Here is a 72,089-nt window from a genome sequence, read left to right as displayed (position 1 = left end):
AGAGTAGCTGTTTAGGCCCCTTTGTTTTTTTCAATTTTTACTAACGACAAGCCTCTGACTTTGAGTAAAGCCAGAGTGTCTATGTATGCGGATGACTCAACATTGTACACGTCAGCTACTACAGCGACTGAAATGACTGCAACACTTAATTAACAAAGAGTTGCAGTTCGCTTCAGAATGGGTGGCGAGGAATAAAACTAAAAGCATTGTATTTGGTGAAAAAACGTTCACTAAACCCTAAACCTCAACTACATTTTGTAATAAATCATGTGAATTTTGAGCAAGTTGAGATGACTAAACTGCTTGGAGTAACCCTGGGTAGTAAACTGTCATGGTCAAAACATATTGATGGAACAGTAGCTAAAATGGGGAGAAGTCTGTCCATAATAAAGCACTGCTCTGCCTTCTTAACAGCACTATCAACAAGGCAGGTCCCACAGGCCCTAGTTTTGTCGCACCTGGATTACTGTTCAGTCGTGTGGTCAGGTGCCACAGAATAGGACTTAGGAAAATAGCAATTGGCTTAGAACAGGGCAGCACAGTTGGCCCTTGGATGTACACAGAGAGCTAATATTAATAATATGCATGTCCATCTCTCCTGGTTCAAAGGAGAGCTTGACTACATCTACTTGTATTTATGAGAGGATTTGACCCACACAGCACACAGCTCGGACACCCATGCATATCACAAGAGGTCTCTTCACAGTCTCCAAGTCCAGAACAAACTATGGGAGGCGAACAGTACTAAATAGAGCCACGACTACATGGAATTCCACATCAAGTAACTCATGCAATAGTGAAATTAGATATAAAAAACACCTTATGGATGCAGGGACTGTGAAGCAACACAAACATTGGCACAGACACATGCATACACACACACACGATAACATACACACTATACACACACGTACACATGGATGTAGTACTGTAGATATGTGGTAGTGGTGGAGTAGGGGCCTGAGGGTACATAGTGTGTTGGGAAATCTGTGAATGTATTGTAATGTTTTAAAATTGTATAAACTGCCTTAATTTCGCTGGACCCCAGGAAGAGTAGCTGCTGCCTTGGCAGGAACTAATGGGGATCCATAATAAACCCCAGGAAGAGTAGCTGTTGCCTTGGCAGGAACTAATGGGGAGCTATAATAAACCCCAGGAAGAGTAGCTGTTGCCTTGGCAGGAACTAATGGGGATCCATAATAAACCCCAGGAAGAGTAGCTGTTGCCTTGGCAGGAACTAATGGGGAGCTATAATAAACCCCAGGAAGAGTAGCTGTTGCCTTGGCAGGAACTAATGGGGATCCATAATAAACCCCAGGAAGAGTAGCTGTTGCCTTGGCAGGAACTAATGGGGAGCTATAATAAACCCCAGGAAGAGTAGCTGTTGCCTTGGCAGGAACTAATGGGGATCCATAATAAACCCCAGGAAGAGTAGCTGTTGCCTTGGCAGGAACTAATGGGGAGCTATAATAAATACAAATATTTCCTCTTTCTTCCTGGTTATGTAACATGTTTGTCACATTGTATATCTAAATACTGTACATTAACTCCTCTTCATACATTCAAATAACTCCATCCTGGTTTATATATTCTCTCTACCCCATGCAGTGACAGGGTTAAGTTGACAGAAGTGCTCCCTCCCTCCCTCCCTCCCTCCCTCCCTCCCTCCCTCCCTCCCTCCCTCCCTCCCTCCCTCCCTCCCTCCCTCCCTCCCTCCCTCCCTCCCTCCCTCCCGCAGCTGCCCACCCACCCGCCCACCCACTCCCTCCTCCTGCTACAGGGTGGGTAGGATGTACAGTATGTTGAGAGAGGAGTTCTGTGAAACTGTGTAGGAGAGGCTAAGAAAAACATTCCGGCCTGGCAGCAATATCGTTGAAGAGGAGGAGTGGAGGAGGGGGAGAACAAGGGAGAGAGAGAGGGTCGAGTTGGTGGATGGAGGGGTGGGGGGGGGGGGTGAGGCGAATGAGGGTGTGGGTGCGGGGGGTGAGGTAATATATCTCTGGGAGAGAGCGTGTGGTTAGATCACATTCCTCTCCCTGTCTTCTCATGCCGTGGGTTGAGGGCCTGACTGGGAGGGAGGGAGGGAGTGGGGGAGAGAGCTGCTCGTGTGAACCAGTCCGACCGCTCCAGGGGCGTAGCCTTGGCATGGCCTCACTTAGAACCACGGACACGCAGCTCTATTTCGGCTCTATCTTACCTCTTGCTCTCTCCTTCCACCTCTCTCTCTTTCTCTCTCTCTCTTTCTCTCTCTCTCTCTCTCTCTCTCTCTCTCTCTCGCTCTGCCTCTACTTCTTTTGTGAGTGAGGTATTGGTTTCCTAGCCAGACTTTGCCTGTGGTGGGTGCCGGGTTTTGCCAGTTCTATGGAGTTTATGGTACATGGCACAATGTCTATGGTACATACCGATACATAGCGTTTCTTGGCAGAGATGTGAACTTGACTGGTTTCACCCCTACTCCAATAGCAACACACCCTGTATAACGTTAGAGTTAACACCAAGTGACAGAACTCTCAGGGACAGGGAGTTCTTAGGGTGCGTTCCACTTGATTTGTGTATCGGTTAAGGAGGATTATGTGCTTTGTTATAACCAATACCAACTCATGAAAGACATAGCCTACCAACTTCGGAAAGACAGCCAACTTCTGAAAAACAACCCTGTTAACCTCTGAAAGACATTCTTAACAGACTGAAAAGTCTAAATCGTGTTTTTCATGAAATTGGACAATATTTGGATGAAAAAAAGACCGAAGTGTGATGACTGTTGCTTCTACATTGATAAAGTTTGATCGTAAAGTGACTGGTCCCCTCCTCTGTGACAAACACTTAAGGAGACGGCATTATTAACCCCCTGAGAATCGATTGGCGCACACACACAAAAAAATCCATCAGTTTAAGCTAGAGATATCTGTCTCAATCCACAACATCCGTCAGTTTCATACTTCCGCATCTGTGGTGAAAGATGGCTAGAGTGGTGTTTGTCAGACCATGAGACATCTGGGGTGAAAGATGGCTAGAGTGGTGTTTGTCAGACCATGAGACATCTGGGGTGAAAGATGGCTAGAGTGGTGTTTGTCAGACCATGAGACATCCTGAAAATTGGTCTTCTCACGAAAAACGTCTGTAGCGTCCAAACAGTTGAACCTACAATCTATTATTAACTATTACCACTCTATATACCACTATATTACCACTCTATATACCACTATATTACCACTCTATATACCACTATATTACCACTCTATATACCACTATATTACCACTCTATATACCACTATATTACCACTCTATATACCACTCTATGGAAAGGAGAGACTCTCGTGAACACGACGGTGTTCTCCGTTTTACTCTATGACCCCCACAGGGGTCACGGGACTTGTCTAACGGTAACCGGTACCGTTTTCTGTAACAAATGGAAGGATGAAGGTAGTTTTGTGCCAAATAAAAGGGGTTAATATGTGTAAAATATATATATATAAATCTCTCTATATATATACAGTACCAGTCAAAAGTTTCTACATTGTAGAATAATAGTGAAGACAACAAAACTATGAAATAACACATATGAAATCATGTAAACTCAGCAAAGGGTGTCCCACCTTCGCCTGGCCTCACCTGAGACTGACTGCAGATTGTCCCACCTTGCCTCACCTAGCCTTACGTCCCTTTTTCAGGACCCTGTCTTTCAAAGATAATTTGTAAAAATCCAAATAACTTCACAGATCTTCATTGTAAAGGGTTTAAACACTGTTTTCCATGCTTGTTCAATGAACCATGAACAATTAATGAACATGCACCTGTGGAATGGTCGTTAAGACACTAACAGTTTATAGACGGTAGGCAATTAAGGTTACAGTTATGAAAACTTAGGACACAAAAGAGGCCTTTCTAATGACACTGAAAAACACCAAAAGAAAGATGCCCAGGGTCCCTGCTCATCTGTGTGAACGTGCCTTAGGCATGCTGCAAGGAGGCATGAGGACTGCAGATGTGGCCAGGGCAATAAATCGCAATGTCCGTACTGTGAGATGCCTAAGACAGCGCTACAGAGAGTCAGGACGTACAGCTGATCGTCCTCACCGCATGTAACAACACCTGCACAGGATATGTACATCCGAACATCACACCTGTGGGACAGGTACAGGATGGCAACAAAAACAGCCCAAGTTACACCAGGAACGCACAATCCCTCCATTAGTGCTCAGGCTGTCCGCAATAGGCTGAAAGAGGCTGGACTGAGGGCTTGTAGGCCTGTTGTAAGGCAGGTCCTCACCAGACATCACCGGCAACAACGTCGCCTATGGGCACAAACCCACCGTCGCTGGACCAGACAGGACTGGCAAAAAGTGCTCTTCTCTGACGAGTCACAGTTTTGTCTCACCAGAGGTGATGGTCGGATTCGCTTTATCGTCGAAGGAATGAGCGTTACACCGAGGCCTGTACTCTGGAGAGGGATCGATTTGGAGGTGGAGGGTCCGTCATGGTCTGGGGCGGTGTGTCACAGCATCATCGGACTGAGCTTGTTGTCATTGCAGGCAATCTCAACGCTGTGCTCTACAGGGAAGACATCCTCCTCCCTCATGTGGTACCCTTCCTGCAGGCTCATCCTGACGTTACCCTCCAGCATGACAAAGCCACCAGCCATACTGCTCGTTCTGTGTGTGATTTCCTGCAAGACAGGAATGTCACTGTTCTGCCATGGCCAGCGAAGAGCCCGGATATCAATTCTATTGAGCATGTCTGTGACCTGTTGGATCTGAGGGTGAGGGCTAGGGCTAGGGCCATTTCCCCTAGAAATGTCCGGGAACTTGCAGGTGCCTTGGTGGAAGAATGGGGTAACATCTCAAGAACTGGCAAATCTGGTACAGTCCACTGGGAGGAGATGCACTGCAGTACATAATGCAGCTGGTGGCCACACCAGATACTGACTGATTTGGAACTCCCTTTTGTTCAGGGACACATTATTCCACTTCTGTTAGTCACATGTCTGTGGAACTTGTTCAGTTTATGTCTCAGTTGTTGAATCTTGTTGACAGTGAGAGGACGTTTCTTTTTTTGCTGAGTTTAGTAACCAAAAAAATGTTCAACAAATTATAATATATTTTATATTTGAGATTCTTCAAAGTAGCCACCCTTTGCCTTGATGACAGATTTGCACACTCTTGGCATTCTCTCAACCAACTTCATGAGGTGGAATGAGCCACCTGGAATGCATTTCAATTAACAGGTGTGGAATTTGTGGAATTTCTTTCCTTCTTAAGCCAATCAGTTGTGTTATGACAAGGTAGGGTAGGTATACAGAAGACAGCCCTATTTGGTAAAAGACCAAGTCCATATTAGGGCAAGAACAGCTCAAATAAGCAAAGAGAAACGACAGTCCATCATTACTTTAAGACATGGAACATTTTCAAGAACTTTGAAAAGCGCTATGATAAAACTGGCTCTCATGAAGACTGCCACAGGAAAGGAAGACCCAGAGTTACCTCTGCTTCAGAGGATAAGTTCATTAGAGTTAACAGCCTCAGAAATTGCAGCCCAAATAAATGCTTCAAGGAACAAACACATCTCAGCATCAACTGTTCAGAGACTGTGTGAATCAGGCCTTCATGGTCGAATTGCTGCAAAGAAACCACTACTAAAGAACACCAATAAGAAGAAGAGACTTTCTTGGGCCAAGAAACACGAGCGATGGACATCAGACCGGTGGAAATCTGTCCTTTGGTTTGATAAGTTCAAATTTGAGATTTTTGTTTCCAACTGTCGTGTCTTCGTGAGAGTCAGAGTGGGTGAACGGATGATCTCCGCATGTGTGGTTCCCACCATGAAGCATGGAGGAGGAGGTGTGATGTTGTGGGGGTGCTTTGCTGGTGACACTGTCAGGGATTTATTTAGAAATCAAGGCACACTTAACCAGCATGGCTACCACAGAATTTTACAGCAATACGCCATCCCATCTGGTTTGGGCTTAGTGGGACTATCATTTGTTTTTCAACAGGACAATGACTCAACACACCTCCAGGCTGTGTAAGGGCTATTTGACCAAGAAGGATAGTGATGGAGTGCTGCATCAGATGACCTGGCCTCCACAATCACCTGACCTCAACCCAATTGAAATGGTTTGTGATGAGTTGGACCGCAGAGTGAAGGAAAAGCCGCCAACAAGTGCTTTATCATATGTGGGAACTCCTTTAAGACTTTTGGAAAAGCATTCCAGATGAAGCTGGTTGAGAGAATGCCAAGAGTGTGCAAAGCTGTCATCAAGGCAAAGGGTGGTTACTTTGAAGGATCTAAAATATAAAATATATTCTGATTTCTTTAAAACTTCTTTGGTTACTACATGATTCCATATGTGTTATGTCATAGTTTTGATGTCTTCACTATTATTCTACAATGTAGAAAATAGTACAAATAAAGAAAAACCCTTGAATGAGTAGGTGTGTCCAGACTTTTAACTGGTACTGTAAGTGTTTCAAAGAGCTGCCAGTCAAGGCGAGCTCATGAATATAAGCTCCCCACCCACTCAGCCTGTCTATTCAAACTTCCTGGTCATTAAAACAATATATACATGTTTTTCTCAAATGTTGAGCATTTCAACATTTCAATTCCTTTTTAAATGTATTCGTATTGATATTTAATTACTCAAAAGGCTATTTTACATGGGAATCAGAATGACTTTTCAGGACCTTTTAAACATTTCCCAAACTTTTTGTTCAGTCTGTCAATTTACAAGTGTCTGTTGTGTGATCTTCAGAATTACTAAGCCTATAGAGAGGGAATAGTCAACCGTACCTGACCTGTATGTACACAACCATACTCTATTCCTCTCGGCTAACTATAAATTCCTTTCATCTATACAGAGTTAGGTAAATCAGCTTTTAGTTTAAAAAAAAAAATCTTATTTGTGAAACAATCTTCAAAACCTGGATGAATATGTTTGGTTTTATTGACTCTGTTTTCTTTCTGTTTGCATTTTCTATTTCTATTTCGATGTGTCTATTTTCTGTCATTTCTGTCATTTAGGGGTAATCTGTAAAAGACATCTCAGTATGATAAAGCTTAAATAAAATACTCCTGACAACTATACCTACTCTTCTCTACCTACTCTACTCTACCTAACCTGTGCCCCCGCACATTGACTCAGTACCGGTACTCCCTGTATATAGCCTCCACATTGACTCAGTACCGGTACTCCCTGTATATAGCCTCCACATTGACTCAGTACCGGTACTCCCTGTATATAGCCTCCACATTGACTCAGTACCGGTACTCCCTGTATATAGCCTCCCTATTGTTATTTTACTGCTGCTCTTTAATTATTTTTTACTTTTATTTCTTATTTTTCTTTAGGTATTTTTCTTAAAACTGCATTGTTGTTTAAGGGCTTGTAAGTAAGCATTTCACTGTAAGGTCTACACCTGTTGTATTCGGCGCATGTGACAAATACAATTTGATTTGATTTGATAACATGACATGACACGACACCTACAATCTTAACATAGTCAGACAGCCTGACACCACTTTAATTCACATAAACCTGGTTAATAGTTACAGTGAGACTAGATAAGAATGTTGGAATTAAAGTGGTGGCAGGCTGTCTGACTAGATAAGAATGTAGGCACAGCGCTTCACAGGTAATGCCATCCCAAAGGCCAGGTTGTCTGAATACAACCTGCAGTCAATATCAGGTAAGGCTAGGTGAGGCAAGGTGGGACAATCTGCTGTCAGTCTCAGATGAGGCCAGATGAGGCCAGGCGAAGGTGGGACAATCTTCAGGATCTCAGGTGAGGCTAATGAGGCCAGGCGAAGGTGGAACAATCTGCAGAATCTCAGGTGAGGCCAGGGGAAGGTGGGACAGGACAGCTGGCAGGTACAGTATGGGAATGAGGAAGGCAAGGAGCAGGATGTTTGCCTTGGGTGTGTCTGTCAGCTCGACAACCTCCTGAGGCTCAAGGGCCTAACCTCACCCACCCTTAACATATACCCTACAATGATCTACCCCTACGCTCTCCCTACCACTTACCCACCCTACCCTCTCCCTACCACTGACCCACCCTTAACATATACCCTACAATGATCTACCCCTACGCTCTCCCTACCACTTACCCACGCTACCCTCTCCCTACCACTGACCCACCCTTAACATATACCCTACAATGATCTACCCCTACGCTCTCCCTACCACTTACCCACCCTTAACATATACCCTACAATGATCTACCCCTACCCTCTCCCTACCACTGACCCACCCTTAACATATACCCTACAATGAACTACCCCTACGCTCACCCTACCACTTACCCACCCTTACCTTATACCCTACAATGATCTACCCCTACGCTCTCCCTACCACTTACCCACCCTACCCTCTCCCTACCACCTACCCACCCTTACCTTATACCCTACCCTGACCCTACCCTCTCCCTACCACTGACCCACCCTTAACATATACCCTAAAATGATCTACCCCTATGCTCTCCCTACCACTTACCCACCCTACCCTCTCCCTACCACTTACCCACCCTCACCTTATACCCTACCCTGACCCTACCCTCTCCCTACCACTGACCCACCCTTAACATATACCCTACAATGATCTACCCCTACGCTCACCCTACCACTTACCCACCCTTACCTTATACCCTACCCTGACCCTACCCTCTCCCTACCACTGACCCACCCTTAACATATACCCTAAAATGATCTACCCCTATGCTCACCCTACCACTTACCCACCCACCCTTACCTTATACCCTACCCTGACCCTACCCCTCCACATTGACTCTGTACCAGTACCCCCTAGCGGGGTGGGGGTATAACTGTGGCAACAATTCCCAAGCATGTGCAGACAAGAGTTTATTTATTTTCTCGTCTATAGGCTACACTCATTGCACAGAGTTAATAATAGCATTCTTCACCAAGTAACATTAGCCTATCGAAAATGAACGATTACCTCTCAAATGAAATCAAAAGTTCAGTACTACCTTACAACATTACAAAAAACAGGCTTCATTTTTATCAATATCATGCAAATCATTACATGTGGTAAAAGCTAATTGCTACTGAAAATGTGGGTATTAGTGAATTCAAATCAAATGTTATTTGCACAGAATACAACAGGTGTAAACCTTACTGTGAAATGCTTACTTACAAGCACTTAACCAACAATGCTGTTCAAGAAATAGAATTAAGAAAATATTTACTAAATAAACTAAGGTAAAAAAAAAAATATATTTTTAAAAGTAACATAATAAAATGACATAACAATAACGAGGTTATATACAGGGGGTACCGGTACCGAGTCAATGTGCGGGGGTATAGGTTAGTCGAGGTAATTTGTAAATGTTGGTAGGGATGAAGTGCCAATACATAGATAATAATCTGCGAGTAGCAGCAGTGTAAAACCATGGGGGGGGGGGGGTCAATGCAAAAAGTATGTGTGGCCATTTGATTCATTTTGGCTTGGGCGTAGAAGCTTTTAAGGAGCCTTTTGGACCTAGATTTGGCGCTCCGGTACCGCTTGCAATGCGGTAGCAGAGCGAACAGTCTATGACTTGGGTGACTGAAGTATTTGACCATTTTTGGGGCCCTCCTCTGACACCGCCTGGTATATAGGTCCTGGATGGCAGAAAGCTTGTCCCCAGTGATGTACTGGACTGTACGCACTTCCCTCTGTAGCGCCGTATGGTCGGATGCCGAGCAGTTGCCATACCAGGCGATGATGCAACCGGGCAGGATGCTCTCGATGGTGCAGCTGTAGACCTTTTTGAGGATCTGAGGACCGAAACCAAATCTTCTCAGTCTCCTGAGGGGGAAAGGTGTTGATGTGCCCTCTTCACTACTGTCTTGGTGTGTCTGGACCATGATAGTTTGTTGGTGATGTGGACCCAAGGAACATGAAACTCTCGACCCGCTCCACTACAGCCCTGTCGATGTTAATGGGGGCTTGTTCGGCTCTCATTTTCCTGTAGTCTGCAATCAGCTCCTTTGTCTTGCTCACATTGAGGGAGAGGTTGTTGTCCTGGCACCACACTGACATGTCTCTGACCTCCTCCCTATAGGCTGTCTCACCGTTGTCTGGGATTAGGCCTACCACTGATGGTGTTGGAGCCGTGTTTGGCCACACAGTCATGAGTGAACAGGAAGTACAGGAGGGGACTAAGCACGCACCCCTGCGGGGCCCCGGTGTTGAGGATCAGCGTGGCAGATGTGTTGTTGCCTACCCTTAACACCTGGGGGTGGCACGTCAGGAAGTTCAGGATCCAGTTGTAGAGGGAGGTGTTAAGTCCCAGAGTCCTTAGCTTAGTGATGAGGTTTTTGGGCACTATGGTGTTGAATGCTGAGCTGTAGTCAATGAACAGCATTCTCACATAGGTGTTCCTTTTTTCCAGGTGGGAAAGGGCAGTATGGATTGAGATTGAGTCATCTGTGGATCTGTTGGGACGGTATGCGAATTGGAGTGGGTCTAGGGTTTCTGGGATAATGGTTTTGATGTGAGCCATGACCAGCCTTTCAAAGCACTTAATGGATACCGACGTGAGTGCTACGGGGCGGTAGTCATTTAGGAAGGTTACCTTTGCGTTCTCTGGCACAGGGACTATGGTGGTCTGCTTGAAACATGTAGGTATTAAAGACTCGTTCAGGGAGAGGTTGAAAATATCAGTGAAGACACTTGCCAGTTGGTCCACACATGCTCTGAGCACCCATCCTGGTAATCCGTCTGGATGTGTACTCAGTGCTCACGGCTGGGTTTCCCTTTGTAGTCCGTAATAGTTTGCAAGCCCTACCACATCCGATGAGCATCAGAGTTGGTGTTTTAAGATTCAACATTTGTCCTGTATTGACGCCTTACCTGTTTGATGGTTCGTCTGATATCTTCAGCAGGATTTCTTATAAGCGTCCGGATTAGTGTCCTGCTCCTTGAAAGTGGCAGCTCTAGCATTTAGCTCAGTGCGCATGTTGCCTGCAATCCATGGCTTCTGGTTGGGATATGTACGTACTGTCACTGTGGGGACGGTGTCCTCGATGCACTTATTGATGAAGTTCGGTGACTGTGGTGGTATACTTCTCAATGTCATTGGATGAATCCCGAACATATTCCAGTCTGTGCTAGAAAAACAGTCCTGTCGCGCAGCATCCGCTGCATCTGACCACTTCCGTATTGAGCGAGTCACTGGTACTTCCTGCTTTAGTTTTCGCTTGAAAGCAGGAATCAGGATAATAGAATTCAGGTTCAGATTTGCCAAATGGATGGCAGGGGAGAGCTTTGTATGCGTCTCTGTGTGTGGTGTAAATGTGGTTTAGAGTTTTTTTTTCATCTGGTTGCACATATGACATGCTGGTAGACATTAGGTAAAACGGATTTAATTACAACTTCTTAGGGTTAGGCCCCTTTTTCCCTCAATTTCCGCCTGAATGACGTGCCCAAAGTAAACCGCCTGTTTCTCAGGCCCTGAAGGATATGCACATAATTGGTATCATTGGAAATAAAATATTTTAAAGTTTGTAGAAATGTTAAAGAAAATGGAGGAGAATATCACACAATAGATATGGTTGGAGAAAATCCAAAGAAAAAACAATCGGAAATATAATTTTTTGGGGAGACCATCATCTTACAATAGCAATAGTAAGGTCATACTGAAAGGTAGCTCCCTGGATGCAATTCCTATGGCTTCCACGGGGTGTCAACAGTCTATGTTCAAGGTTTCAGGCTTGTAACTTCAAAAATGAATAGGAAATAACAGTTTTAGTAGAAGGACACAGTCTTGGAAATTCGTATTTGCGTGCCATGAAGACAGGACGCACCTGCTAATATCGGTTTCCTATTGAACATACTTCTTTCCATAAAAAATATCATAGTTTAATTACATTTTAGGGTATCTGAGGAGTATATAGAAATGTAATTTGACTTGTTGAAACAAAGTTTAGGGGAAGATTTTCGGATGCCTTTCTCTGCATGATGAGCGAGTGGATTGCTCAAATCGATGGTGCCAACTAAACAGACTTTTTGGGATATAAAGGATTTTATCAAACAAAACAACACTACATGTTATAGCTGGAACCCTTTGGATGACAAATCAGAGGAAGATTTTCAGAAAGTAAGTGAATATTTAATCGCGATTTGTGAATTTATGAAACCTGTGCCGGTGGAATTTTTTTTTGATGTGGGGTGCATTCCTCAAACAATCACATGGCATGTTTTCGCTGTAATAGCTACTGTAAATCGGACAGTGCAGTTAGATTAACAAGAATTTAAGCTTTCAAATGATATAAGACACTTATATGTACCTAAATGTTTAATATCCACAATTTTTATAAATATTTATTTGAATTGTGCGCCGCCCCCCCCATTTCATTGAAAGTTGTCCCGCTAGCTCACCCGTTAATTGAAATTCATTCCAGGTGACTCCCTCGTGATGAGGGTTGAGAGAATGCCAAGGGTGGCTACTTTGAAAACAATGAAAAATCCCTGTTTTAGGTCAGTTAGGATCACCACTTTGTTTTAAGAACGTGAAATGTCAGAATAATAGTAGAGAGAATGATTTATTTCAGCTTTTATTTCTTTCATCACATTCCCAGTGGGTCAGAAGTTTACATACACTCAATTAGTATTTGGTAGCATTGCCTTTAAATTGTTTAACTTGGGTCAAATGTTTTGGGTAGCCTTCCACAAGCTTCCCACACATCCAATAAAATGCAAGAGTGGCATTTGGACAAGTCTCTAAATGTCCTTGAGTGTCCCAGTCAGAGCCCGAACTTGAACTCGATCGAACATCTCTGGAGAGACCTGAAATTAGCTGTGCAGCGATGCTCCCCATTCAACCTGACAGATCTTGAGAGGATCTGCAGAGAAGAATGGGAGACACTCCCCAAATACAGGTGTGTCAAGCTTGTAGGGGCATACCCAAAAGACTCTAGGCTGTAATCACTACCAAAAGGTGCTCCAACAAAGTACTGAGTAAAAGGTCTGAATACTTATGTAAATGTGATATTTCGGAGCTCTATGGACAATTCCTTCGACCTCACGGCTTGGTTTTTGCTCTGACATGCACTGTCAACTGTGTACCTTTCCAAATCATGTCCAATCAATTGAATTTACCACAGGTGGATTCCAATCAAATTGTAGAAACATCTCAACGATGTTCAACACAAAAAAAGGATGAACCTGAGCTCAATTTCGAGACTCATAGCAAAGGGTCTAAATACTTGTGTAAATAAGGTATTGTAATAAATGTTTTCACTTTGTCATTATGGGGTATTGTGTGTAGATGATGATGACATGTTTTCTTTATTTAATCCATTTAAAAATAAGGCTGTAACGTAACAAAATGTGGAAAAGGGGAAGGGGTCTGAATACTTTCCGAATGTACTGTATATGTATACTTTCATATAATTATATGCTACTACTGCACTGTACACTATTCCTCTCCAGTCACTTGGGAAAACAATGTCCATACAAAATTGTGGCTATTTTTTAAAATAGTATATTTCAGTTATATTTTATTTTATCTGCATGCCTCTTGTACTTGATTTAGTTAATGTTGTCCTTTTTATTAGTACATGTACATGCAAGTACATGACAATAACATTTGATTTAGGTGGATTTGATTCGTTGTCACCAGTGGATCCACGTGACCAGGACTGGCCCTTGTTATCTGATATATTACACACATTAACAGTATTTTTCCACAAACCATTTTTAAATGGACATGGCATACAATGTATCTTAAATAATAAATATATAAGAAATAAGTGGTGTCAGGGTGTACGCATACCGCTGGCTTAACGCTCCAACTGGCAGCTGTAGTGTACTCGGGAGAAGGGCGGGTGTGAGCAGAGGGTGGCTGCGGCTTGACAAATTGACATATTCGCGGGCGCCCGGTGAACGTGAGGCGATGGGCAAAAAAACCTGTCGCACGGCGCTCGACCACTTTGTAGGGATGCCGGCGTCCCGAGTGCTCATTGCAAATTGGGTCTTTGTCTGCTGTGTAAAGGGTTTTAATGTTTTCATCCTCCCAAGGGCCAGGAGTTTTTCCAGTAGTTAAAAAAAAACCGTATGACCTGATTAGGAAAATGATCTGGTCCCATCATACATAGCCTAAATAAAACCTTTCTGTTTATTCCACTGATTTATGACTATGTCATAAGCTACAACTAGGGTCCAGAGTTGCTTTGGTTACCTTACTACCAGATCAGGAAAAACTCTGGGCACCAGGAAAATACCCCCCCCCCCCCCCCACACACACACACACCGCTCTGGGACCTGTGGTGCCACCTCTGAAATCAGAACACAATGTTTCAAATGAAAAAAAACATATCCTATTTGTGATCTACATCAACAACAAAATAAATGGTGGTGGGGATGGGCTTCCATAGTTCTACATGGCTCAGTGCAGCCAGCAGCTACTGCGACAATTTCAAAATGTAACAGGCTGTTACTGCAATTTCAGGTAAAAACTAAATAAAACGAGTCTCAAATATCAAGAAAAGGTCTTTACATTCAGCTGTTTAAAAAAAATGGCTCTACTATTTACCATTTACCAGTGCTTTACTTAGACATATATAGGTGCCCAGTAGCCTATTCATTTTAGGTGCCGGTAGGCTACTGTTTATATGCACAGGAGCTCCACAATACTTTGGAGGCTACAGTAATGGTCTATGAGGAACAGGAGCTCAGTAGAAAATTAGAGGTGCCGGTAGCCTACTCAGCTCTGGTAAACTCCGGCCTAAATCAAGCACTGCCATTTACGTATGGCCTACTGAGTGTTGGCTCAACATGACACAACTGTCGGGGTCGTGCACTACCACGAGGCAGCGGTTGAGACGTAAGCAAGTCCGCAAATTTTCATTTGAGTAATATGTGTAGCCGACGGTAGGCTATTTTTACGAAAGGTGTAGCAAGTGTGAAACGGCTCTGTCTTTCAGCCTCTCACCGCTGCGCATATCAGCCAACCAGACCGAAAATTGATGATGTAGGCTAAATCAAGTGTTAATCGAACATTATGCTGATGTGGCAGTACCGTTGATTTTTAAACTAGGTAGCTTGCTAGCTACACACACTCGACCGGTGACCGCATTTCTCAGACAATACATGTTGGGATACCGGGCGCGCGCAATGTCCATACAAAGCTGACTGGGGAAAGGCGCAACCGGTCTCCCTGTCAAAAACTATTATTTTTGTGAAAAATTATACCACCAACCAAAAGGGCACTTTGGAGACTGAAATGGCAATGGGGAATGTGCTCTGTACAGGTAAAGTCCAATCTGTGCACGTGCCTGCCCTACACCTACCCTCTCCCTACCCCTCACCCACCCACCCTTACCTTATACCCTACCCTGTCCCATCCCTGTACCTACCCTTACCATATATCCTCCCCTAACAATATGCCTACCCTCTTTCTGCACCTCTCCCACCCACCCTTACATTATACCCTATCATAATCCCCCTACCCCTGTTCTCTCCATACCCCTCACCCACCTTACCACTACCCTCACCCACCTTACCACTATCCTCACCCACCTTACCACTACCCTCACCCACCTTACCACTACCCCTCATCCACCTTACCACTACCCTCACCCACCTTACCACTACCCCTCACCCACCTTACCACTACCCTCACCCACCTTACCACCCACCTTACCACTACCCCCACCCACCTTACCACTACCCTCACCCACCTTACCACTACCCTCACCCACCTTACCACTACCCTCACCCACCTTCCACTACCCTCAACCACCTTACCACTACCCTCACCCACCTTACCACTACCCTCACCCACCATACCACTACCCCCACCCATCTTACCACTACCCTCACCCACCTTACCACTACCCTCACCCACCTTACCACTACCCTCACCCACCTTACCACTACCCTCACCCACCTTACCACTACCCCTCACCCACCTTACCACTACCCTCACCCACCTTAACACTACCCTCACCCACCTTACCACTACCCTCACCCACCTTACTACTACCCTCACCCACCTTACCACTATCCTCACCCACCTTACCACTACCCTCACCCACCTTACCACTACCCCTCATCCACCTTACCACTACCCTCACCCACCTTACCACTACCCCTTACCCACCTTACCACTACCCTCACCCACCTTACCACTACCCCTCACCCACCTTACCACTACCCCTCATCCACCTTACCACTACCCTCACCCACCTTACCACTACCCTCACCCACCTTACCACTACACTCACCCATGTTACCACTATCCTCACCCACCTTACCACTACCCTCACCCACCTTACCACTACCCCTCACCCACCTTACCACTACCCTCACCCACCTTACCACTACCCCTCATCCACCTTACCACTACCCTCACCCACCTTACCACTACCCTAACCCACCTTACCACTACCCTCACCCACCTTACCACTATCCTCACCCACCTAACCACTACCCTCACCCACCTTACCACTACCCTCACCCACCTTACCACTAACCTCACCCACCTTACCACTACCCTCACCCACCTTACCACTACCCTCACCCACCTTACCACTACCCTCACCCACCTTACCACTACCCCTCACCCACCTTACCACTACCCCTCACCCACCTTACCACTACGCTCACCCACCTTACCACTACCCCTCACCCACCTTACCACTAGCCCTCACCCACCTTACCACTACCCTCACCCACCTTACCACTACCCTCACCCACCTTACCATCCACCTTACCACTACCCTCACCCACCTTACCACTACCCTCACCCACCTTACCACTACCCTCACCCTCACCCACCTTCCACTACCCTCACCCACCTTACCACTACCCTCACCCACCTTACCACTATCCTCACCCACCTTACCACTACCCTCACCCACCTTACCACTACCCTCACCCACCTTACCACTACCCTCACCCACCTTACCACTATCCTCACCCACCTTACCACTACCCTCACCCACCTTACCACTACCCTCACCCACCTTACCACTACCCCTCATCCACCTTACCACTACCCTCACCCACCTTACCACTACCCCTCACCCACCTTACCACTACCCTCACCCACCTTACCACCCACCTTACCACTACCCTCACCCACCTTACCACTACCCTCACCCTCACCCACCTTCCACTACCCTCACCCACCTTACCACTACCCTCACCCACCTTACCACTATCCTCACCCACCTTACCACTACCCTCACCCACCTTACCACTACCCTCACCCACCTTACCACTACCCTCACCCACCTTACCACTATCCTCACCCACCTTACCACTACCCCTCACCCACCTTCCACTACCCTCACCCACCTTACCACTACCCCTCACCCACCTTACCACTACCCTCACCCACCATACCACTACCCTCACCCATCTTACCACTACCCTCACCCACCTTACCACTACCCCTCACCCACCTTACCACTACCCTCACCCACCTTACCACTATCCTCACCCACCTTACCACTACCCTCACCCACCTTACCACTACCCCTCACCCACCTTACCACTACCCTCACCCACCTTACCACTACCCCTCATCCACCTTACCACTACCCCTCACCCACCTTACCACTACCCCTCACCCACCTTACCACTACCCCTCACCCACCTTACTACTACCCTCACCCACCTTACCACTACCCTCACCCACCTTACCACTACCCTCACCCACCTTACCACTAGCCCTCACCCACCTTACCACTACCCCTCACCCACCTTACCACTACCCTCACCCACCTTACCACTATCCTCACCCACCTTACCACTACCCCTCACCCACCTTACTACTACCCTCATCCACCTTACCACTACCCCTCACCCACCTTACCACTACCCTCACCCACCTTACCACTATCCTCACCCACCTTACCACTACCCCTCACCCACCTTACTACTACCCTCATCCACCTTACCACTACCCCTCACCCACCTTACCACTACCCCTCACCCACCTTACTACTACCCTCATCCACCTTACCACTACCCTCACCCACCTTACCCACTACCCCTCACCCACCTTACCACTACCCTCACCCACCTTACCACTATCCTCACCCACTTACCACTACCCTCACCCACCTTACCACTACCCCTCACCCACCTTACCACTACCCTCACCCACCTTACCACTACCCCTCATCCACCTTACCACTACCCCTCACCCACCTTACCACTACCCCTCACCCACCTTACCACTAGCCCTCACCACCTTACCACTACCCCTCACCCACCTTACTACTACCCTCACCCACCTTACCACTACCCTCACCCACCTTACCACTACCCTCACCCATCTTACCACTACCCTCACCCATCTTACCACTACCCCCTCACCCCACCTTACCACTAGCCCTCACTCCACCTTACCACTACCCCTCACCCACCTTACCACTACCCTCACCCACCTTACCACTACCTCACCCACCTTACCACTATCCTCACCCACCTTACCACTACCCCTCACCCACCTTACTACTACCCTCATCCACCTTACCACTACCCCTCACCCACCTTTACACTACCCTCACCCACCTTACTACTACCCTCATCAACCTTACCACTACCCCTCACCCACCTTACCACTACCACTCACCCACCTTACCACTACCCTCACCCACCTTACCACTACCCTCACCCACCTTACCACTAGCCCTCACCCACCTTACCACTACCCTCACCCACCTTATCCTCACCCACCTTACCACTACTCCTCACCCACCTTACTACTACCCTCATCCACCTTACCACTACCCCTCACCCACCTTACTACTACCCTCATCCACCTTACCACTACCCCTCATCCACCTTACCACTACCCCTCACTTACCACTTACCACTACCCTCACCCACCTTACCACTACCCTCACCACTATCCTCACCCACCTTACCACTACCCCTCACCCACCTTACTACTACCCTCATCCACCTTACCACTACCCCTCACCCACCTTACCACTACCCCTCACCCACCTTACTACTACCCTCATCCACCTTACCACTACCCCTCATCCACCTTACCACTACCCCTCACTTACCACTTACCACTACCCTCACCCACCTTACCACTACCCTCACCACTACCCTCACCCACCTTACCACCCACCTTACCACTACCCTCACCCACCTTACCACTACCCTCACCCTCACCCACCTTCCACTACCCTCACCCACCTTACCACTACCCTCACCCACCTTACCACTATCCTCACCCACCTTACCACTACCCTCACCCACCTTACCACTACCCTCACCCACCTTACCACTACCCTCACCCACCTTACCACTATCCTCACCCACCTTACCACTACCCCTCACCCACCTTCCACTACCCTCACCCACCTTACCACTACCCCTCACCCACCTTACCACTACCCTCACCCACCATACCACTACCCTCACCCATCTTACCACTACCCTCACCCACCTTACCACTACCCCTCACCCACCTTACCACTACCCTCACCCACCTTACCACTATCCTCACCCACCTTACCACTACCCTCACCCACCTTACCACTACCCCTCACCCACCTTACCACTACCCTCACCCACCTTACCACTACCCCTCATCCACCTTACCACTACCCCTCACCCACCTTACCACTACCCCTCACCCACCTTACCACTACCCCTCACCCACCTTACTACTACCCTCACCCACCTTACCACTACCCTCACCCACCTTACCACTACCCTCACCCACCTTACCACTAGCCCTCACCCACCTTACCACTACCCCTCACCCACCTTACCACTACCCTCACCCACCTTACCACTATCCTCACCCACCTTACCACTACCCCTCACCCACCTTACTACTACCCTCATCCACCTTACCACTACCCCTCACCCACCTTACCACTACCCTCACCCACCTTACCACTATCCTCACCCACCTTACCACTACCCTCACCCACCTTACTATACCCTCATCCCACCTTACCACTACCCCCTCACCCACCTTACCACTACCCCTCACCCACCTTACTACTACCCTCATCCACCTTACCACTACCCCTCACCCACCTTACCACTACCCCTCACCCACCTTACCACTACCCTCACCCACCTTACCACTATCCTCACCCACCTTACCACTACCCTCACCCACCTTACCACTACCCCTCACCCACCTTACCACTACCCTCACCCACCTTACCACTACCCCTCATCCACCTTACCACTACCCCTCACCCACCTTACCACTACCCCTCACCCACCTTACCACTAGCCCTCACCCACCTTACCACTACCCCTCACCCACCTTACTACTACCCTCACCCACCTTACCACTACCCTCACCCACCTTACCACTACCCTCACCCATCTTACCACTACCCTCACCCACCTTACCACTACCCCTCACCCACCTTACCACTAGCCCTCACTCACCTTACCACTACCCCTCACCCACTTACCACTACCCTCACCCACCTTACCACTACCCTCACCCACCTTACCACTATCCTCACCCACCTTACCACTACCCCTCACCCACCTTACTACTACCTCATCCACCTTACCACTACCCCTCACCCACCTTTACACTACCCTCACCCACCTTACTACTACCCTCATCAACCTTACCACTACCCCTCACCCACCTTACCACTACCACTCACCCACCTTACCACTACCCTCACCCACCTTACCACTACCCTCACCCACCTTACCACTAGCCCTCACCCACCTTACCACTACCCTCACCCACCTTATCCTCACCCACCTTACCACTACTCCTCACCCACCTTACTACTACCCTCATCCACCTTACCACTACCCCTCACCCACCTTACTACTACCCTCATCCACCTTACCACTACCCCTCATCCACCTTACCACTACCCCTCACTTACCACTTACCACTACCCTCACCCACCTTACCACTACCCTCACCACTACCCTCACCCCACCTTACCACTACCCTCACCCACCTTACCACTACCCTCACCCACCTTAACACTACCCCTCACCCACCTTACCACTACCCTCACCCACCATACCACTACCCTCACCCACCTTACCACTACCCTCACCCACCTACCACTACCCTCACCCACCTTACCACTACCCTCACCCACCTTACCACTACCCTCACCCACCTTACCACTACCCCTCACCCACCTTACCACTACCCTCACCCACCATACCACTACCCTCACCCACCTTAACACTACCCTCACCCACCTTACCCACTACCCTCACCCACCTTACCACTACCCTCACCCACCTTACCACTATCCTCACCCACCTTACCACTACCCTCACCCCACCTTACCACTACCCCTCACCCACCTTACCACTACCCTCACCACTACCCTCACCACATTACCACTACCCTCTCCCCACCTTACCACTACCCTCACCCACCTTACCACTACCCCTCACCCACCTTACCACTACCCTCACCCACCCATACCACTACCCTCACCCACCTTACCACTACCCTCACCCACCTTACCACTACCCTCACCCACCTTACCACTACCCTCAACCCACCTTACCACTACCCTCACCCACCTTACCACTACCCTTACCACTACCCTCACCCACCTTCCCACTACCCTCACCCACCTTACCACTACCCTCACCCACCTTCCCACTACCCTCACCCACCTTACCACTACCTCCACCCACCTTACCACTACCCTTACCACTACCTCACCCACCTTACCACTAACCCTCACCCACCTTACCACTACCCTCACCCACCTTACCACTACCCTCACCCACCTTACCACTACCCTTACCACTACCCTCACCCACCTTAACCACTACCCTCACCCACCTTACACTTACCCTCACCCACCTTACCACTACCCTCACCACCTTACCACTACCCTTACCACTACCCTCACCCACCTTACCACTACCCTCACCAACCTTACCACTACCTTACCACTACCCTCACCCACCTTACCACTACCCTTACCACTACCCACCCACCTTACCCACTACCTTACCACTACCCTCACCCACCTCTACCACTACCCTTACCACTACCCTCACCCACCTTACCACTTACCCTCACCCACCTTACCACTACCCTTACCACTACCCCTCACCCACCTTACCACTACCCTTACCACTACCCTCACCCACCTTACCACTACCCTCACCCACCTTACCACTACCCTTACCACTACCCTCACCCCACCTTACCACTACCCTCACCCACCTTACCACTACCCTCACCACCTTACCACTACCCTCACCCACCTTACCATACCCTCACCCACCTGACCACTACCCTCACCCACCTTACCACTACCCCTCACCCACCTTACCACTACCCTTACCACTACCCTCACCCACCCTTACCACTACCCCTCACCCACCTTACCACTACCTCACCCACATACCACTACCCTCACCCACCTTACCACAACCCCTCACCCACCTTACCACTACCCTCACCACCTTACCACTACCCTCACCCACCTTACCACTACCCTCACCCACCTACCACTACCCTACCACTCCCCTCACCCACCTTACCACTACCCTCACCCACCTACCACTCACCCCCTTACCACTACCCTCACCCACCTTACCACTACCCTTTTCACTACCCTCACCCACCTTACCACTACCCTTACCACTACCCTCACCCACCTTACCACTACCCTTACCACTACCCTCACCCACCTTACCACTACCCTTACCGCTACCCTCACCCACCTTACCACTACCCTTACCCACTACCCTCACCCACCTTACCACTACCCTCACCCACCTTACCACTACCCTTATCACTACCCTCACCCACCTTACCACTACCCTCACCCACCTTACCACTACCCTTACCACTACCCTCACCCACCTTACCACTACCCTCACCCACCTTACCACTACCCTCACCCACCTTACCACTACCCTCACCCACCTTACCACTACCCTCACCCACCTTACCACTGCCCCTCACCCACCTTACCACTACCCTCACCCACCTTACCACTACCCCTCACCCACCTTACCACTACCCCCTCACCCACCTTACCACTACCCTCACCCACCTTACCACTACCCTCACCCACCTTACCACTACCCTTACCACTACCCTTACCACTACCCTCACCACTACCCTCACCCAACTTACCACTACCCCTCACCCACCTTACCACTACCCTCACCCACCTTACCACTACCCTCACCCACCTTACCACTACCCCTCACCCATCTTACCACTACCCTCACCCACCTTACCACTACCCTCACCCACCTTACCACTACCCTCACCCACCTTACCACTACCCCTCACCCACCTTACCACTACCCTCACCCACCTTACCACTACCCTCACCCACCTTACCACTACCCTCACCCACCTTACCACTACCCTCACCCACCTTACCACTACCCCTCACCCACCTTACCACTACCCTCACCCACCTTACCACTACCCTCACCCACCTTACCACTACCCTCACCCACCTTACCACTACCCTCACCCACCTTACCACTACCCCTCACCCACCTTACCACTACCCTCACCCACCTTACCACTAACCTCACCCACCTTACCACTACCCTCACCCTATCCTGAGCTGTTTTTATAAATTTATATTCTGTATTATGTCATGTTTTATTTTCTGTGTGGACCCCAGGAAGAGTAGGTTCTTTATGTTCTGTGTGGACCCCAGGAAGAGTAGGTTCTTTATGTTCTGTGTGGACCCCAGGAAGAGTAGGTTCTTTATGTTCTGTGTGGACCCCAGGAAGAGTAGGTTCTTTATGTTCTGTGTGGACCCCAGGAAGAGTAGGTTCTTTATGTTCTGTGTGGACCCCAGGAAGAGTAGGTTCTTTATGTTCTGTGTGGACCCCAGGAAGAGTAGGTTCTTTATGTTCTATGTGGACCCCAGGAAGAGTAGGTTCTTTATGTTCTGTGTGGACCCCAGGAAGAGTAGGTTCTTTATGTTCTGTGTGGACCCCAGGAAGAGTAGGTTCTTTAGGTTCTGTGTGGACCCCAGTAAGAGTAGGTTCTTTATGTTCTGTGTGGACCCCAGGAAGAGGAGGTTCTTTATGTTCTATGTGGACCCCAGGAAGAGTAGGTTCTTTATGTTCTGTGTGGACCCCAGGAAGAGTAGGTTCTTTATGTTCTGTGTGGACCCCAGGAAGAGTAGGTTCTTTATGTTCTGTGTGGACCCCAGGAAGAGTAGGTTCTTTATGTTCTGTGTGGACCCCAGGAAGAGTAGGTTCTTTATGTTCTGTGTGGACCCCAGGAAGAGTAGGTTCTTTATGTTCTGTGTGGACCCCAGGAAGAGGAGCTGCTTTAGCAACAGTTAGTTGGGCTCCTAATAAAACACAGAAAAGAGTGAATGTCTTCCCTTTTAATTATCTATTCTCTGTCCAGTCATTGTCCTTGGTTTGTGATCAGAATGAAAAGCCAACAGCAATTAGCCAGGCGTTTGAGACCTTGCTGAGGGGTTTTATGGTAATCAGTGTAGTAGTAGTGGCCACTGCTAATTGCATTGTTTTAAATCACTGTGTTGAGAGGGACTCATTACGCTTTCAATGATATTTCAAATTAAAATGACTCAACGTATGAATGTGTTTGTAGAAGTTAAAACAAGCAACAATTGTGTAACAGCATATTTAATTTGAAGCAGACATTCTTGTTTGTGTGCTATTGTATTACTGTAAGTATTTTAATAGTGCACAGCACACCTGTTTTCTAATGCTGGTTCTTCACAAGCAATGAAAACCAAACATCCGTTTTTGGGGCCATTTAATTGCAGTGCCCAACCTGATACTTGGGCCCCTCCCTTATACGCCTCTGTGCTTTGGGAGGGTAATACTGGGAGACATAGATGTTGACAAATTTTCCAAAATAGTGGACACATTTACAAAATTGAGACAAAAATAAACAAGCAAGGAAACAAGAAAGATTTGTAGCTACTCTTTTAAAACTGTACAGCTAAAAAAAAAAAGTCATCAGGCCATATGAGGTCTGAGGCCCGACCTTGATTGACCCAAAGAATATAGGTATACAGTAGGTCTATACTTGGTAAGCATTGACATCACTGATTACACCTTTTCATTATGTTCTCAATACGAGTCTAAAGAGCCTTCACAATGATGTGTGTTTCTACCTGCCACCAGGTACCAACCGACACACACCAGCACACACCCAACGCGATCACACAATCAGATAGCCCACCACACCACAGCACACACCCTGACCCAACATAAAAAGAAAGATAGCCCACATATCTCATTGCCTTTCTTCACTGTTATTTGCTTTTGTAATATTATATTGCTTAATTCCTGGCAGCAAGGGCTTTGTATTGAGCCCCTACCACAACCCTAGACAACCCCAGTCCTAGCCCCAGTTCCAGAGCACCAATTTCAGCCTTAGCTCCAATCCCAAACCCAGTCCCAGTTCTAGAGACCCAGTCCCAGTTCTAGAGAACCAGTCTCAGCTTCTATTTCAGTTCCAGCCCCAGTCCAAACATACCCCAGTTCTATTCCCAGCCAAAGTCCCAGACCAGACCCACCTGGGTTTCAGAACCAGCCCTAGCCCCAGCTGTTGTTTCAAACCCAAGCCACAGACCTGGCCATAGCACCAAGCCTTATCATAAACCCAAACAAATCCAGTTCTTGTCCCAGGCCCAGCCCCAATGCCATTGCTGTGTGAGCAGGTTGATTTGTAGGCTTGGCCTGTGTGTGCGTCACTCTCCTACCCTCCACACAGCACAGGTGGACGTGTGGGGAACACTGCCAAATAGTTGGGCCTGGAGAGAGGGAGGGGTTTTGGTAGGTAGGTGGGTGGGTGTTCACATTTTAACTGTTGGTAATGTTCAATTTCCCCACACTTCCTAAATCAGTGACACACCTTCAGAGCAAAGTCGAGCTCTTCTGTCTCTGTCTACCTCTCTTTGTTTCTCTCTCACTTTCGCATGCCTGCCACAGAGGACAGGACTCTGCTTCCTGACAGACAGGGACTGAGAGTAGCGTGAGAGGAAGAAACTGAAATCCAAAACGCCTATCTGCTAAAAGGTCAGTAACATCTTTCGTTCACACCAACTCATTAGTAAAGATGTCTGTTGAAGTGAGTAGAGTTCAGTGTTTCACATTATGATACACCCTCAGGGTTTATTTTACATTATAGGGTCTGCATGTACCCCACACTTACTGCCTAAAATGTGGCTGGTCTCATTTCAACAAGTCTCTCCTTTACTAGAAAGTCAAACAGTACTGAGGAAGCAGTACAATTGATGATGACTTGTTGACTAGATTGCAGTGCAGTCACTCTGTTGTGTGTTGATTATTGTCAGAAGCATGTCATGTCTTAGTAATTACATCACAAAATCATGCACATGAATGCACTTGTGGTAATATAATGCCTTGGCATGACAGTGACATCTCCTTGTTGTCTTGAGACTTCCTCAAGAGCATCTTCAATGGAATACTGGAACGGGTTTGAAACAGGGCAACATATAATAAAGTGACCGAATAGCCACTTTCAAACAGTTATATCAGAAAATTATACAACAACATTTTAGTAAATCTTACAGATTTTACATAACAGAAATGTATATCTTTTTATTAACCACCTGCAACAACATTACACCCCCATAATCGTGTATAAATGTCATTATGCCCAGAAATAGAGAGAATCCAGCGGGCCGGCTCTCAATGGTCAAGGCTATATCAGTCTATATCAGGCTATATTAGGTTATATCATTCTATATCAGCTTATATCAGGTTATATCAGTCTATATCAGGCTATATTAGGTTATATCATTCTATATCAGGTTATACAAGGCTATATCAGGTTAATTCAGACGATATCAGGTTACATCAGGCTATATCAGGTTAATTCAGGCGATATCAGGTTATATCAGGCTATATCAGGCTATGTCAGGTTATATCAGGTTATATCAGGCTATATCAGGTTAATTCAGGCTATATCAGGCTATATCAGGCTATATCAGGTTATATCAGGCTGTATCAGGCTATATCAGGCTATATCAGGCTGTATCAGGTTAATTCAGGCTATATCAGGTTAATTCAGGCTATATCAGGCTATATCAGGCTATATCAGGCTATATTAGGTGTGTAGGTCGGCAGATGACTGACAGATTCAATTATTCATCTAGCATTATTGTGCCCCCGTCACATTGCATAGACATCTGTTGTAGATGCACGCTAGTCTGAGATTTCCTTTCAAACCATAAGTGAGAATGGGTTTGGATCAGGGCTCCTTCATTCTCTCTACATGTCAGTCATTAGTCAATGATTGATATCTGATGATGATTACACCAGCAGACCCACCCTGCAGAGAAAGGTGTGTGTGTGTGTGTGTCAACACTCGAAAAGGGTTACTTAAGCAATAATGCCCGAGGGGGTGTGGTATATGGTCAATATACCACGGCAAAGGGCTGTTCTTGTGAATGACACAACGCGGAGTGCCTGGATACAGCCCTTAACTGTGGTATATTGACCATATACCACAAACCCCCGAGGTGCCTTATTGCTATTATAAACTGGTTACCAACGTAATTAGCGCAGTAAAAATACACATTTTGTCATACCAATGGTATACGGTCTGATATACTACGGCTTTCAGCCAATCAGCATTCAGGGCTCGAACCACCCAGTTTATAATTGTGGATAGACAACATGTGCCACCGTAGCGCACCACACCTCTGTCTATTGAATAAAACTACCAGGGCTCTTTCATTTCAGTCACTCACTGGGACAACAAGGTTTATCACAGTTTAACCTGATCCCAGAGGTTGTTTTGTTACAGCATTCCGGATACTTTTACATCAGTGTGTTAACAATACTACCCAGGCACAGCCAGCCTCTTTCGCGTGTGTGTGCGCAGCTCTAGTGTGTGGGAATGCAACAGGCAGTACAATGCTCAGACAGGCATGTTTACAGTGGAGTACCAACATCCCACATGGCAACAACCCTGCCATGTCTCTTTCTACCCTCCCCTGCCTTTGACGCAAAACCACAATCTAGACCAAGGTGGGCAAAGTATGGCCGCCGGGCACTTCAATCCATCCCGCAAGACATATATTTTTTTTTTTAATACTTATTTAATATATATATATTTTTTTTTTACACCTTTTTTCTCCCCAATTTCATGGTATCCAATTGGTAGTAGTTACAGTCTTGTCCCATCGCTGCAACTCCCTTATGGACTCGGGAGATACGAAGGTCGAGAGCCGTGTGTCCTCCGAAACACAACCCAGCCAAGCCACACTGCTTCTTGACAATGCCCATCCAACCCAGCCGCACCAATGTGTCGGAGGAAACACCGTACACCTGGCGACCGCGTCAGCGTGCATGTGCCTGGCCCGGCACAGGAGTAGCTAGAGCGCGGTGGGACAAGGTAATCTCAGCCTGCCAAACCCTCTCCTAACCCGGACGACGCTGGGCCAATTGTGTGCCGCCTCAAATTGATTTTAACGAACAATTGGTCCCCCCAAAAATGCGTCCCTCCGTTGAATTTCAAATTCCCAAAGTGGCCCTCGAGCCAAAATGTTTGTCCACCCTGATCTAGACGGTCATTTAACAACAACAGTACAAGCTACACGATAATCCATTCATACAATACTGAGGTGTAATAATAGCAGCTAAATTATCATCCATAGTCCCATAGTGGACAGCCCTGTCCTATAGTGTTATAATGCCTGCTGAGGCCCTGTCCTATAGTGTTATAATGCCTGCTGAGGCCCTGTCCTATAGTGTTATAATGCCTGCTGAGGCCCTGTCCTATAGTGTTATAATGCCCGCTGAGGCCCTGTCCTATAGTGTTATAATGCCTGCTGAGGCCCTGTCCTATAGTGTTATAATGCCTGCTGAGGCCCTGTCCTATAGTGTTATAATGCCTGCTGAGGCCCTGTCCTATAGTGTTATAATGCCTGCTGTGGCCCTGTCCTATAGTGTTATAATGCCTGCTGTGGCCCTGTCCTATAGTGTTATAATGCCTGCTGAGGCCCTGTCCTATAGTGTTATAATGCCTGCTGAGGCCCTGTGGCCCTGTCCTATAGTGTTATAATGCCTGCTGAGGCCCTGTCCTATAGTGTTATAATGCCTGCTGAGGCCCTGTCCTATAGTGTTATAATGCCTGCTGAGGCCCTGTCCTATAGTGTTATAATGCCTGCTGAGGCCCTGTCCTATAGTGTTATAATGCCTGCTGAGGCCCTGTGACCCTGTCCTATAGTGTTATAATGCCTGCTGAGGCCCTGTCCTATAGTGTTATAATGCCTGCTGAGGCCCTGTCCTATAGTGTTATAATGCCTGCTGAGGCCCTGTCCTATAGTGTTATAATGCCTGCTGAGGCCCTGTCCTATAGTGTTATAATGCCTGCTGAGGCCCTGTCCCATAGTGTTATAATGCCTGCTGAGGCCCTGTCCTATAGTGTTATAATGCCTGCTGAGGCCCTGTCCTATAGTGTTATAATGCCTGCTGAGGCCCTGTCCTATAGTGTTATAATGCCTGCTGAGGCCCTGTCCTATAGTGTTATAATGCCTGCTGAGGCCCTGTCCTATAGTGTTATAATGCCTGCTGTGGCCCTGTCCTATAGTGTTATAATGCCTGCTGAGGCCCTGTTACCCTGTCCTGTAGCGTTATAATGCCTGCTGAGGCCCTGTGGCCCTGTCCCATAGTGTTATAATGCCTGCTGAGGCCCTGTCCTATAGTGTTATAATGCCTGCTGAGGCCCTGTCCTATAGTGTTATAATGCCTGCTGAGGCCCTGTCCTATAGCGTTATAATGCCTGCTGAGGCCCTGTCCTATAGTGTTATAATACCTGCTGAGGCCCTGTGGCCCTGTCCTATAGTGGTATAATGCCTGCTGAGGCCCTGTGGCCCTGTCCTATAGTGTTATAATGCCTGCTGAGGCCCTGTGACCCTGTCCTATAATGTTATAATGCCTGCTGAGGCCCTGTGACCCTGTCCTATAATGTTTTAATGCCTGCTGAGGCCCTGTCCCATAGTGTTATAATGCCTGCTGAGGTCCTGTCCTATAGTGTTATAATGCCTGCTGAGGCCCTGTGGCCATGTCTTATAGTGTTATAATGCCTGCTGAGGCCCTGAGGCCCTGTCCTATAGTGTTATAATGCCTGCTGAGGCCCTGTGGCCCTGTCCTATAGCGTTATAATGCCTGCTGAGGCCCTGTGGCCCTGTCCTATAGCGTTATAATGCCTGCTGAGGCCCCGTGGCCCTGTCCTATAGTGTTATAATTCTTGCTGAGGCCCTGTGGCTCTGTCCTATAGTGTTATAATGCTTGCTGAGGCCCTGTCCTATAGTGTTATAATACCTGCTGAGGCCCTGTGGCCCTGTCCTATAGTGTTATAATGCCTGCTGAGGCCCTGTGGCCCTGTCCTATAGTGTTATAATGCCTGCTGAGGCCCTGTGGCCCTGTCCTATAGTGTTATAATGCCTGCTGAGACCCTGTCCTATAGTGTTTTAATGCCTGCTGAGGTCCTGTCCTATAATGTTATAATGCCTGCTGAGGCCCTGTCCTATAGTGTTATAATGCCTCCTGAGGCCCTGTCCTATAGTGTTATAATGCCTGCTGAGGTCCTGTGGCCATGTCCTATAGTGTTTTAATGCCTGCTTAGGCCCTGTGGCCCTGTCACAGTAACATGACGAGAAACTAGCTCATGGTCTGCAGGCTTTAAGGGGCTGTCTCTGCAGTGTGTGTGAGTGTGTGTGAGTGGTCATGTGTGAGTACCATCCTCTTCCACCTCCTCATCAGGTTGTGTTGTGTGTGAGTAAGCAGCCATCACAGAGCAAAGCAGCTGAACAGAGGAAGTGGGAGGATACTTGAAAAGGGTGGGAGGAGACTTGAAGAGGGTGGGAGGAGGCTTGAAGAGGGTGGGAGGAGGCTTGAAGAGGGTGGGAGGAGGCTTGAAGAGGGTGTCGTGGGTGGGAGGTCTGATCACTGCCAAAAAAGCAAGTTTGGGGGATTTGTGTACTCTGTGTTACTCACGAACAAACGCCGTTTTCAAATCGTCAGGCATACACTCACACACCCAGAGGTCTCACCCTCCCTCTCTTTCTGTCCCTCTATCTATTTCTGTTCCTCACACACACACACACACACACACACACACACACACACACACACACACACACACACACACACACACACACACACACACACACACACACACAACCTATCTCTCTACCCTTCTCTCTATTCAATTTAAATTTAGCTATCTTTCTCTCTCTCTCTCACTCTCACGCTCTCCTTCTTGCCTCCTCTCTCTCTCTCTCCCTCCCTCTTGCCTCCTCTCTCTCTCTCTCTCTCTCTCTCTCTCTCTCTCTCCCTCCCTCTTGCCTCTCTCTCTCTCTCTCTCTCTCTCTCTCTCTCCCTCCCTCTTGCCTCTTCTCTCTCCCTCTCCATCTCACACTCTCTCTCTTTCTCTTGCCTCTTCTCTCTCCCTCTCCATCTCACACTCTCTCCCTCTCTACTTGCTCTAAAGATTGAATAGACTGACATGCAATAGTGTATGGCTTAGTCAATCACTTGAGACCGTTTCCCTCCGATCCTTGTCCTCGACTCACACTGTCTTTCCCCCAATGCTAAAGGAATCTAAAATGGCATACTGGTAATAGGCTAGTGTGAACCAAGTCTTTATACGGCCAAAAAACAACAACAAAAATATCATGGATCAGTTTAGGGATTTACAGGAAACTACTTATGATCATTTTATCTGAACTAGAATATCAAACCTCAAATATGAATGTTGTACAGTAATTGTCTTGAACACAACACATACTGTATGTGACATGATGGTGATAAAGTCCTTGAGAAGAGAATCTTTCTACTGTTAGTTATGTAGGAGTTTCCTGTGTGGACAAGCGAGCTCATCATAAATAGTCCTGGTAACCACTGGCAACCCCCTGAGCAGAGCTCACTTTCCACCTAGCCTCTCCTAGCCTGCACAGTCACGACTCTCAGACGATCAAGTGAAATGAACTCAAAGTAAATCAACAAGACAACAACAGAATGGAAGAACAGAAAATTTGATACGTCTTTCTAAGATCTGTGTTGAAGAAGTGGGCCGACCAACCTGTGTGATGTCCTTTTAAAGAAGACATGAAGTGGGCCTACCGACCTGTGTGATGTCCGTTTAAAGAAGACATGAAGTGGGCCTACCGACCTGTGTGATGTCCGTTTAAAGAAGACATGATGTGGGCCTACCGACCTGTGTGATGTCCGTTTAAAGAAGACATGAAGTGGGTACCGACCTGTGTGATGTCCGTTTAAAGAAGACATGAAGTGGGCCTACCGACCTGTGTGATGTCCGTTTAAAGAAGACATGAAGTGGGTCTACCGACCTGTGGGATGTCCGTTTAAAGAAGACATGAAGTGGGCCTACCGACCTGTGTGATGTCCGTTTAAAGAAGACATGAAGTGGGCCTACCGACCTGTGGGATGTCCGTTTAAAGAAGACATGAAGTGGGCCTACCGACCTGTGGGATGTCCGTTTAAAGAAGACATGAAGTGGGCCTACCGACCTGTGTGATGTCCGTTTAAAGAAGACATGAAGTGGGCCTACCGACCTGTGGGATGTCCGTTTAAAGAAGACATGAAGTGGGCCTACCGACCTGTGTGATGCGGGACATGGGAGGGAAGGGATGTCCGTTTAAAGAAGACATGAGTGTGTGGGCTGTAGTGTGTGCTGTACTTCGGAAGGCTGCAGTGATCTTCCCACCCACCCCAGACACACAGCAACTTGTATGGGTCTGGTTCATGAAAGCAGATTACTATACAGTACATTCCCATGCTCAGAGAGACATGCTGACAATACATTCCCCTGATCAGAGAGACACAGTGACAGTCTGAAGATTGACACGGGACAAGGCTAGCCACTAGACTAGGATGGTCCAACCTGTACAGTATCTGATAGACACAGAGCACCTGCTACGGGCCAGACTGTGTGAGTGCATGTTTTAGAGTGTGGGTGGGGGCGCTATGTACATACTTGTATACACGGATGTCTGTGTGTGACCATGTGCGTGCCTGTACTGTATGTGCATACTTGTGTCTATCTCTGTCTGTGTGCATGTGTATTTCTCGCTGTCTGTTGTGTACCGGTCTCTGTGTGCCTGCACTGTAAGTGTGTGTGTGCCTTGGCGTGACAAGCATCTGTCTGCCCTGCCCTACAGCCTGGCTGCTTTTAATTAGGAGGTGCCAGAGCGCCCCAGGGCAGACAGAGGCTCTCCGCCTCTCCCTCCTCTACTCTCGTCTCTCCTCCCTCTTCCCTCCTCTACTCTCCTCCCTCCTCTCCTCCCTCCTCTTCTCCTCTCTCTTCTACTCTCCTCCCTCCTTTCCTCTCTCCTTCCTCCTCTCTCCTCCCTCCTCTCCTCTCTCCTCCACCCCCTCTTCTCTCCTCTCCTCCTCTCCTCTCTCTTCTCATCTCCCCTTGTCTCCCTCCCTAGTCTCCATTTTCTGTCCTCTCCACTTCCTCCTCTATCCTCCTCTCCCTTCCTCCTCTCCTCTCTCCTCTCATCTCCCACATTTCCTCTCTCCTTTCCTCTCCCCTCCACCCCCTTATCTCTCCTTCTCTTCTCTCGCTCCTCTCCTCTAACCTCCTCTCTCCTCTCCTCTCTCCTCTCCTCTCTCCTCTCATCTCCCACCTTTCCTCTCTCCTTTCCTCTCCCCTCCACCCCCTTATCTCTCCTTCTCTTCTCTCGCTCCTCTCCTCTATCCTCCTCTCCATCCCTCCTCTCCCTACTCTCTCCTCTCTCCTCCTCTCCTCTCCTGGCTCTATCCTTCTCTCATCCCTCCCCTCCCTTCTCTACTTCTCTCTTTTCTCCTCTCCCTGCTCCTCTCCTCTCTTCTCCTCTCTCCTCCTCCTCCCCCTCTCCCTCATCCCACTCTCTCTCTTCTCCTGCCCCTCCCTCCTCTATTCCTCTCCCTCTTATCCTCCCCCTCCTCCTCCCCCTCTCCCTCATCCCACTCTCCCTCTTATCCTCCTCCTCCCCCTCTCCCTCATCCCACTCTCCCTCTTCTCCTCCCCCTCCCCCTCCCCCCTCCCCCTCCCCCCCCCTCTCTCCTCCCTCCATTCCTCAGCCTGGCCTCCCCCTCGTTATCATCAGCAGAGCCAGGAGATGTCCTCACTCACCCCACAGACCCACACACACACACACACACACACACACACACACACACACACATACATACAACTACGACCACCTGTGAAATAAGCCAGCCAAAGTATAGCTATCTCTCTGTCTGGCTGGTTATACTCATATATGGTTGTGAATAGATTGTGTATTACATTACATCTCTCCAGAACATGTATACTTCTGGTAATTAAAAAAACTCCCAACCAGATTAGGATGTTTAGAAACAGACAAAACAAGAGGAATAGTTTTAGTATGTCAGCAGAAAAACAGCTCTGAACCTCAACTCATCCTGAATAGTGGGCTACTTAGAGGTGAGCTGGTCTAATGACCTTGCTGTGTGTGTGTCTACTGTACTGTACTGCCTGTAAGCTGTCCTTGGAGATGGTTTTTAAGTCTGGTCTGGCAGGTGGGAGATGCGGGGTCTATCTACAGTGGGCATAATAGCTGGCAGAGCTGAACTGTGTGGGGGGCTCCCCCCCTGCCTCGGCCCACGTCTGCTTCTCTCCCACAGCAACCTTGTCCTCCAGACAACAAGAGCCACATGGTGTGGAGTGGGTTGGGGGGTTGTGGCAGGTGGGGTGGTGGGGTGGTGGGGGGCAAGATGGCTGGCCTCTGGGTTGGCCTACTCTTACCCATGAAACTGCACTAGCAGCAGAACAGCCCAAACCCACAAGCCTCATTGGTTTACTTTAAGTGGCTGTAGAACAGATTTCTTTCCCCTTTGACCCCTACAGTACAAACAGTAACAACGCAAACAGAAACACACATTTAGGCCTAAAGGCCTTGTCTCCCTTCAAATCAGTTCAGCTGTCGATGATCGAGAGAGCCTTGTTTGCTTAACTAATTTTATGTAAGATCTATGCCAGTCTCTGTGCCAGTCTGCCCCTCCTCATGGGTAAGAGATTGAGAGCCGATCTGCTGCTGAGAGCTGAGTATGGCATGCTGGGAACACAGCGGGTGGAAGCAAACAGGTACTGCAGTGCCCAACACTTACTCAGACCCAGCCTCCTGTGCAGTGAGAACAGACTGCACGAACCCTTAAAGACAAGTCCAACTGAGATGGACCAGTATTTAACCCCTTGTTAGGGAAGCTCTTCAGAGATGGACCAGTATTTAACCCCTTGTTAGGGAAGCTCTTCAGAGATGGACCAGTATTTAACCCCTTGTTAGGGAAGCTCTTCAGAGATGGACCAGTATTTAACCCCTTGTTAGGGAAGCTCTTCAGAGATGGACCAGTATTTAACCCCTTGTTAGGGAAGCTCTTCAGAGACTTGCGGAGAACAAACATTAGAAGATTATAGGAAATACTTGTTAAGTTTTTAAGCATTAAAACAAACCTCAGATATGTGTCGCTAGTAACTAATTTGACAAATTTTAGTTATTTGTTTTAAAAATCTATACACAGGGCCTTCAGAAATGATTCACCCCTAACCATATTCCACATTTTGTTGTGTTACAGCCTGAATTCAAAATTGATTAAATATACTTTTTATACTTTTATTATTTTATATATTTATTTTATTTAACCTTTATTTAACCAGGAAGGGCTCATTGAGATTTAAAATCTCTTTTTCAAGAGCGTCCTGGCCAAGATAGGGAGCACCAAGTCATTACAAACATTACAGACAAACAACATGAACAACTACAAGTAATCTAATAAAAACCATAGAATTCTCACCCATCTACACACAATACCACATAATGATAAAGTGAAAACATGTTTTAGATTTTTTTTGCAAATTTATTGAAAATGAAATACAGAAATATCTAATTTACTTAAGTATTCACACCCCTGAGTGTTAGCATCACCTTTGGCAGCGATTACAGCTGTGAGTCTTTCTGGGTAAGTCTCTTAAGAGCTTTGCACATCTGGATTGTACAATATTTGCACATTATTATTTTTTACATTCTTCAACCTGTCAAGTTGATTGTTGATCATTGCTCGACAGCTATTTTCAAGTCTTGCCATACATTTTCAAGCCGATTTAAGTCAAACCCGTAACTAGGCAACTCAGGAACATTCAACGTCATCTTGGTAAGCAACTCCAGTGTATATTTGTGTTTAAGGTAATTATCCTGCTGAAAGGTGAATTTGTCTCCCAGTGTCTGTTGGAAAGCAGACTGAACCAGGTTTCCTCTAGTATTCTGCTTGTGCTTAGCTTTATTCCGTTTCATTTTAATTTTTTTTTACTCCTGAGTCCTTGCCAATGACAAGCATACCCACAACATGATGCAGCCACCACCATACTTGAAAATATGAAGAGTGGTACTCAGTGATTTGTTGTGTTGGATTTGCCCCAAACATAACATTTTGTATTCAGGACATAAAGTTAATTTATTTGCCACATTCTTTGCAGTATTTCTTTAGTGCCTTATTGCAAACAGGATGTATGTTTTTTAGTATTTTTATTCTGTACAGGCTTCCTTCTTTTCACTCTGTCATTTACAGTATGATGGAGGAACTACAATGTTGTTGATCCATCCTCAGTTTTCTCCTCTACTCTGTAGCTGTTTTAAAGTCACCATTGGCCTCATGGTGAAATCTCTGAGCGGTTTCCTTCCTCTCCGGCAACTACCAATATTTGCCATTCTTTTCGAGGCATTGGAAAACTTCCCCGGCCTTTGTGGTTGAATCTGTATTTGTAATTCACTGCTCTACTGAGGGACTTTACTGATGTGTGGGGTACAGAGATGAGGTAGTCATTCATTATTGCAGAGAGAGAGTTCATGAAAGGTATCATTATGTTACACATTCTAAACTGCTGAACTTATTTAGGATTGTCATAACAATACTTACTTAACATGTATTGATTTAAAACATTTTTAATTAAAAAATAATAATAATTCTAAAAACATAATTCCACTTTGACATTATGGGGTATTGTGTGTTGGCCAGTGACACAAGATCTCATTGTAATCCATTTTACATTCCGTCTGTAACAACAAATGTGGAAAAAGTCAAGGGGTGTGAATACTTTCTGAATGCACTGTATGGCGTGATTATTCTATGTATATATTGTACAGTTGTATAACAGAGAAATCTGCAGAGAGTTTATATGACAACAGCAGACAGAGAATTTGGATAAGCAGTCCTCCTGTGCAGGTTGTGATTGTTGCTTGACTCGCCGGCTGGTTGGTCTGCTAATATTTAGTGGCTTTCCTGTTTATATATACCAAGACTCCCTGTCTGTTTATATATACCAAGACTCCCTCTCTGTTTATATATACCAAGACTCCCTCTCTGTTTATATATACCAAGACTCCCTCTCTGTTTATATATACCAAGACTCCCTCTCTGTTTATATATACCAAGACTCCCTCTCTGTTTATATATACCAAGACTCCCTCTCTGTTTATATATACCAAGAGTCCCTCTCTGTTTATATATACCAAGACTCCCTCTCTGTTTATATATACCAAGACTCCCTCTCTGTTTATATATACCAAGACTCCCTCTCTGTTTATATATACCAAGACTCCCTCTCTGTTTATATATACCAAGACTCCCTCTCTGTTTATATATACCAAGACTCCCTCTCTGTTTATATATACCAAGACTCCCTCTCTGTTTATATATACCAAGACTCCCTCTATGTTTATATATACCAAGACTCCCTCTCTGTTTATATATACCAAGACTACCTCTCTGTTTATATTTACCAAGACTCCCTCTCTGTTTATATATACCAAGACTCCCTCTCTGTTTATATATACCAAGACTCCCTCTATGTTTATATATACCAAGACCCCCTCTCTGTTTATATATACCAAGACTCCCTCTCTGTTTATATATACCAAGACTCCCTCTCTGTTTATATATACCAAGACTCCCTCTCTGTTTATATATACCAAGACTCCCTCTCTGTTTATATATACCAAGACTCCCTCTCTGTTTATATATACCAAGACTCCCTCTCTGTTTATATATACCAAGACTCCCTCTCTGTTTATATATACCAAGACTCCCTCTCTGTTTATATATACCAAGACTACCTCTCTGTTTATATTTACCAAGACTCCCTCTCTGTTTATATATACCAAGACTCCCTCTCTGTTTATATATACCAAGACTCCCTCTATGTTTATATATACCAAGACTCCCTCTCTGTTTATATATACCAAGACTCCCTCTCTGTTTATATATACCAAGACTCCCTCTCTGTTTATATATACCAAGACTCCCTCTCTGTTTATATATACCAAGACTCCCTCTCTGTTTATATATACCAAGACTCCCTCTCTGTTTATATATACCAAGACTCCCTCTCTGTTTATATATACCAAGACTCCCTCTATGTTTATATATACCAAGACTCCCTCTCTGTTTATATATACCAAGACTCCCTCTCTGTTTATATATACCAAGACTCCCTCTCTGTTTATATATACTAAGACTACCTCTCTGTTTATATTTACCAAGACTCCCTCTCTGTTTATATATACCAAGACTCCCTCTCTGTTTATATATACCAAGACTCCCTCTCTGTTTATATATACTAAGACTACCTCTCTGTTTATATTTACCAAGACTCCCTCTCTGTTTATATATACCAAGACTCCCTCTCTGTTTATATATACCAAGACTCCCTCTCTGTTTATATATACCAATACTCCCTGTCTGTTTATATATACCAAGACTCCCTCTCTGTTTATATATACCAAGACTCCCTCTCTGTTTATATATACCAAGAATCCCTCTCTGTTTATATATACCAAGACTAATATTTAGTGGCTTTCCTGTTTATATATACAAAGATTCCCTGTCTGTTTATATATACCAAGACTCCCTGTCTGTTTATATATACCAAGACTCCCTCTCTGTTTATATATACCAAGACTCCCTCTCTGTTTATATATACCAAGACTCCCTCTCTGTTTATATATACCAAGACTCCCTCTCTGTTTATATATACCAAGACTCCCTGTCTGTTTATATATACCAAGACTCCCTCTCTGTTTATATATACCAAGACTCCCTCTCTGTTTATATATACCAAGACTCCCTGTCTGTTTATATATACCAAGACTCCCTCTCTGTTTATATATAATAAGACTCCCTCTCTGTTTATATATACCAAGACTCCTTCTCTGTTTATATATACCAAGACTTCCTCTCTGTTTATATATACCAAGACTCCCTCTCTGTTTATATATACCAAGACTCCTTCTCTGTTTATATATACCAATACTTCCTCTCTGTTTATATATACCAAGACTCCCTCTCTGTTTATATATACCAAGACTCCCTGTCTGTTTATATATACCAAGACTCCCTGTCTGTTTATATTTACCAAGACTCCCTCTCTGTTTATATATACCAAGGCTCCCTCTCTGTTTATATATAATAAGACTCCCTCTCTGTTTATATATACCAAGACTCCTTCTCTGTTTATATATACCAAGACTTCCTCTCTGTTTATATATACCAAGACTCCCTCTCTGTTTATATATACCAAGACTCCCTCTCTGTTTATATATACCAAGACTCCCTCTCAGTGTACTCTCACAATGTAGGCTACAACACATTGCAACCACCAGGAATAAGGCTGTGGTCTCGCTAGACACTCCTAAGGGGACGTTGGCCTACGGTATACATGAGGACAAGTCTATCTTGCTACAGAATGTGAGGAAGCATGTGAGCATTCAAGTACTAACATAACACATGTTCCTATAACGACACAATAATTCACTATAAACAGACCCATCTAGGTTTTGGCAAGAACATTTTTGGGATGTTGATTTGATTTAAACAATATAGGGTTGTTTAACAAGCTTTATTCTGCTATGCCAAACGCCAACTTGTATCATTTTAGTAGTAACCTTGACATGAGTAGAAGTCTATCATAGAAAATGGGGAGATCTGAGTTAAACATCCTTATGTAACTAACTCGTATTACTTGTTGTTATTGGCAGAGAGGTTTGGAACTCTCTTTCTTATTGGTCTACTAACTAATTTACCTCTTGGTGATGTCACCATGGAAGGCCGGAACTCCATCCCACCAAAACAGGCTGTAATTTCAGGCGGTCATTTCAAACAGCTCTTACACTGAAAGGGCATTATCATCATTTTCACAATTTCACAGTATTTTTCCAACCTCATAGTGTACATAAATCACAGGAAAATACATATTTATTGACTGCACTGGGTCTATAATAACATAATATCAATGGAATTTAAACATATTTGTTTAACAAGATTCATTTGACTAAACCAAACTCTGGTACCACATAAAAACCACAACATTCAGAACCTGTTTAGATTCTAATTTTGATGAGCGAAATTGCAAGAATTGACCTAAATCCTATAATACTGGTCATTACATATTAAGCAATAGGGTTGATCTAGGAAATGATGTCCTAATGGGCCAGTCTGTCAGTAACAGAAGCTATCCTGTGAAAGTGTCCTGTCATGGTAAAACAAGGGGCTTGTAAAATTCAGGAAACACTGGGAGAGAATGAGATCTACATTGTTATGTTTGTCCTGGCTGTGATGCCATAGACACCGAGCAGTGAGTTCATTGTTATGAGACAAGAAAAAATGACTTCCTTTGCCATCTCACTTTTTCATTGCCTTAACGTTCAGTGAAGCCCACCCCTCTGAGAGTGTGTGAGGTTTTTCACTCTCTCTATTGCTCTCTTTCACTCTCTCTTGCCCACCTATCAAAGTCCACATGCCAGACAGATACTTTCCCTTTCTAAATTGAAGAAGAGGGTGACCACATCTTTTCTCTTTTTTTCTATTCTATGTCAACACCCTGGTCTTAGGAGTCTGTCCTCCACCTCTACAGACGGGCTGAGCAGTATAATATGGCAGAGCAGTATAATATAGCAGAGCAGTATAATATAGCAGAGCAGTATAATATAGCAGAGCAGTATAATATAGCTGAGCAGTATAATATAGCAGAGCAGTATAATATAGCAGAGCAGTATAATATAGCAGAGCAGTATAATATAGCAGAGCAGTATAATATAGCAGAGCAGTATAATATAGCAGAGCAGTATAATATAGCAGAGCAGTATAATATAGCAGACCAGTATAATATAGCAGAGCAGTATAATATAGCAGACCAGTATAATATAGCAGACCAGTATAATATAGCAGAGCAGTATAATATAGCAGACCAGTATAATATAGCAGACCAGTATAATATAGCAGAGCAGTATAATATAGCAGACCAGTATAATATAGCAGAGCAGTATAATATGGCAGAGCAGTATAATATAGCAGAGCAGTATAATATGGCAGAGCAGTATAATATGGCAGAGCAGTATAATATAGCAGAGCAGTATAATATAGCTGACCAGTATAATATGGCAGAGCAGTATAATATAGCAGAGCAGTATAATATAGCAGAGCAGTATAATATAGCAGAGCAGTATAATATAGCAGAGCAGTATAATATAGCAGACCAGTATAATATAGCAGAGCAGTATAATATAGCTGAGCAGTATAATATAGCTGAGCAGTATAATATAGCAGAGCAGTATAATATAGCAGACCAGTATAATATGGCAGAGCAGTATAATATAGCAGACCAGTATAATATGGCAGAGCAGTATAATATAGCAGACCAGTATAATATGGCAGAGCAGTATAATATAGCAGAGCAGTATAATATAGCAGACCAGTATAATATGGCAGAGCAGTATAATATAGCAGAGCAGTATAATATAGCAGAGCAGTATAATATAGCTGAGCAGTATAATATGGCAGAGCAGTATAATATAGCAGAGCAGTATAATATAGCAGAGCAGTATAATATAGCAGAGCAGTATAATATAGCAGAGCAGTATAATATAGCTGAGCAGTATAATATAGCAGAGCAGTATAATATAGCAGAGCAGTATAATATAGCAGAGCAGTATAATATAGCAGAGCAGTATAACATAGCAGAGCAGTATAATATAGCTGAGCAGTATAATATAGCAGAGCAGTATAATATAGCAGAGCAGTATAATATAGCAGAGCAGTATAATATGGCAGAGCAGTATAATATAGCAGAGCAGTATAATATGGCAGAGCAGTATAATATAGCAGAGCAGTATAATATAGCTGAGCAGTATAATATAGCAGAGCAGTATAATATAGCAGAGCAGTATAATATAGCAGAGCAGTATAACATAGCAGAGCAGTATAATATAGCTGAGCAGTATAATATAGCAGAGCAGTATAATATAGCAGAGCAGTATAATATAGCAGAGCAGTATAATATAGCAGAGCAGTATAATATAGCAGAGCAGTATAATATAGCAGAGCAGTATAATATAGCAGAGCAGTATAATATAGCAGAGCAGTATAATATAGCAGAGCAGTATAATATAGCAGAGCAGTATAATATAGCTGAGCAGTATAATATAGCTGAGCAGTATAATATAGCTGAGCAGTATAATATAGCAGACCAGTATAATATAGCAGAGCAGTATAATATAGCTGAGCAGTATAATATAGCTGAGCAGTATAATATAGCTGAGCAGTATAATATTATCTCACTGCTGTGATCTCTGACTCAAACTGAAGAACCTGTCACCTCTCTGATCGTCCTAAGTAGACTTTGAATCACTTGCAGGAAGTCAAACAAGGGATCATATCATTAAAGGTCATTGAATTAAATACATATGCAGTTCAACTCTTTAGTTTCTGTTTTGGATTTAGTCTTGTACAAAATGTATTTATATTTTTTTACATACAAAATATTTATTAAAATATGTATTCGTACAACATCTTCTAAAAATGATCCAATAAATCCGAGTGAGCGACGTAGTGGAGTTTGACGAGACATTAATCAACAGGAAACAGGTTGTTAAAGAACAGATTGGAGAACTGCTCCAGATTATAAACTCAGATTAGCATAGCGTGTCTCCCAGCCCATAGTGAGCATTTACGAACGGACTGAGTTTGTGGTGTGATGGAGCTACAAATAGAATATCCATTAAGGGTGCGATAAGGTTGAATGACAGAAAATGGTTGGAATTGAGACCGTAGTCACTGAAGGGCTACAGGACTGTAAATGTATCACGTCTTATTTGACAAAGTAAAACATACCAATCATATTTTGGGGTTTTAATCTTAAATCTTGAAGTTGTTGCTTCACCTGTGATCTCTACTAATGTTGCTTCTTCTCTGATCTCTGTTGTAGTGACCAGTGGAGGTTCATAAATAGCATTTTTTATATTTAATTTTTAACATTTCTTTCCTTAATTTTTTTGTTATACCCTAAACCCTTACTGCTTCACCCTTCTCCTTCCATAATGCAATTCACTCTAACAAAACAACAAATTCATTTTGTCTGACCTAAATCAGAGGGTGTCTGAGCCATGAGTTTATAACACACTGTGCTTAACTTGTGTTGTGGAGGAGGGCTGGGGGTATTATTATCTTTCAGCTACCCACCCTGCTATAAAAACTAGTGGTGCAACATCTCCACATAGCAGTAATGCTGCTCTGCTCTCCCTCCCTACTGTGAATCTGACAAGCCTGCCTTCCCTGCCTGCCGTCTCTCAACTCCTCTGTTGCTCTGCTCACCAGCCTGTTTACGTCTGCCAGGGACACACACACACCTCTCTCCGCTCCAGTCCGGTCTGGCGGTCCACTGTTAACCTCCTTTAGCTGCTACTTGTCTTTTGTATTGGTTTTTGGAAGTGTTGGATATTTCCTGGTTTTTGTGAATGGGCGGCCGATGCGAGGTGGCTGTGACTGTGAATGGACTGACTGACTGTCAGCTCTGGGTACACAATTCTGAAGAGGCAATGTGACAGGTCTCTGGACACCACTGGTAGACTCTGAATTATAAACAAACGGAAAGAAAGGAATTAAGAAGGTAGGTAAATGAGGATTCCGTTTAGAATTCTAAAGATTCTTGTTTTTCAATTCTGCTGACTTGTGGCATGCTGAAAATTCTGTATCTAGTTTGGATACGTTTGTGTTTGAGTGAGTGTGCCTGCTTATTGCTGCAGTGAATGAGTCTTTCTTTTCTACAGTACATGTGTACAGTGCACCTGTTCAGTGTGTGTATGTGTTTGTGTGTGTGGAGTTAGGTATGTTTTAGGTGTTTAGAGCGTTGTCTGTTGTGTTGTATTCCTCCCAGGTGCAACACTCTGAAAGTGCCTAATCTCCAGGTGTGGATACATTCATTTATGACTCACATAATTGTTTTGGATAGCACTATGAGACACCGTCTTAAGAAAATGAGGTTGCCAAGACCTCTTTCGCAATAAAAATGTGGAGACAACATGAACAGGAATTTATTTTACTGGGTAGAAGAAATGTTAAATACAGTATTTTGGCTTTAACGTTTTAAAATCTTATTGTATTCTCCTGATGGGGTTTCATTGAATTCATTATTTAGCCAAAACACACACTTGCGCTGCTGGATTTGTGGCAAAGAAAAGTTGAATAAAATGTGTAAGAGAATTTAACTCTTACATAGCACTGGGGCTAAGATATAACTCCTAAAACAAACGTTGAAGTTTTTTTAAGTTGAAGTAGGAGAGTGTTGAGAGAATAAGAACTGAGGGGTATCGAAGATGACTGTTTGTGACACTCTTATCCCCTCAAAACATAGGGATTAGGCTAGCTTGTTTTACAACAACTGTTTGTTGTCTACTTTTTTTTAAATTATTGGAGTACTGTATATATATATATAAAAGAGATGTTGAAACATTCAAGTCAAATTAGCTACAAGGATTTGTTCTACAGAGAAGCAAATATGAAAATATATTTTGTAAAGCCATTATCCATTGACAGTAGCCTCATCTGCTATCTGGTTGACTCTTAATGAGACTGTCTGAATTATGATTAATTTGTCATATATCACTTAAACTCACAACAGGAGGACAGGTTGTGAGATTGATCAAAGTGGTTGTCAAGGAGACACCAACAATTCTTTAAAAACTACCATCTCTGCCATGGGATCATCAATCATTTAATTAAAAGCATCAGTGGTCAAAATTGAACTCATTAATTTAAACTGAAATATTGCATTATCATAAGTAAATCATCAGTAAATGAATATATATTAATGATTTATCATGGTTCTCTAACTGAATAATAGTAGCCAATGAACTAATTATAAACCCTTTATTAATACAAACGTATTGTAAAGTATGATATCTTGCTAAATCATATTTAATAAAGTGGATACTCTTTTACATAAAAAGTTGCCAGAATGGATTCAATGAAACCAAAGGTTGTCCTCTGAGACCTAATAAAGTACCAAAACAATGTATTGACTGGTGCAGATAATGGTGTGAACCTCGGGGCTCTCCTGGAGGCTCAGTGGATGGCTCCATAATAAACTCCTATAGGATTGGTCTTTATTTAAACAAAAAAACTGTACGATTGGCTTATAGGTTTAATGAGCTTTCAATTCACTAGTGCAAAACATTGACTGTTTCTAGTACGTTCTCATTACACATTCCATAAACAAAAATAAATTGTTGGAATTAACATAAATATTCAGATTGTCAATATGTTTTTCTGTAGCGCACCAGCTGATAATATGTATGCTATACTGTAGGTAAAAGTATGCATCAGATATACAGTATACAGTATCAACTACTTTGTCCTCCCCAATAATTCACTATTTCTATATGAACATTTTGTCGATAGAAAAAAGCCACTTCATCAACTGTATGTCACAGGTGTTGTCGATCCAGACGAGTATCCTTTATATTCTGTGACTAGTAGTTTCATATCAATATCCTTTATATTCTGTGACTAGTAGTTTCATATCCATATCCTTTATATTCTGTGACTAGTAGTTTCATATCCATATCCTTTATATTCTGTGACTAGTAGTTTCATATCCATATCCTTTATATTCTGTGACTAGTAGTTTCATATCCATATCCTTTATATTCTGTGACTAGTAGTTTCATATCCATATCCTTTATATTCTGTGACTAGTAGTTTCATATCAATATCCTTTATATTCTGTGACTAGTAGTTTCATATCCATATCCTTTATATTCTGTGACTAGTAGTTTCATATCCATATCCTTTATATTCTGTGACTAGTAGTTTCATATCCATATCCTTTATATTCTGTGACTATTCAGTTAAGAATAAATTTGATTTAAAACAATCAACAACAAAACACAAAATCATAAATGAAGCATCTATAAGTTATGAACTTTGGTCGAGTGTATCTGTGGACGGCTCTATGTTTACCTGTAGTAATATTATTGGGAGTCTGATAGTGTACGACAATCTATATATATATTTTTAAATCAGTGGTGGAAAAAGTACTCAATTGTCATACTTGAGTAAAAGTAAAGATACCTTACTATAAAAAAATGGCTCAGGTAAAAGTGAAAGTCACCCAGTAAAATACTACTTGAGGTAAAGTCTAAAAGTATCTGGTTTGAAATGGACTTAAGTACATTGGTGGAAAAAGTACTAAATTGTCATACTGGAGTAAACATTACAAGTTAATAGTAAATGCTATGTAAATGCTATAGTAAATGCTATAGTAAATGCTATGTAAATGCTATAGTAAATGCTATGTAGATGCTATAGTAAATGCTATAGTAAATGCTATAGTAAATGCTATAGTAAATGCTATAGTAAATGCTATAGTAAATGCTATAGTAAATGCTATAGTAAATGCTATGTAAATGCTATAGTAAATGCTATAGTAAATGCTATACATCAAATTCCTTTTATTGAGCAAACCAGACGACACAATGTATGTTTTTTGTTTATTTTTACGGACACACGGGGGCACACCAACACTCGGACTTCATTTACACACACAGTGTTTGTGTTTAGTGAGGGTTAGGGTCAAGGTTAGGGTGAGGGTTAGGGTTAGGGTGAGGGTTAGGGTGAGGGTGAGGGTGAGGGTGAGGGTGAGGGTTAGGGTGAGGGTGAGGGTGAGGGTGAGGGTGAGGGTTAGGGTGAGGGTGAGGGTGAGGGTGAGGGTGAGGGTTAGGGTGAGGGTTAGGGTTAGGGTGAGGGTTAGGGTTAGGGTGAGGGTTAGGGTTAGGGTTAGGGTTAGGGTTAGGGTTAGGGTTAGGGTGAGGGTTAGGGTTAGGGTTAGGGTTAGGGTGAGGGTGAGGGTGAGGGTTAGGGTTAGGGTGAGGGTTAGGGTGAGGGTGAGGGTGAGGGTGAGGGTGAGGGTTAGGGTGAGGGTTAGGGTTAGGGTTAGGGTGAGGGTTAGGGTGAGGGTTAGGGTGAGGGTGAGGGTGAGGGTTAGGGTGAGGGTTAGATAGGGATGACTGTGCACTTTATTGGTATACGTGTGAATTGGACCATGTTGCTGTCATGCCTGAGCATTCGAAATGTAACAAATACTTTTGGGAGTCATATTTTCTTCAGGAATAAGTTGTCAAAATATCAAAATATAATATAATATAAATATCAAAGTAATGTCCAGACACCCCCCCCCCCCCAAAATATGTTTTACTTGAAGTACTTTACACCACTGAAACAATAAATAACAATAAATAACCAACTCATTCTAAACATTCTAAGTAAGTTTGGCTCTAAATGCCATTGTACAATGTTCTGAGTTCACTAAGTCTCCCAGCTAACACATTTCATTTGCTATATACGGCATAGCTCAGTCCAGACAAGTGTTTCCCCCAGACAGTGGAGCTTGGTGGCCCTTGGTAGCCTTTGGGGGAGCTTGGTGGCCTTTGGGAGAGCTTGGTGGCCTTTGGGAGAGCTTGGTGGCCTTTGGGAGAGCTTGGTGGCCTTTGGGAGAGCTTGGTGGCCTTTGGGAGAACTTGGTGGCCTTTGGGAGAGCTTGGTGGCCTTTGGGAGAGCTTGGTAGCCCTGGGGTCACTAATCAGAGGTGGTGATGGGGAGTTTGGAACACAGAAAGAGAACTATGTTACTGTTAGCCCCTGTCTGTCTGGCCACTGGCAGCCTCTAATGATGACACTGCCTGCCACAGCACTAGAGGTGAGCGAGGACACAGTGTCAGTGGTGATTTGGGATGGGGGGTACATAGTGACTGAGGGGTCGGAGGGAAGCAGAGGAGCTGTGGATCCTGGATAGACCAACCTGCTCTCTCATTGTGACATCCTCTTCTGCTTTTCAAAACCTCATGTTCTTCCTGCTCGTTAGCAATGATATACAGCACTATTAGGATTATTAGAATTAAAATCAGGTTAAAAAAATACATGTTTTAATCCAAAACAGTATGTGATAGTTATTTCTTTTTACATATTTGATTGTAATAGTTGCCCTGTAAGCATTATCTGGGACTATTTGACATTATCTGGGACTATTTGACATTATCTGGGACTATTTGACATTATCTGGGACTATTTGACATTATCTGGGACTATTTGACATTATCTGGGACTATTTGACATTATCTGGGACTATTTGACATTATCTGGGACTATTTGACATTATCTGGGACTATTTGACATTATCTGGGACTATTTGACATTATCTGGGACTATTTGACATTATCTGGGACTATTTGACAAAGCAGAGTGGAAAAGCTACTCTATGGGCTCTATTGAGAACAAACACTGGATCGACGCTGTCTTTCCATGGGCTGACAGACAGACAGGACAGGCAGAGACTGCCAGAGCAAATCACACAAAAATAAGGGGTTATCAGGCCCTTTGACAAAAGTTTACAAATGTCCCCACCCTGAGGGAGGGAGGGAGGGGTTAAATTAAGGAAGGCGTTGTGTGATGAAACAGTGATCTATGCAGGACTGTGAGGTGGGAAAGCAGTCCTCTCCTCTCCTCTCCTCTCCTGTCCATGTGGCACATCCTCCTCAGATCTTCTCCAGGACATAGTAATTAGCCCGGGTGTGTTAGCGTTAGCTAGCATTAGTGCTGGAGCAGAGAGAGAGAAAGAGTGGGGTGGAGCGTTGGCTACTGCCTGGCTAGCAGCCCATGTTCCCAGGGTGGGGGAGACAGGCTAAGTCCTAAACGGCCCCCAATTCCCTATATAGGGCACCACTTTTGAGCAGGGCCCATTGGGCTCTGGTCTAAAGTAGTGCACTATAAAAAGGGAATAGGGTGCCATTGGGCTCTGGTCTAAAGTAGTGCACTATAATGGGAATAGGGTGCCATTTGAAAACAGATAGAGGCCAACAGCGGCCTCCCTCCCAGGTCCTCTCAGGCCCCTCTCTTATCCACTCTGTTGTTCTAAGCGCCACACCAATTGTTTGACTTGGCTGGGTATTCCAGGGAGGGGCTCCTGGTCCTACACAGCGCTGGTTTTAATGCAGCCTGTCAGGGAGGGGCTCCTGGTCCTACACAGCTCTGGTTTTAATGCAGCCTGTCAGGGAGGGGCTCCTGGTCCTACACAGCGCTGGTTTTAATGCAGCCTGTCAGGGAGGGGCTCCTGGTCCTACACAGCTCTGGTTTTAATGCAGCCTGTCAGGGAGGGGCTCCTGGTCCTGCACAGCGCTGGTTTTTATGCAGCCTGTCAGGGAGGGGCTCCTGGTCCTACACAGCGCTGGTTTTTATGCAGCCTGTCAGGGAGGGGCTCCTGGTCCTACACAGCGCTGGTTTTTATGCAGCCTGTCAGGGAGGGGCTCCTGGTCCTACACAGCGCTGGTTTTTATGTAGCCTGTCAGGGAGGGGCTCCTGGTCCTACACAGCGCTGGTTTTTATGCAGCCTGTCAGGGAGGGGCTCCTGGTCCTACACAGCGCTGGTTTTAATGCAGCCTGTCAGGGAGGGGCTCCTGGTCCTACACAGCGCTGGTTTTAATGCAGCCTGTCAGGGAGGGGCTCCTGGTCCTACACAGCTCTGGTTTTTATGTAGCCTGTCAGGGAGGGGCTCCTGGTCCTACACAGCGCTGGTTTTTATGCAGCCTGTCAGGGAGGGGCTCCTGGTCCTACACAGCGCTGGTTTTTATGCAGCCTGTCAGGGAGGGGCTCCTGGTCCTACACAGCGCTGGTTTTTATGCAGCCTGTCAGGGAGGGGCTCCTGGTCCTACACAGTGCTGGTTTTATGCAGCCTGTCAGGGAGGGGCTCCTGGTCCTACACAGTGCTGGTTTTTATGCAGCCTGTCAGGGAGGGGCTCCTGGTCCTACACAGCGCTGGTTTTTATGCAGCCTGTCAGGGAGGGGCTCCTGGTCCTACACAGCTCTGGTTTTTATGTAGCCTGTCAGGGAGGGGCTCCTGGTCCTACACAGCGCTGGTTTTTATGCAGCCTGTCAGGGAGGGGCTCCTGGTCCTACACAGCGCTGGTTTTTATGCAGCCTGTCAGGGAGGGGCTCCTGGTCCTACACAGCGCTGGTTTTTATGCAGCCTGTCAGGGAGGGGCTCCTGGTCCTACACAGTGCTGGTTTTATGCAGCCTGTCAGGGAGGGGCTCCTGGTCCTACACAGCGCTGGTTTTTATGCAGCATGTCAGGGAGGGGCTCCTGGTCCTACACAGCGCTGGTTTTTATGTAGCCTGTCAGGGAGGGGCTCCTGGTCCTACACAGCGCTGGTTTTAATGCAGCCTGTCAGGGAGGGGCTCCTGGTCCTACACAGTGCTGGTTTTTATGCAGCCTGTCAGGGAGGGGCTCCTGGTCCTACACAGCGCTGGTTTTTATGCAGCCTGTCAGGGAGGGGCTCCTGGTCCTACACAGTGCTGGTTTTTATGCAGCCTGTCAGGGAGGGGCTCCTGGTCCTACACAGCGCTGGTTTTTATGCAGCCTGTCAGGGAGGGGCTCCTGGTCCTACACAGCGCTGGTTTTTATGCAGCATGTCAGGGAGGGGCTCCTGGTCCTACACAGCGCGGGTTTTAATGCAGCCTGTCAGGGAGGGGCTCCTGGTCCTACACAGCGCGGGTTTTAATGCAGCATGTCAGGGAGGGGCTCCTGGTCCTACACAGCGCTGGTTTTTATGCAGCCTGTCAGGGAGGGGCTCCTGGTCCTACACAGTGCTGGTTTTAATGCAGCATGTCAGGGAGGGGCTCCTGGTCCTACACAGCGCTGGTTTTTATGCAGCCTGTCAGGGAGGGGCTCCTGGTCCTACACAGCGCTGGTTTTTATGCAGCCTGTCAGGGAGGGGCTCCTGGTCCTACACAGCGCTGGTTTTAATGCAGCATGTCAGGGAGGGGCTCCTGGTCCTACACAGCGCTGGTTTTAATGCAGCATGTCAGGGAGGGGCTCCTGGTCCTACACAGTGCTGGTTTTTATGCAGCCTGTCAGGGAACTTTGATGGACATTCGATACCTTTCTCTCTCTCTCTCTGTCCCCCCCTCCTCTCTCTCTCTCTCTCTCTCTCTCTCTCTGTCCCCCCTCCTCTCTCTCTCTCTCTCTCTCTCTCTCTCTCTCTCTTTCTCGCTCGCTCTCTCTCTCTCTCTGTCCCCCCTCCTCTCTCTCTCTCTCTCTCTCTCTGTCCCCCCTCCTCTCTCTCTCTCTCTCTCTCTGTCCCCCCTCCTCTCTCTCTCTCTCTCTCTCTCTCGCCTCTCTCTCTGTCCCCCCTCCTCTCTCTCCCTCTCTCTCTCTGCCCCCCTTCTCTCTCTCTCTCTCTCCCTCTCTCTCTCTGCCCCCCTTCTCTCTCTCTCTGCCCCCCCTCCTCTCTTCCCTCTGTCTGTCCTCTGTGTTGAACGAATGCTGAGTGTTACACTTACGGAAATCTGGTGAAGTCAAGACCCTGAAGCCCACGAATCCGATCCCTCTTGTCTCCTTTCCTTGTATTGTTACAGAGCTGACCTTTGACCCTTTGACATGCCATCTCTTCCTTACCAAGACCTAGAAGATGATTAGGTCCCTTGTGTCAACATCAGCTGCTTCCAAGAATAATGTTAATATGGTACAGCAGATGAAAGATATGCTAGACCTTATTGATCTAATGTCCATGAAGGTTATTAGTACTGTATGGATGCATATTTTATAATGAAGCAACTTGCTCTTTCTATGAACTGACAGAACAGAAACAATAATCTCACTGAATTCCACTTCGTCTTTTGTTTCAAGTTGCTCATCAAAGATTCTTCATCCTCCACTGTATATCTGTAACGTATATATTCGCCTATAGGTCTTCCACTGTCTACATCTGTACCATAATCATAGCAACTGTTCCTTAGCAACAAGATCGAGAACACATTTGATTGGTAACTGAGCACAATGCCACCTGGAAATGAATTAAGGAGATGTTTTAAATATTTATCCTATGTGACGTATAGAGAGAGTGTTAATATGGGGTCGGAAACTCATAGTGTACATACACAGATTCTTCTGTAATGTTAACTGTGGACCATTGAGATCCAATCACACAATGCAGCTGTGGCAAGAAGCCATCTGAAAGCATCTATCCACATACCCGCTCTAACCGCTGAGGAGCGGACAGCTAAGTTTAACCTCTATTCATAGACAAGACATGAATGGAAGAGAAACTGTCCCAAACCATTTTTTCACTCACTGTAAACATGACCTAGAATGAACAAGACCATTTAGGATAGCATTCAACACCACTTTGACTATAATCAAAAGACAATGAGCCGTGGTCCGTGCAGCTCTGTTGTGTCTCTATGTGCTCTGAATGAACTTGCCTGGTGAAAGAATGTTTTATACATTTTATAAATTCAATTAAATGTTTACCTCTTTGCCACAGGGTTTCTGCTCCCTCTTTTGGATCTAGGCAGGGTTTCTGCTCCCTCTTTTGGATCTAGGCAGGGTTTCTGCTCCCTCTTTTGGATCTAGGCAGGGTTTCTGCTCCCTCTTTGGGATCTAGGCAGGGTTTCTGCTCCCTCTTTGGGATCTAGGCAGGGTTTCTGCTCCCTCTTTGGGATCTAGGCAGGGTTTCTGCTCCCTCTTTAGGACCTAGGCAGGGTTTCTGCTCCCTCTTTTGGATCTAGGCAGGGTTTCTGCTCCCTCTTTTGGATCTAGGCAGGGTTTCTGCTCCCTCTTTTGGATCTAGGCAGGGTTTCTGCTCCCTCTTTGGGATCTAGGCAGGGTTTCTGCTCCCTCTTTTGGATCTAGGCAGGGTTTCTGCTCCCTCTTTTGGATCTAGGCAGGGTTTCTGCTCCCTCTTTTGGATCTAGGCAGGGTTACTGTAAAGCTCTTTGGGATCTAGGCAGGGTTTCTGCTCCCTCTTTGGGATCTATGCAGGGTTACTTCTCCCTCTTTGGGATCTAGGCAGGGTTTCTGCTCCCTCTTTTGGATCTAGGCAGGGTTTCTGCTCCCTCTTTTGGATCTAGGCAGGGTTTCTGCTCCCTCTTTGGGATCTAGGCAGGGTTACTGTAAAGCTCTTTGGGATCTAGGCAGGGTTACTGTAAAGCTCTTTTGGATCTAGGCAGGGTTTCTGCTCCCTCTTTTGGATCTAGGCAGGGTTACTGTAAAGCTCTTTGGGATCTAGGCAGGGTTTCTGCTCCCTCTTTTGGATTTAGGCAGGGTTGCTGCTCCCTCTTTGGGATCTAGGCAGGGTTACTGTAAAGCTCTTTGGGATCTAGGCAGAGTTACTGTAAAGCTCTTTTGGATCTAGGCAGGGTTTCTGCTCCCTCTTTTGGATCTAGGCAGGGTTACTGTAAAGCTCTTTGGGATCTAGGCAGGGTTTCTGCTCCCTCTTTTGGATCTAGGCAGGGTTTCTTCTCCCTCTTTGGGATCTAGGCAGGGTTTCTGCTCCCTCTTTTGGATCTAGGCAGGGTTTCTGCTCCCTCTTTTGGATCTAGGCAGGGTTTCTGCTCCCTCTTTGGGATCTAGGCAGGGTTTCTGCTCCCTCTTTTGGATCTAGGCAGGGTTTCTGCTCCCTCTTTTGGATCTAGGCAGGGTTACTGTAAAGCTATTTTGGATCTAGGCAGGGTTACTGTAAAGCTCTTTGGGATCTAGGCAGGGTTACTGTAAAGCTCTTTTAGATCTAGGCAGGGTTACTGTAAAGCTCTTTGGGATCTAGGCAGGGTTACTGTAAAGCTCTTTTAGATCTAGGCAGGGTTACTGTAAAGCTCTTTGGGATCTAGGCAGGGTTACTGTAAAGCTCTTTGGGATCTAGGCAGGGTTACTGTAAAGATCTTTGGGATCTAGGCAGGGTTACTGTAAAGCTCTTTTGGATCTAGGCAGGGTTACTGTAAAGCTCTTTGGGATCTAGGCAGGGTTACTGTAAAGATCTTTGGGATCTAGGCAGGGTTACTGTAAAGCTCTTTTGGATCTAGGCAGGGTTTCTGCTCCCTCTTTTGGATCTAGGCAGGGTTACTGTAAAGCTCTTTGGGATCTAGGCAGGGTTTCTGCTCCCTCTTTTGGATCTAGGCAGGGTTGCTGCTCCCTCTTTGGGATCTAGGCAGGGTTTCTGCTCCCTCTTTTGGATCTAGGCAGGGTTACTGTAAAGCTCTTTGGGATCTAGGCAGAGTTACTGTAAAGCTCTTTTGGATCTAGGCAGGGTTTCTGCTCCCTCTTTTGGATCTAGGCAGGGTTACTGTAAAGCTCTTTGGGATCTAGGCAGGGTTTCTGCTCCCTCTTTTGGATCTAGGCAGGGTTTCTTCTCCCTCTTTGGGATCTAGGCAGGGTTTCTGCTCCCTCTTTTGGATCTAGGCAGGGTTTCTGCTCCCTCTTTTGGATCTAGGCAGGGTTTCTGCTCCCTCTTTGGGATCTAGGCAGGGTTTCTGCTCCCTCTTTTGGATCTAGGCAGGGTTTCTGCTCCCTCTTTTGGATCTAGGCAGGGTTACTGTAAAGCTATTTTGGATCTAGGCAGGGTTACTGTAAAGCTCTTTGGGATCTAGGCAGGGTTACTGTAAAGCTCTTTTAGATCTAGGCAGGGTTACTGTAAAGCTCTTTGGGATCTAGGCAGGGTTACTGTAAAGCTCTTTTAGATCTAGGCAGGGTTACTGTAAAGCTCTTTGGGATCTAGGCAGGGTTACTGTAAAGCTCTTTGGGATCTAGGCAGGGTTACTGTAAAGATCTTTGGGATCTAGGCAGGGTTACTGTAAAGCTCTTTTGGATCTAGGCAGGGTTACTGTAAAGCTCTTTGGGATCTAGGCAGGGTTACTGTAAAGATCTTTGGGATCTAGGCAGGGTTACTGTAAAGCTCTTTGGGATCTAGGCAGGGTTACTGTAAAGCTCTTTTAGATCTAGGCAGGGTTACTGTAAAGCTCTTTGGGATCTAGGCAGGGTTACTGTAAAGCTCTTTTAGATCTAGGCAGGGTTACTGTAAAGCTCTTTGGGATCTAGGCAGGGTTACTGTAAAGCTCTTTTAGATCTAGGCAGGGTTACTGTAAAGCTCTTTGGGATCTAGGCAGGGTTACTGTGAAGCTCTTTGGGATCTAGGCAGGGTTACTGTAAAGCTATTTTAGATCTAGGCAGGGTTACTGTAAAGCTCTTTGGGATCTAGGCAGGGTTACTGTAAAGCTCTTGGGGATCTAGGCAGGGTTATTGTAAAGCTCTTTGGGATCTAGGCAGGGTTACTGTAAAGCTCTTTGGGATCTAGGCAGGGTTACTGTAAAGCTCTTTGGGATCTAGGCAGGGTTACTATAAAACTCTTTTAGATCTAGGCAGGGTTACTGTAAAGCTCTTTTAGATCTAGGCAGGGTTACTGTAAAGCTCTTTAGGACCTAGGCAGGGTTACTGTAAAGCTCTTTGGGATCTAGGCAGGGTTACTGTAAAGCTCTTTGGGATCTAGGCAGGGTTACTGTAAAGCTCTTTGGGATCTAGGCAGGGTTACTGTAAAGCTCTTTGGGATCTAGGCAGGGTTACTGTAAAGCTCTTTGGGATCTAGGCAGGGTTACTATAAAGCTCTTTTAGATCTAGGCAGGGTTACTGTAAAGCTCTTTTAGATCTAGGCAGGGTTACTGTAAAGCTCTTTGGGATCTAGGCAGGGTTACTGTAAAGCTCTTTTAGATCTAGGCAAGGTTACTGTAAAGCTCTTTGGGATCTAGGCAGGGTTACTGTAAAGCTCTTTTGGATCTAGACAGGGTTACTGTAAAGCTCTTTGTGATCTAGGCAGGGTTACTGTAAAGCTCTTTTAGATCTAGGCAGGGTTACTGTAAAGCTCTTTGGGATCTAGGCAGGGTTACTGTAAAGCTCTTTTAGATCTAGGCAGGGTTACTGTAAAGCTCTTTTAGATCTAGGCAGGGTTACTGTAAAGCTCTTTGGGATCTAGGCAGGGTTACTGTAAAGCTCTTTGGGAAATAGGCAGGGTTACTGTAAAGCTCTTTTAGATCTAGGCAGGGTTACTGTAAAGCTCTTTGGGATCTAGGCAGGGTTACTGTAAAGCTCTTTGGGATCTAGGCAGGTTTACTGTAAAGCTCTTTGGGATCTAGGCAGGGTTACTGTAAAGCTCTTTGGGATCTAGGCAGGGTTACTGTAAAGCTCTTTTAGATCTAGGCAGGGTTACTGTAAAGCTCTTTGGGATCTAGGCAGGGTTACTGTAAAGCTCTTTGGGAAATAGGCAGGGTTACTGTAAAGCTCTTTTAGATCTAGGCAGGGTTACTGTAAAGCTCTTTTTCATCTAGGCAGGGTTACTGTAAAGCTCTTTTTCATCTAGGCAGGGTTACTGTAAAGCTCTTTTGGATCTAGGCATGGTTACTGTAAAGCTGTTTTGGATCTAGGCAGGGTTACTGTAAAGCTCTTTTGGATCTAGGCAGGGTTACTGTAAAGCACATTGTTATCTAGGCATGGTTATTGTAAAGCACTTTGGGATCTAGGCATGGTTACTGTAAAGCACATTGTTATCTAGGCATGGTTACTGTAAAGCACTTTGTTATCTAGGCATGGTTATTGTAAAGCACATTGTTATCTAGGCATGGTTACTGTAAAGCACATTGTTATCTAGGCATGGTTACTGTAAAGCACATTGTTATCTAGGCATGGTTATTGTAAAGCACTTTGGGATCTAGGCATGGTTACTGTAAAGCACATTGTTATCTAGGCATGGTTACTGTAAAGCACTTTGTTATCTAGGCATGGTTATTGTAAAGCACTATGGGATCTAGGCATGGTTACTGTAAAGCACTTTGGGATCTAAGCAGGGTTCCTGTAAAGCACTTTGGGATCTAGGCATGGTTACTGTAAAGCACATTGTTATCTAGGCATGGTTACTGTAAAGCACTTTGGGATCTAAGCAGGGTTCCTGTAAAGCACTTTGGGATCTAGGCATGGTTACTGTAAAGCACTTTGGGATCTAGGCAGGGTTACTGTAAAGCTCTTTGGGACAACTGTTGCTGTAAAGAGGACTATAAATATGTAATAAATGTGATGTTTTGTCCCTGTGCTATAAATCAGTATATTGCCTGATTTAACAGAACTGTCTACCTTCATACACTATTATTTCATGTCTGTCTCCCTGTTCTGTAGATCAGTGAGAGGACAAGGAGAGTCGAGGATGGGCCACAGTGAAGATGACCTGATTGGGATTCCGTTCCCCAACCACAGCAGTGATGTCCTGTGCTGCCTTAACGAACAGCGCCGCGCCGGGTTGCTCTGTGACGTGGTGCTCATCGTACGCGACCAGGAGTACCAGACCCACCGCTCGGTCCTCGCCGCCTGCAGCCTGTACTTCAAGAAGCTCTTCACCGTGGCCTCGGACGGAAGGGACAAGCACAGTGTGTATGAGATAGACTTCGTGGCCCCGGAGTCACTGACGGCCATCTTGGAGTTCGCCTACACATCTACACTAACGGTGACGGCGTCCAACGTGAAAGAAATTCTTGGAGCGGCTCAGATGTTGGAGATCCCCTGCATCGTCACCGTCTGTCTGGAGATTATGGACTCTGGCAAGGGAGGAGGAGGAGAGGGAGATGGGGAGGAAGATGAAGAGGAGGAGGAACAGGAGGAGGAGGAGGAGGAAGAGTCGAGGAAGGACGACCAGGAGGTTCATGAGGAGGACAACGCCAGTGAGTGGTCAACGAGGTCGTCAGAGAGTCAGGACCAGGCCGAGTCGGAGAGAGGAGCACCACCCAGTACCTCTCAGTACCAGCACCAGTATGAGCTGCAGAGGAACAGGAAGTGCACAGACAAAGACTCTCAGTGTGAGAAACCCAGCCCGGAGCATGAGCGCATGGAGAGCCGAGCCCTCAAGGACTTTTCCATTGAGTCTCTGCTACAGGAAGGGCTGTACCCTAAACTGCCATCAGTCCTGGACAGGAGGGACAACTTTTCCCCTCTGCTCCCTGGCTTCTACCCTCCCATGTGGGCTGCAGAGTTCCCAGGATTCCCCCCGCAGGTCCTCGACCCCAGCCACCACGCCCAGACCCCGACCCTCCACCGTTCCTCCCACCCTTCTCAACTGGACAACCGACCCTTAGACCTGGCCGTGAAGAGAGAGGTCGTCAAGGAGGAGCTGAAGGAGGAAGTCCCTCCCAGCATGCTCCACAGTGACTTCCTGAAAGACTTAATGACCTCCGGCCTGGGGGTGGGGGTGGTACGGTCCGAGGGGCCTCACCTCCACCCGGGTCAGATAAAGCAGGAGGAAGACTTCCGCTCATACCTGAGCTTCCTGAGTGCATCAAGCCACCTGGGGGCACTGTTCCCTCCCTGGCAGATGGAGGAGGAGAGGAAGATGAAGCCCAAAGCATCCCAGCAGTGTCCCATCTGTAACAAGGTGATCCAAGGGGCGGGGAAACTACCCAGACACATGAGGACTCACACAGGAGAGAAACCATACATGTGCACCATCTGTGAGGTGCGCTTCACCAGGTATGACAAACACTCTTGATACTGTAGGTCTTACCATCTTCTGCAAGGAGATTATAAAAGCCAATAAACACAGTACTGACACACACAGTATCCATTAGTGATGCCACGTATGTGGATAAGTGGCTAAGTGATTAGTTAAAGGTAAAAGTGTTGCCTGATCATATTCTAAGATAATAATAAAATAAAATATATATATTTTTTAAAGATATCAATCATTAACCCGCGAAATTGATAGTTTTTTTTTTTGGACAAGGTTTTATAGTATTACGGTAAGGGAGTGTTTTTGTGGTTAAGGCGTTTCATTTGTATCCTCTCATCTGAATATCATCCGAGACCTAAAAAGTGGAAACCCCCTGTCTTTCTTTCTAGTCACTTCCTGCCTCTGCTCTGGCATGATTGTTTCACCTGGCACATTTAATACGTACCCCAGAGTATACCCACCAACCATGCTTTCATCTCTGATACATCTTTCAGAACACATCCAGTTGAAAGGACAACACATTGAAACATATATATTTTGACCTCAATGGGACAACCTGGTAACATAAAAGTGAACTCAAGTAAATAATATAAGCTTCTATTTTTTCTTTTCAGGCAAGACAAGCTGAAGATCCACATGCGGAAGCACACAGGAGAGCGGCCCTACGTCTGCCTCCACTGCAACTCTAAGTTTGTCCACAACTACGACCTGAAGAACCACCTGCGTATCCACACAGGGGTGCGGCCCTACCAGTGTGAGCACTGCTACAAGAGCTTCACACGCTCAGACCACCTGCACCGACACATCAAGAGGCAGAGCTGCCGCGTCTCACGCCCTCGACGAGGCCGCAAGCCCGCCGCCTGGCGCTCAGCCAACAACTTCCTGCAGGGCCCTCCTAACTCGGCCAATCACCACGAGGATGGCAAGGGCGGCTGCCGGCTCCTGCCCTCCTCCCATCGAAGCGTTAGAGGTCACGGTCTGGGCCTAGGGGAGAGAGAGAGACAGGCCCTGGGTGGTAAGGGTCTGGGCTATAAGGACTTGGACAGTGACAGCAGAGAGAGCCGGGAGGGCCGGGAGGCTAGAGAGGGCCGGGAGGGCCGGGAGGCTAGAGAGGGCCGGGAGGGCCGGGAGGGCCGGGAGGCTAGAGAGGGCCGGGAGGGCTGGGAAGCTAGAGAGGCCAGAGAGGGCCGGGCGGCTAGAGAGGCTCGGCATCACCAGTCAGACAGGAAGCATGTGGTTGACAAGGTAGAGCTGGAGAGACAGAGGGGCGTGTTCACCTTTGCCCTGGCGGGGCCTGGGGGGGAAGTCCTTACCCACCCTCCATTTTACACCCCGACCCCTGACCCCTGGACCATTAGACTGGAGAACCACGCCTCTACCATCCCTGAGCCGACCAACTGACACAGATTAAAGATAATAGAACAGAGACAGTGCCGGCCAACTGACACCTGAACAGAGAGAGAGCCGGCCAACTGACACCTGAACAGAGAGAGAGCCGGCCAACTGACACCTGAACAGAGAGAGAGCCGGCCAACTGACACCTGAACAGAGAGAGAGCCGGCCAACTGACACCTGAACAGAGAGAGAGCCGGCCAACTGACACCTGAACAGAGAGAGAGCCGGCCAACTGACACCTGAACAGAGAGAGAGCCGGCCAACTGACACCTGAACAGAGAGAGAGCCGGCCAACTGACACCTGAACAGAGAGAGAGCCGGCCAACTGACACCTGAACAGAGAGAGAGCCGGCCAACTGACACCTGAACAGAGAGAGAGCCGGCCAACTGACACCTGAACAGAGAGAGAGCCGGCCAACTGACACCTGAACAGAGAGCGAGCCGGCCAACTGACACCTGAACAGAGAGAGAGCCGGCCAACTGACACCTGAACAGAGAGAGAGCCGGCCAACTGACACCTGAACAGAGAGAGAGCCGGCCAACTGACACCTGAACAGAGAGAGAGCCGGCCAACTGACACCTGAACAGAGAGAGAGCCGGCCAACTGACACCTGAACAGAGAGAGAGCCGGCCAACTGACACCTGAACAGAGAGAGAGCCGGCCAACTGACACCTGAACAGAGAGAGAGCCGGCCAACTGACACCTGAACAGAGAGAGAGCCGGGCCAACTGACACCTGAACAGAGAGAGAGCCGGCCAACTGACACCTGAACAGAGAGAGAGCCGGCCAACTGACACCTGAACAGAGAGAGAGCCGGCCAACTGACACCTGAACAGAGAGAGAGCCGGCCAACTGACACCTGAACAGAGAGAGAGCCGGGCCAACTGACACCTGAACAGAGAGAGAGCTGGCCAACTGACACCTGAACAGAGAGAGAGCCAGCCAACTGACACTTCCAACAGATAACTGATGCTTCATCTCATACTTCTAAGAACAATACAGAACAGAAAGTTCTCTGCCTGATAGATGTTCTACCTGCTGTTTAGAGATACAAGGATATTAGCCTGAGGAGATGAGAGTTTGAGGGGAGTGATTGTCTGGGAATATAAATGTATAGAAAACAGGGGAATTACTGGAAAACAGTTGATTTTAGACATCTCAGATCAAAATCACAAGGATTTTTATAAAAACATTTAATTTGTAGAAATAAAACTGGATGAATAGATTTTGTATGTTGCAAAAGTACACCCACACAAAAGAATACTCTCAGGACATTATATAATTGTTTATCTTTGGATTGTAATTGTTTATCTTTGGATTCACTACAATCAATGTAAATGTCTAATTCATAGCATAATTCATAGTATACTTAATATTAGCAATAGGTTGTTTCTCAAATTCACAGTCTACAAAAAAAATTACTAATATCAGCCGTTATTTATAAACGACAAACAGATTCCAAATCCATCCAAAGTTGAAGACCAATATCAGTTCTAATAGGCAGGGTAGTGTAAGCCACCGAAGAACATTCAAAACCAGGACAAATTATTCACTTGACTTAAAAAATATATATCTAATAGATCCGAAACTTGTTTTCACCCTTGTATTGCCTTGTTCTCAGGTTTTGTAAATATCTACAAAATGTTTTAAAGATTTTGACCATAGTAATATTGATTATTGTTGTATTCTACTTTTTTATCATCGATAACCCATCCAAAGGTGTGCCGTTTGATATTTCACACATTTTTCACAAGCCTTGTGTTACATATGGTATCTGTGTTTCTTCTAAAGACCAAGACGTGTACAATTCGTTAGACTGATATACACTGAATTATTGCTTTAGCTATGCCCTGCTCCTGATTGGAGTGTTAAGACCATGAAAGAGGATTCTACCCTATGTTCATATAGTGCTCTTAACTGATCTATGTACAAATATTGCTATTCAGAATTGTTTGAATTGAAATGAAATGGGAAACTATTTTCTTGCTATTTATGCATATTTAAATGAGCCTTGGCTATATTTAGCAAATATGTTGTTTTATAAAAACACTAAATGTTGTACACCTGTGAGTCTAGGAGTCTCATTATCCTGCTTTTCTGTTTTGTGTGTGTGTGTGTGTGTGTGTGTGTGTGTGTGTGTGTGTGTGTGTGTGTGTGTGTGTGTGTGTGTGTGTGTGTGTGTGTGTGTGTGTGTGTGTGTGTGTGTGCGCGCCTTTGTTGCGAATCTTTCATAAATGTAAATATAGTTTAGATTCCATTTTAGAGAACGGATATTTGACACACAATTCAATTAGGACTCTATTCAATCAGATCTGCTTTAGCTGACATCTGTATAGTGACTGTTTTGGCGGTGTCTGAGGTGGAGCTGTCAAATCCACAAGCAGCACCTAGCAGCAACAAGCGGAAACGGCCGTTGGCTGCATGGAGTCACATTAAGAGAAATCCCATGCAGTCTTGTTTACAAATTGGAACACTGGAATGTGATGTAATCTACACCTCCATTAGGATTATAGATGTAATCTACTCCACCATTAGGATGATAGATGTAATCTACTCCACCATTAGGATGATAGATGTAATCTACACCTCCATTAGGATGATAGATGTAATCTACTCCACCATTAGGATGATAGATGTAATCTACACCTCCATTAGGATGATAGATGTAATCTACACCTCCATTAGGATGATAGATGTAATCTACACCACCATTAGGATGATAGATGTAATCCCCCATTAGGATGATAGATGTAATCCCCCATTAGGATGATAGATGTAATCTACACTTCCATTAGAATGATAGATGATAGATGTAATCTACACCTCCATTAGGATGATAGATGTAATCCCCATTAGGATGATAGATGTAATCTACACCTCCATTAGGATGATAGATGTAATCCCCCATTAGGATGATAGATGTAATCCCCCATTAGGATGATAGATGTAATCTACACCACCATTAGGATGATAGATGTAATCTACACCTCCATTAGGATGATAGATGTAATCCCCCATTAGGATGATAGATGTAATCCCCCATTAGGATGATAGATGTAATCCCCCATTAGGATGATAGATGTAATCTACTCCTCCATTAGGATGATAGATGTAATCCCCCATTAGGATGATAGATGTAATCTACACCTCCATTAGGATGATAGATGTAATCCCCCATTAGGATGATAGATGTAATATACTCCCCCATTAGGATGATAGATGTAATCCCCCATTAGGATGATAGATGTAATATACTCCCCCATTAGGATGATAGATGATAGATGTAATCTACACCTCCATTAGGATGATAGATGTAATCTACACCTCCATTAGGATGATAGATGTAATCCCCCATTAGGATGACAGAAACCCTCATTATTTTGTTAAATGATTTTAAATTTGAGTGTCATTATTTAGCCTTCACTTTCTCATTTTGAACTTCAAACAGGTGTGGCTGCTCATTCTACAGCTCCAATGCAGTTACGGTTTTGACACCTCCGAAACATCCGCTATGCGGGTTCAAAACAACAGCAATGTGAGTGCAAAACATCCGCTATGCGGGTTCAAAACAACAGCAATGTGAGTGCAAAACATCCGCTATGCGGGTTCAAAACAACAGCAATGTGAGTGCAAAACATCCGCTATGCAGGTTCAAAACATCCGCTATGTGAGTGCAAAACAGGATCTTTGTGGGTGCAAAACATCAGCTATGCGGGTGCAAAACAACAGCAATGTGAGTGCAAAACTGGATCTTTGTGGGTGCCAAACATCAGCTTTGCGGGTGCAAAACATCAGCTATGCGGGTGTCGGGTATTGCTGAATAATGCTTTGTTAGATTGAATCTAGACCTAGATTAGGCCTATGTAATTTTGACAAGTAAATAATGTATGTGCTCTGATCGTTTCTAATACTGCAAACCTGTTTATTAAATCACCACATTTCATTAAACACTTTAGTTAATGTACATCAGATCTTCATCTGAATTATCCTTATATCTTTTAACTTTCCTCCATTCCTCCCATTTCTCCTCGCACCCATTTGTCTCAAAACTAATTGGAGAAGGTCAGACGGGAGGGATCTTGGACGTTCAATGAGGAATCACAAAAATACAGGTTGAGAAAGATCCAGTGAAGTGTTTTCATAAAAATGTTTAACTAAGCTAGTCAGTTAAGAACACATTCTTAATTACAATGACGGCCTACATCGGCCAAACCCGGATGATGCTGGGCCAATTGTGCGCCGCCCTATGAGATTCCCAATCACAGCCGGGTTGTGATACAGCCTGGAATCAAATCAGGGTTTCTGTAGCGACGCAGTGCCTTAGACCTCTGCACCACTCGGGAGCCCCACAACAAGTGACCAACAAATTTGGTTAATTAAATCATCTGCTTTTGGCAATCAGGTACAGTACACTTTCTGGTCTTGTCTTCCTAATGGACAAGCAAGTATCGTTTTGTTCGGTTAGATTACTCATTGGTTATTACTGCATTGTCGGAACTAGAAGCACAAGCATTTCGCTACACTCGCATTAACATCTGCTAACCATGTGGTATGTGACAAATAAAATTCGATTTGATTTGATTATTTACAGACACAGACAGTAATTTCCTCTCGCCAATTTCTAGACTTTCATCAATCTGTAGCTCTCCATTGCTCTCTACTGGATGATTGACTATACTACAGTTTTAATACACGTTTATAAACTAGATCTCGCCCTGTGGTGCAGCTGTGCCCCATTAGAGGGTGATATTCTATCACTTTTGATTTGAGAATACAAAGCACAGCAAGCACTGCTAGGTCATAGGCTACACTCCGCTAAACCCCCAAAATAAGTTTTGCAAAGAAAAATGATATTGATTTGAATAACAATAATTTATGAATAAACCGTTTTAGCACTGTTTCTCCATTTCTATAGACATTGATGTTTACTCTGACTGCAACAATATTAGCACCGGCATATCACTTTCCCAAGAAATATGACGGTCGGCCCCATCTTTAAAAAATGTTTTTTTGTTGTTGGAATCACATGTATGTAATTATGTTATATCTTATCATGTGGTACCAGAGAAGACTTTTGTGTATGCACGGTGAAACTAAACAGATACTGTAGGAATACCAGTAGGCTACATGTTGCTGTGAGGCTGACCCTATGGGAACAGAAACCACATCATACTTGTGCTGCAGTTGATGTTGTTTTTTGAGCAACGAGGGTCTGCATTGGGGCTGTCTAAGACATTTATCCTTGGTATTAATATTTTCAGTGAGAAAATAGTTTTGAAGCTATAATAGATTAATTACCGGTTTTTTTTTCTTGTTTTGTCATTGCGCAACAGCAAGCTCTAGTAACACTGGAATATACACTGAACAAATATATGTATAAACACAACAAGCAACAATTTCAAGGATTTTACTGAGTTACAGTTCATATGAGGAAATCAGTCAATTGAAATAAATTCATTAGGACCTAATCTATGGATTTGACATGACTGGGAATACAGATATGCATCTGTTGGTCACATATACAGTGGGGAGAACAAGTATTTGATACACTTCCGATGTTGCAGGTTTTCCTACTTACAAAGCATGTAGAGGTCTGTCATTTTATCATAGGTACACTTCAACTGTGAGAGACGGAATCTACAACAAAAATCCAGAAAATCACATTGTATCATTTTTAAGTAATTGGTTAGCTTGTCATAACCCCACTGTTTCTTGGCCACAGAGGGCTCTCACGGGGTGGTCGCGAGAGTGCTCAGGTAGGTGTTTAGGGGTTTCTGTTGGTGCTACTATGGTGGAAAGTCCAGACCAGGTCTCCACCATGCGCATTCCCCCAGAATATGCCGATTTGGCTCTCGCCTTCTGTAAAAAGAAGGCGACTCAATTACCACCTCATCGACTGGGGGATTGTGCGATAAATCTCCTGGTAGACGCAGCACTTCCCAGGAGTCACGTGTATCCCCTGTCGTAAGCGGAGACTGTGGCTATGGAGACATCCCCAGTCCACCTGGCAGTGCTGCTGCTCCAGTTTCAACTGTTCTGCCTGCGGCTATGGAACCCTGACCTGTTCACTGGATGTGCTACCTGTCCCAGACCTGCTGTTTTCAACTCTCTAGAGACGGCAGGAGGGGTAGAGAGTTACCAAAGGTGCTTCAAAGTATTGGGTAAAGAGTCTGAATACTTGTGTAAATGGTAAATGTGATATTACAGTTTCTTATTAATACATTTGCAAAAATGCCTAAAAAACTGTTTTTTGTCATGTGGTGTTGTGTGTAGACTGACAACACCACAGAAAAAAAAACTATTTTATACATTTTAGAAGGCCATTACAAAATGTGGAAAAATTCAAGGGGTCTGAATACTTTCTGAATGCATTGCATACTCAAAAACGGACAAGTTATTTAACATTTGTTTCTATTTTCAATGACGTCCGTCTTCCCAGTGGTGTTGTTATGACTTTGCATGGCTCCCAAATGGCACCCTATTCCCTACATTGCACTATGTGCATAGGGCTCTGGTCAAAAGTACTGCACTATATAGGGAATAGGGTTCTATAGGGCTCTGGTCAAAAGTAGTGCACTATATAGGGAATTGGGTTCTATAGGGCTCTGGTCAAAAGTAGTGCACTATATAGGGAATAGGGTACCATAGGGCTCTGGTCTAAAGTAGTGCACTATATAGGGAATAGGGTTCTATAGGGCTCTGGTCTAAAGTAGTGCACTATATAGGGAATAGGGTTCTATAAGGGGTCTGGTCAAAAGTAGTGCACTATATAGGGAAAAGGGTTCTATAGGGCTCTGGTCAAAAGTAGTGCACTATATAGGGAATAGGGTTCCATTTGGAACACACTTCTAAGGAGAAGCTTTGTGTAGTTGGCATACTTGTCTAAAGCCGAGTGTCTTGACTGGTTACCCCTGGACAATAAAGATATGGATTAGTTATGAACGTGGTGAATGCGAACAGGGCTTATCATCTCATGTGTAAGTAGGTTTGGGGAATTTGGGGAAAGCTGTGTAATGGTGGAAATTTGATGTCTTTTCCTTATTTTAGAGGGAAGACTTCGGGCTGTGTAGACGCTGTGTTAAAGTTACCAACATTTTCCACACAATAATAACAATATTGTTAAAATGTTCTCTTATAACATGTATTTAAAGGATTTGAATGAGTTACTCTGGAAGTGTCACGTCGTGTGTATAGGTGGCAGGGAAGTCAGGCGCAGGAGAATCGAACGTGGTATCAATGGAGTAGTTTAATAAGTTAACAAAAACACAGCTCCAAAACCATAGTACATAATAAAAGCACAGTGGGTAGGAGGACCCACTTTTATGAAAGACAGATAGCCCTCCCAGAGGATAACACATGAAAGACAGATAGCCCTCCCAGAGGATAACACATGAAAGACAGATAGCCCTCCCAGAGGATAACACATGAAAGACAGATAGCCCTCCCAGAGGATAACACATGAAAGACAGATAGCCCTCCCAGAGGATAACACATGAAAGACAGATAGCCCTCCCAGAGGATAACACATGAAAGACAGATAGCCCTCCCAGAGGATAACACATGAAAGACAGATAGCCCTCCCAGAGGATAACACATGAAAGACAGATAGCCCTCCCAGAGGATGACACATGAAAGACAGATAGCCCTCCCAGAGGATAACACATGAAAGACAGATAGCCCTCCCAGAGGATAACACATGAAAGACAGATAGCCCTCCCAGAGGATAACACATGAAAGACAGATAGCCCTCCCAGAGGATAACACATGAAAGACAGATAGCCCTCCCAGAGGATAACACATGAAAGACAGATAGCCCTCCCAGAGGATAAAACATGAAAGACAGATAGCCCTCCCAGAGGATAACACATGAAAGACAGATAGCCCTCCCAGAGGATAACACATGAAAGACAGATAGCCCTCCCAGAGGATAACACATGAAAGACAGATAGCCCTCCCAGAGGATAACACATGAAAGACAGATAGCCCTCCTAGAGGATAACACATGAAAGACAGATAGCCCTCCCAGAGGATAACACATGAAAGACAGATAGCCCTCCCAGAGGATAACACATGAAAGACAGATAGCCCTCCCAGAGGATAACACATGAAAGACAGATAGCCCTCCCAGAGGATAACACATGAAAGACAGATAGCCCTCCCAGAGGATAACACATGAAAGACAGATAGCCCTCCTAGAGGATAACACATGAAAGACAGATAGCCCTCCCAGAGGATAACACATGAAAGACAGATAGCCCTCCCAGAGGATAACACATGAAAGACAGATAGCCCTCCCAGAGGATAACACATGAAAGACAGATAGCCCTCCCAGAGGATAACACATGAAAGACAGATAGCCCTCCCAGAGGATAACACATGAAAGACAGATAACCCCCCCCAAACTTCATGAACATAAAAAAAAAACTCTGACAAGGACATGAGGGGAACAGAGGGTTAAATACACAACATGTAATGAATGGGATTGGAATCAGGTGTGTAGGGAGACAAGACAAAACCAATGGAAAAAGAAAAATGGATCAAGGATGGCTAGAATACCGGTGACGTCGACCGCCGAGCACCGCCTGAACAAGGAGAGGCAGAAGTCGTGTCAGTACCCTCCTCCCTCGACGCACGACTCTGGCAGTGCGTCCACACCGGCCTCGGGGACGACCCAGAGGGCGAGGCGCAGGGTGATCCGGATGGAGACGGTGGAATTCTCGCAGCAGGGAAGGATCTAACACATCCTCCACCGGAGTAGATGACAGGACTTAGAAAAACAATCCACAACGACCAGGATTGTGGTGTTACCCTGTGAAGGAGGAAGGAAATAATCCGACAGGTGCGACCACGGCCGCTGTGGAACGGGTAAGGGTTGTAACTTACCTCTGGGCAGGTGTCTAGGAGCCTTACACTGGGCGCACACTGAGCAGGAGGAAACAAACCCTCACGTCCTTAGCTAAAGTGGGCCACCAGTCCCACTAAGACAGCGCACCGTCCGACCGATCCCAGGATGACCAGAGGAAGGTGACGTGTGGGCCCAATAGGTCAGCTGGTCGCGGACAGCAGACCGGTATTCTAGCCAACGTACAGATGCCCAGCTGGACATTAAGGGGGAGCGGGCTCTGCACGTGACGCCCGCTCATGTCCGTGTCCAGCTCCCACACTACCGGCGCCACCAAACAAGAGGCTGGGAGTAAGGGAGTCGGATCCATGGACCGCTCCTCTGTGTCATACAGCCGGGACAGTGCGTCTGCCTTCTCGTTCTGGGAGCCTGGTCTGTAAGAGAGGGTAAACACAAAACGGGGGGAAAACATGGCCCACCTTGCCTGGCGAGGATTCATTCTCCTCGCCTCCCGGATGTACTCCAGATTGTGGTGGTCAGTTCAGATGAGTAAGTGATGTTTAGCTCCCTCAAGCCTCCAAGCCTTCAAAACCCTGACAGCCAAACATTCCTGGTCCCCCACATCATAGTTTCGTTCCGTTGAGCTGAGCTTCTTAGTGAAGAGGGGAGCTTCGGTGGAGTACCCGAGCGCTGAGAGACCACAGCTCCTATCCCAGCCTTGGACGTGTCCACCTCCACTATGAACGGCAAAGAGGGATCCGGAACACAGGAGCGAGGTAAACAGAGCCTTCCGGTGCCTAAAAGCCCCGTTCACCTCAGCTGACCACTGCAAGCGCACCGGGCCCCTCTTTAGCAGTGAGGTAATGGGAGCAGCAACCTGACCAAAACCCAGGATAAACCTCCGGTAGTAGTCAGCAAACCCTAAGAGTCGCTGCACCTCCTTCACCATGGTGGGAGGTGGCCAATTACGCACGGCTGCAATTTTATTTTACCTTTATTTAACCAGGTAGGCTAGTTGAGAACAAGTTCTCATTTACAACTGCGACCTGGCCAAGATAAAGCAAAGCAGTGTGACACAGACAACAACACAGAGTTACACATGGAGTAAACAATTAACAAGTCAATGACACAGTAGAGAAAAGAAAGTATATATACAGTGTGGCAAAATGCATGAGGAGGTAGGCAATAAATAGGCCATAGGAGCGAAAAATTACAATTTAGCAGATTAACACTGGAGGGATAAATGAGCAGATGATGATGTGCAAGTAGAGATACTGGTGTGCAAAAGAGCAGAAAAGTACATAAAAACAATATGGGGATGAGGTAGGTATATTGGGTGGGCTATTTACAGAAGGACTATGTACAGCTGCAGCGATCAGTTAGCTGCTCAGATAGCTTATGTTTAAAGTTGGTGAGGGAAATAAAAGTCTCCAACTTCAGCGATTTTTGCAATTCGTTCCAGTCACTGGCAGTAGAGAACTGGACGTGTGCTACTGGTGGGTGTTGTTATCATGACCAGTGAACTGAGATAAGGCGGAGCTTTACCTAGCCTTATAGATGACCTGGAGCCAGTGGGTCTGGCGACGAATATGTAGCGAGGGCCAGCCGACTAGAGCATGCAGGTCGCAGTGGTGGGTGGTATAAGGTGATATGGTAACAAAACAGATGGCACTGTAATAGACTGCATCCAGTTTGCTGAGTAGAGTATTGGAAGTTATTTTGTAGATGATATCGCCGAAGTCGAGGATCGGTAGGATAATCAGTTTTACTAGGGTAAGTTTGGCGGCGTGAGTGAAGGAGGCTTTGTTGCGAAATAGAAAGCCGATTCTAGATTTGATTTTGGATTGGAGATTTATATGATTGATATGAGTCTGGAAGGAGAGTTTACAGTCTAACCAGACACCTAGATATTTATAGTTGTCAACATATTCTAGGTCGGAACTGTCCAGGGTGGTGATGCTAGTCGGGCGGACGGGTGCTGGCAGCGAACGGTTGAAAAGCATACATTTGGTTTTACTAGTGTTTAAGAGCAGTTGGAGGCCACAGAAGGAGTGTTGTATGGCATTGAAACTCGTTTGGAGGTTAGTTAGCACAGTGTCCAAGGAAGGGCCAGAAGTATACAGAATGGTGTCGTCTGCGTAGAGGTGGATCAGGGAATCGCCCGCAGCAAGAGCGACATCATTGATATATACAGAGAAAAGAGTCGGCCCAGGAATTGAACCCTGTGGCACCCCCATAGAGACTGCCAGAGGTCCGGACAACATACCCTCCGATTTGACACACTGAACTCTGTCTGAAAAGTAGTAGGTGAACCAGGCGAGGCAGTCATTCGAAAAACCAAGGCTATTGAGTCTGCCGATAAGAATACGGTGAATGACAGAGGCGAAAGCTTGGCCAGGTCGATGAAGACGGCTGCACAGTACTGTCTTTTATCGTTTAGTACCTTTAGCGTGGCTGAGGTGCACCCGTGACGGGCTCGGAAACCGTATTGCACAGCGGAGAAGGTACGGTGGGATTCGAAATGGTCTGTTTATTAACTTGGCTTTCGAAGACTTTAGATTGGCAGGGCAGGATGGATATACTGTAGGTCTGTAACAGTTTGGGTCTAGGGTGTCACCCCCTTTGAAGGGCAGTCAGGTCTGGAGTGGCCAGGCCAAGGTCAGTCAGGTCTGGAGTGAACCAAGGGCTATATCTGTTCTTAGTTCTGCATTTTTTGAATGGGGCATGCTTATCTAAGATGGTGAGGAAATTACTTTTAAAGAATGAACAGACATCTTCGACTGACGGGATGAGGTCAATATCCGGTGTCCTGTGTGAATTTAAATATGCTCTCTCTAATTCTCTCTTTCTCTCTTTCTTTCTCTCTCTCTGAGGACCTGAGCCCTAGGACCATGCCTCAGGACTACCTGACATGATGACTCCTTGCTGTCCCCAGTCCACCTGGCCGTGCTGCTGCTCCAGTTTCAACTGTTCTGCCTGCGGGTATGGAACCCTGACCTGTTCACCGGATGTGCTACATGTCCCAGACCTATTATTTGACCATGCTGGTCATTTATGAACATTTGAACATCTTGGCCATGTTCTGTTATAATCTCCACCCGGCACAGCCAAAAGAGGACTGGCCACCCCACATAGCCTGGTTCCTCTCTAGGTTTCTTCCTAGGTTTTGGCCTTTCTATGGAGTTTTTCCTAGCCAATGTGCTTCAACACCTGCATTGCTTGCTGTTTGGGGTTTTAGGCTGGGTTTCTGTACAG

At 45.7% G+C, this 72,089-nt stretch overlaps 1 protein-coding gene across 2 annotated transcripts; it reads left to right on the top strand.

The window, feature by feature from the left end:
* Positions 1 to 25,758: 25,758 nt before the first annotated feature.
* On the top strand, positions 25,759 to 62,053 carry zbtb7c (zinc finger and BTB domain containing 7C). Of its 2 annotated transcripts, none has more exons than XM_031826156.1 (3): positions 25,759 to 25,984; positions 57,276 to 58,616; positions 59,211 to 62,053. In XM_031826156.1, exons 2-3 carry the CDS (start codon positions 57,304 to 57,306, stop codon positions 59,995 to 59,997), a joined length of 2,100 nt encoding a protein of 699 aa, XP_031682016.1. In that variant the 5' UTR covers positions 25,759 to 25,984; positions 57,276 to 57,303; the 3' UTR covers positions 59,998 to 62,053. The 2 variants fall into 2 exon arrangements, with proteins under 2 accessions (XP_031682016.1, XP_020342472.1); XM_020486883.2 differs by lacking the exon at positions 25,759 to 25,984 and adding an exon at positions 43,534 to 43,904.
* The last annotated feature ends 10,036 nt before the right edge of the window (positions 62,054 to 72,089 follow it).

This window comes from Oncorhynchus kisutch, linkage group LG6, assembly GCF_002021735.2.
Source record: "Oncorhynchus kisutch isolate 150728-3 linkage group LG6, Okis_V2, whole genome shotgun sequence".
Lineage (NCBI taxonomy): Eukaryota > Metazoa > Chordata > Actinopteri > Salmoniformes > Salmonidae > Oncorhynchus > Oncorhynchus kisutch.
This window is presented reverse-complemented; position numbering and strand designations above follow the sequence as displayed.

Bases quoted from the DNA above. Each gene is read 5' to 3' on its own strand.
- zbtb7c (XM_031826156.1), top strand. From the start codon at position 57,304: ATGGGCCACAGTGAAGATGACCTGATTGGGATTCCGTTCCCCAACCAC. The intron at 58,617-59,210 runs GTATGACAAACA...TTTTCTTTTCAG, and splicing joins TGTGAGGTGCGCTTCACCAG to GCAAGACAAGCTGAAGATCC.